Below are 72,089 nucleotides of genomic sequence, written 5' to 3'. Positions count from 1 at the left end.
GCTTTCAACATCTTTACGCCTACACTCCGAAGCCTCTCTGTGAGTAATCATCTTTTCTTATTGCAATTTCTCACCACCCGTGTCAAGCACAGGTGGCCAGTGGCACCTTAATTGGGGAGGACGGGCTCATAGTAATGGCTGGAACAGAATAAATGGAATGGTATCCAACACATAAAACACATGGTTGCCATGTGTTTGATGCCATTCCATTCACCCCATTCTAGCCATTATTAAGAGCCGTCCTCCCCTCAGCAGCCTCCTGTGGACTGTCAACACCCTTGGCTTTTCGAGTACCCCCAAGCAGAGGGAGAACCCTCTAAGGCTTTTTTCTCTCTTAACTTTTATGTGTCTTAGATCACCACCCTATTAATATGTAGATCAGGATGACATCAGTTTATAGTGGGTTATAGTGTGGGAACAGCAGAGTTTATGGCTGTCAACTGGGCGAAGGAATAACACCCAAGGGCGTTTACGAGGTGAACAACAAGGAGGCGTCTGTCGGCCTCTCTGGGGACATAGTCATATGAGGTCATGCACCACGCTCCCGAGCTCTTTGATTGGGACGCGACCTAGAGCAGGGATAAACTTTCATTAACGTGGACAGCTGCAGATGCAGGCCCCTCCCATAGAAAGAATGGGGGAAGCCTATCTGCTGTGGTCCTCGCTGAACCCAATCCCGACGAATCAACTTCTAAAACCATAGAAACGGTTCACAGCCGTATCAATATCATGTACAACAACAGGTGGTCCCCCTCCACACACACCCCGATCAAGAGCCGTCTTTGCAGCCAGGGCCGTCTTTGCAGGCAGAAATGCACACCCAAACAAAGAAAACACTTAAAGTAAAAAAACAGTGGCATGCATTGATATGCAATGGCTTTCTCGTGGCTTTCTTTTGCAAAATAACTATGAATTAACAGACATTTAAAAATAATTGTCAACATACACTGAGTATACCAAACATTAGGAACACCTTCCTGATATTGAGTTGCACCCCCCTTTTGTCCTCAGAATAGCCTCAATTCGTTGGGGCATGGACGTTACAAGGTGTTTAAAGTGTTCCACAGGGATTCTGGCCCATGTTGACTCCAATGCTTCACACAGTTGTGTCAAGTTGGCTGGATGGCCTTTGGGTGGTGGACCATTCTTGATACACGCGGGAAACTGTTGAAAACCCCAGCAGCGTTGCAGTTCTTGACACAAGCCGATGCGCCTGGCACCTACTACCATTCCCGTTAAAGGCACTTAAATCTTTTGTCTTGCCCATTCATCCTCTGAATGGCACACATACACAATCCATGTCTCAATTGTCTCAAAGCTTAAAAATCCTTATTTAACCGGTCTCCTCCCATTATTCTATACTGATTGAAGTGGATTTAACAAGCGACATGGCTTTCACCTGGTCAGTCTATGTGTTTTGAGTACTCAGTGTAAAACACCATATTAAGGTGTGGAACATTCACTGTATTCGAAGCAACAAAAGCAGGTCTATTTTGCTCAAGCAGCTGGCATATTACAGTCTTTTCACAAATCACCTGTGGGAACATGGTGGCTCTGAACACCAGACAACAGAAAGAGTTCGCTACTACTATCCGAGAGATAGCTTGTGAGGAAATTACCTCTGCCTTGACATGCAATTAAAACCGGTAAATTAATCTATGGCTCACATCAACACCATTCATCCCGGAAACCCTAGACCCACTCCAATTCGCATACGGCCCTACCAGATCCACAGATGACGCAATCTCAATCGCACTCCACACTGCCCTTTCCCACCTGGACAATAGGAATACCTATGTAAGAATGCTGTTCATTGATTACAGCTCAGCGTTCAACACCATAGTGCCCACAAAGCTCATCACTAAGCTATGGACCCTGGGACTGAAAACCTCCCTCTGCAACTGGATCCTGGACATCCTGACGGGCCGCCCCGAGGTCGTAAGGATAGGCAACACCACATCTGCCACGCTGATGCTCAACACGAGGGCTCTTCAGGGGTGCGTGCTTAGTCCCCTCCTGTACTCCCTGTTCACCCACGACTGTGTGGCCAAGCACGACTCCAACACCATCATTAAGTTTGCTGACGACACAACGTGGTATGCCTGATCACCGACAACGATGAGACAGCCTATAGGGAGGTCAGAGACCTGGCAGTGTGGTGCCAGGACACCAACCTCTTCCTCAACGTGAGCAAGACAAAGGAGATGATCACAGACTACAGGAAAAGGAGGGCCAAACACACGCCCATTAACATTGACAGGGCTGTAGTGAAGTGGGTCGAGAGTTTCAAGTTCCTTGCTGTCAACATCACTAACGAACTATCATGGACCAAACACACCAAGAAAGTTGTGAAGAGGGCACGACAATGCCTTTTCCCCCTCAGGAGACTCAAAAGATTTGCCATTGGTCCCCAGATCCTCAAACATTTCTGCAACTGCACCATCGAGAGCATCCTGACCGGTTGCTTCACCACCTGGTATGGCAACTGCTCGTCATCCGACCGTAAGGCGCTACAGAGTGTAGTGCGTACAGCCCAGTACATCACTGGGGCCAAGCTTCCTGCCATCCAGGACCTACAGTTGAAGTCGGGAGTTTACATACACCTTAGCCAAATACATTTAAACTCAGTGTTTCACAATTCCTGACATTTAATCCTAGTAAAAATTCCCTGTTTTAGGTCAGTCAGGATCACCACTTTATTTTAAGAATGTGAAATGTCAGAATAATAGTAGAGAGAATGATTTATTTCAGATTTTATTTCTTAAATCACATTCCCAGTGGGTCAGAAGTTTACATATACTCAATTAGCATTTGGTAGCATTGCCTTTAAATTGTTTAACTTGGGTCAAACTTTTCGGGTAGCCTTCCACAAGCTTCCCACAATAAATTGGGTGAATTTTGGCCAATTTCTCCTGACAGAGCTGGCATAACGGAGTCAGGTTTGTAGGCCTCCTTCCTCGCACACGCTTTTTCAGTTCTGCCCACACATTTTCTATGGGATCGAGGTCAGGGCTTTGTGATGGCCACTCCAATACCTTGACTTTGTTGTCCTTAAGCCATTTTGCCACAACTTTGGAAGTATGCTTGGGGTCATTGTCCATTTGGAAGACCCATTTGTGACCAAGCTTTAACTTCCTGACTGATGTCTTGAGATGTTGCTTTAATATATCCACGTAATTTTCCTGCCTCATGATGCCATCTATTTTGTGAAGTGCACCAGTCCCTTCTGCAGCAAAGCACCCACAACCTGTTGCTGCCACCCCCATGCTTCACTGTTGGGATGGTGTTCTTTGGCTTGCAAGCCTCCCCATTTTTCGTCAAAACATAACGATGGTCATTATGGCCAAACAGTTCTATTCTTGTTTCATCAGACCAGAGGACATTTGTCCAAAAAGTACGATCTTTGTCCAGTTGTAGTTGCAAACTGTAGTCTGGCTTTTTTATGGCAGTTTTGGAGCAGTGGCTTCTTCCTTGCTGAGCGGCCTTTCAGGTTATGTCGATATAGGACTCATTTTACTGTGGCTACAGATACTTTTGTTCCTGTTTCCTCCAGCATCTTCACAAGGTCCTTTGCTGTTGTTCTGGGATTGATTTGCACTTTTCGCACCAAAGTGCGTTCATCTCTAGGAGACAGAACGTGTCTTCTTCCTGAGCGGTATGACGGCTGCCTGGTCCCATGGTGTTTATACTTGCGTACTATTGTTTGTACAGATGAACGTGGTACCTTCAGGCATTTGGTAATTGCTCCCAAGGATGAAACAGACTTGTGGAGTTCTACAATCTTTTGTCTGAGGTCTTGGCTGATTTCTTTTGATTTTCCCATGATGTCAAGCAAAGAGGCACTGCGTTTGAAGGTAGGCCTTGAAATGCATCCACAGGTACACCTCCAATTGACTCAAATGATGTCAATTAGCCTATCAGAAGCTTCTAAAGCCATGACATCATTTTCTGGAATTTTCCAAGCTGTTTAAAGGCACAGTCAATTTAGTGTATGTAAACTTCTGACCCACTGGAATTGTGATACAGTGAATTATAAGTGAAATAATCTGTCTGTAAACAATTGTTGGAAAAATGACTTGTGTCATGCACAAAGTAGATGTACTAACTGACTTGCCAAAACTATAGTTTGTTAACAAGAAATTTGTGGAGTTGTAACAGCAGTCGTAGTCGTTCTCCTCCTCAGACGAGGAGGAGCATGGATCGGACCAAGATGCGGATTGATAAGTATTCATATTTTAATGGGAAAACAACAAACACTACAAAATACAACAACCAACAAACGTGACTAACCTGAAACAGTCCTGTGTGGCCCAAACACTGACACAGGAACAAACACCCACAAAACACAAGTGAAACCCTGGCTGCCTTAGTATGATTCTCAATCAGGGACAACGATTCACAGCTGTCTCTGATTGAGAATCATACCAGGCCGAACACAAAATCCCAACATAGAAAATCAAACCTAGACCAACCCACCCAACTCACGCCCTGACCAACTAAAACAAATACATGACAAAGGAAAACAGGTCAGGAACGTGACAGAACCCCCCCCTTAAGGTGCGAACTCCGGGCGCACCAGCACAAAGTCTAGGGGAGGGTCTGGGTGGGCGTCTGTCCACGGTGGCGGCTCTGGCGCTGGTCGTGGTCCCCACCCCACCATAGTCAACCCCCGCTTCCGTGGCCTCCTCCCAATATTCACCCTCCATGTCAATCCCACTATTCCAAAGGGCAGTAACAGACTGAGGGGTAGCACCTGACTGAGGGGTAGCACCTGACCGAGGGGTAGCACCTGACTAAGGGGCAGCACCGGACTAAGGGGCAGCACCAGGATAAGGGATAGCACCAGGATAAGGGGCAGCTCCGGACTGAGGGACGGATCCTGGCTGGCTGGCGGATCCTGGCTGGCTGGCTCTGGCGGATCCTGGCTGGCTGGCGGATCCTGGCTGGCTGGCGGATCCTGGCTGGATGACGGCTCTGGCGGATCCTGTCTGGACGGCTCTGGCGGATCCTGGCTGGACGGCTCATGGCTGGCTGACGGATCTGGCTGCTCATGGCTGGCTGAAGGATCTGGCTGCTCATGGCTGGCTGACGGATCTGGCTGCTCATGGCTGGCTGACGGATCTGGCTGCTCATGGCTGGCTGACGGATCTGGCTGCTCATGGCTGGCTGACAGATCTGGCTGCTCATGGCTGGCTGACGGATCTGGCTGCTCATGGCTGGCTGACGGATCTGGCTGCTCATGGCTGGCTGACGGATCTGGCTGCTCATGGCTGGCGGAAGGCTCTGGCTGATCCTGTCTGGCGGAAGGCTCTGGCTGATCCTGTCTGGCGGAAGGCTCTGGCTGATCCTGTCTGGCGGAAGGCTCTGGCTGATCCTGTCTGGCGGAAGGCTCTGGCTGATCCGGTCTGGCGGAAGGCTCTGGCTGATCCGGTCTGGCGGAAGGCTTTGGCTGCTCCTGTCTGGCGGAAGGCTCTAGCGGCTCCTGTCTGGCGGAAGGCTCTAGCGGCTCCTGTCTGGCGGAAGGCTCTATAGGCTCATGGCAGACGGGCGGCTTTGCAGGCTCATGGCAGACGGGCGGCTTTGAAGGCTCAATACAGACGGGCAGTTCATGCGGCGCTTGGCAGACGGACAGTTCAGACAGCGTTGGGCAGACGGGAAGTTCAGGCGCCGTTGGGCAGACGGGGAGTTCAGGCGCCGTTGGGCAGAGGGGCAGTTCAGGCGCCGTTGGGCAGACGGCCGACTCTGACCTGCTGAGGCGCACAGTAGGCCTGGTGCGTGGTGCCGGAACTGGTGGTACTGGGCTGGAGACACGCACCACAGGGAGAGTGCGTGGAGGAGGAACAGGGCTCTGGAGACGCACTGGAAGCCTGGTGCGTGGTGTAGGCACTGGTGGTACTGGGCTGGGGCCACGCACCATAAGGCGAGTGCGGGGTGCTGGAACTGGAGGTACTGGACTGGGGCGGGAAGGTGGCGCCAGATATACCGGACCGTGAAGGAGGACACGCGCTCTTGAGCACCGAGCCTCCCCAACCCTACCAGGTTGAATGGTCCCCGTAGCCCTGCCAGTGCGGCGAGGTGGAATAGCCCGCACTGGGCTATGCAGGCGAACCGGGGACACCACCTGTAAGGCTGGTGCCATGTACGCCGGCCCGAGGAGACGTACTGGAGGCCAGATATGTTGGGCCGGCTTCATGGCACCCGGCTCGATGCCCAACCTAGCCCTCCCAGTGCGGCAAGGTGGAATAGCCCGCACTGGGCTAAGCACGCGTACTGGGGACACCGTGCGCTCCACCGCATTACACGGTGTCTGACCAGTACGACGCCCTCTCACTCCACGGTAAGCCCGGGGAGTTGGCTCGGGTATCCAACCCGGCTTCGCCACACTCCCCTTTAGCCTCCCCCCAATAAATTTTTGGGTGAGCCTCTCGGGCTTCCAGCCGCTCTGCCTTGCTTTCGCCTCATAAAACCTCCTCTCCGCTTTCGCTGCCTCCAGCTCCGCTTTGGGGCGGCGACACTCCACTGGCTCTGCCCAGGGTCCTTTACCGTCTAGGATTTCCTCCCAAGTCCATTCCTCTTTTCCCCATTGCTGTTGTTCTTGCCTTCCTTCTCCAATCCGCTTGGTCCTGTTATGGTGGGTGTTTCTGTAACAGCTGTCGTAGTCGTTCTCCTCCTCAGACGAGGAGGAGCATGGATCGGACCAAGATGCGGATTGGTAAGTATTCATATTTTAATGGGAAAACAACAAACACTACAAAATACAACAACCAACAAACGTGACTAACCTGAAACAGTCCTGTGTGGCCCAAACACTGACACAGGAACAAACACCCACAAAACACAAGTGAAACCCTGGCTGCCTTAGTATGATTCTCAATCAGGGACAACGATTCACAGCTGTCTCTGATTGAGAATCATACCAGGTCGAACACAAAATCCCAACATAGAAAATCAAACCTAGACCAACCCACCCAACTCACGCCCTGACCAACTAAAACAAATACATGACAAAGGAAAACAGGTCAGGAACGTGACAGGAGTGGTTGAAAAACGAGTTTTAATGACTCCAACCTAAGTGTATGTAAACTTCCGACTTCAACTGTATATACTAGGCGGTGTCAGAGAAAGACCCCAAAAAATGTCAAAGACTCCAGTCACCCAAGTCATAGACTTCTCCCTGCCACAGCATGGCAAGTGGTACCAGAGCGCCAATGTAACGGATGTGAAATGGCTAGCTAGTTAGCGGGTACGCGCTAATAGCGTTTCAATCGGTTACGTCACTTGCTCTGAGACTTGCAGAGCAAGGGGAAACCCTACTTCAAGGGCCGCGGCTTTTGTGGAGCGATGGGTAACGATGCTTCGTGGGCGACCGTTGTTGATGTGTGCAGAAGGTCCCTGGTTCTCGCCCGTGTCGGGGCGAGGGGACGGTTTAAAGTTATACTGTTACATTGATGCTGTTGACCCGGATCACTGATTGCTGCGGAAAAGGAGGAGGTCGAAAGGGGGGTGAGTGTAACGGATGTGAAATGGCTAGCTAGTTAGCGGGTACGCGCTAATAGCGTTTCAATCGGTTACGTCACTTGCTCTGAGACTTGAAGTAGGGTTTCCCCTTGCTCTGCAAGGGCCGCGGCTTTTGTGGAGCGATGGGTAACGATGCTTCGTGGGCGACCGTTGTTGATGTGTGCAGAAGGTCCCTGGTTCGCGCCCGTGTCGGGGCGAGGGGACGGTTTAAAGTTATACTGTTACACCAAGTCTAGGTCCAAAAGGCTCCTTAACAGCTTCAACCCCCAAGCCATAAAACTGCCGAACAATTAATTAAACGGCCACCCGGACTATTTGCATTGACCCCACCCCTCCCCTTTGTTTTTACACTGCTGCTACTCGCTGTTTGTTATCTATGCATAGTGACTTTACCCCTACCTACATGTACAAATGACCTCGACTAACCTGTACCACCGCACATTAACTCGGTACCGGTATCCCCTGTATATAGCCTCATTATTGTGTTACTTTAAAAAATATATTTTTTATTTAGTAAATAGTTTCTTAACTCTATTTTCTTAAAACTGCATTGTTGGTTAAGGACTTGTAAGTAAGCATTTCACGGTAAGGTCTACAACTGTTGTATTCGTCACGTGACACATTTCTATTTGATTTGATGAAGTGGAAAGTTTGGAGACAGTGGCAAATGTGAAAGAGGGCCAACTCCATGACCTGGAAACAGCGCAAACTAAATTAGTCGGGGAAATCAATCTCCTATAAAAGAAAACAGAATCACTCGAAAATCATGCACGTAAATTCAATGTGCGATTCACAGGACTGGAAACTGGTGTGGATGTTGGCAACCCAAATGTATTTTCTATTAACTTTCTGGGCAGGAGAAGCTGTGTCCCATGCAGCTGATAAACATTGAGCACCGCATGTGTCCTTTGGAACCGATCTCGGTGTATGATTGTAGGAACCCACAGTTTTTTTGTCAAATGGCAAATTGTTCGCCTCGCAGTGGAATCGGGGGCTCTGACCTATGTGGAGAAGAGGATCAGCATCTACCCAGATCTGAGTACCCAACTTGAAAAAGAGGGTGATCTACGAGGTGGGATCCTAGCTAAACCTGATATCCAGCTTCATCCACCCAGCAAAACTCATCTTGACCTTCCAGAATACAACACACACGGTTTCCACTGCCTATGAGGCACAAGTCCTCTTCAAGAAGCACATCAAGCCCAACAAACAAGGATAGGAGCCCGACAGATTTAGGCTAACCGTCTGGTTTCAGACTACCTAGTAAATGTAAATCTGGGACATTCAAATTAGTATGATATGAAATGTTTGGTATGGTTACATAAAATAGAAGGTTACTTAATCCAGTTAAATGTAGCGAAATTTAATCTATGTAATCCCCAAAAGTAATTATTTATCTTGAGAGGGTCATAAACAATAACTAGTAATGCTGCATACTCCAATAAAGGTTACAATCTCACCTTTCTTGTGAAAATAGGTATAAATTGCTGAGGTGTAGTGACTTTTGAGGACACAAGCACAAGAATACAGTACAAATATGAAAATATGTATTTCCTATTCAACAAAACTGTATGATTAAGGCTTGAAATTACTTATATGCTTTCTAAATATAGTATAATCAAATTATTAAATTACTAACTTTAAGATTTCACCTTCCTTATAACTGTTAAATACATATTTGTATGTTTATTGACAGACAAAATGTCCATATTTTTTAAAGGTCTCTCGATCAAAACGTCTGCCCCATCGCTATGAAAATCTCACAGATCTTGGCATCCTGAACTCGGTATATTACCAAGCTAGATCTACTCAGGGTTTTCTAAAACTAACCAGCTTCAGTTCACTTCACATTCCAGCTCAGGCTTCATCTGTACATTGACGGTCGATATTGCTCGTCCACCTACTGCTAACTCTATCAGGCTTGTAACTGCGGGTGCGTGTTGCACATGACAAGTCGAACGCCAAACTCTCCATTGAGACAATGCTGAAACATCAATCCGTGGGAAAAAAGGTGGTTGTGCATTGAAAAGCACCTATGATAAAATAATGGTATTAAGTCATACAAAAGTGTTACTGTAATGTTATGTATTAATGTTGTCTTAGGTGTCTTTTTATGTAGTGTTGTCTCTTGTCGTGATGTGCGTTTTGTCCTATATTTTTATTAAATGTATTTCTAATCCCAGCCCCCGTCCCCGCAGGAGGCCTTTTGCCTTTTGGTAGGCTGTCATTGTAAATAAGAATTTGTTCTTAACTGACTTGCCAAGTGAAATAAAATAAAAATACTGTGCATGAAGTTTAAAATGCATTCTGCCATTACTATACTGAACAAAAATATAAACCCAACATGTGACATCGGCTGATGTAAAAAGGGCTTTATAAATACATGATTACATGTATTGAATACATGATTTGATTGATTGGTCCCATGTTTCATGAGCTGAAATAGAAGATCCCAGCAATGTTACACACGAACAAAAAGCACACATTTGTTTACATCCCGGTTAGTGAGCATTTCTCCTTTGCCAAGATAATCCATCCACCCGACAGGAGTGGCATATCAAGAAGCTGATTAAACAGCATGATCATTACAAAGGTGCTGGGGACAATAAAAGGCCACTCTAAAATGTGCAGCTTTGTCACAACACAGATGTCTCAAGTTTTGAGGGACTATGCAATTGGCATGCTGACTGCAGGAATGTCCACCAGAGCAGTTGCCAGAAAATGTCATGTTAATTTCTTTACCATATGCCGCCTCCAACGCCATTTTAGAGAATTTGGCAGTACATCCTACCGGCCTCACAACCACAGACCACGTGTAACCACACCAGCCCAGGAACTTCATATCTGGATTCTTCACCTGTGGGATTGTCCGAGACCAGCCACCCGGACAGCTGATGAAACTGTGGGTTTGCACAACTGAATAATTTTTGCACAAACTGTCAGAATCCATCTCAGGGAAGCGCATCTGCGTGCTTGTCCTCACCAGGGTCTTGACCTGACTGCAGTTCAGCGTCGTAACCGACTTCAGTGGGCAAATGCTCACCTTCGATGACCACTGGCACGCTGGAGAAGTGTGCACTTCACGATTGTATCCTGGTTTCAACTGTACCAGGCAGATGGCAGACAGCATGTATGGCGTTGTGTGGGCAAGCGATTTGCTGATGTCAATGTTGTGAACAGAGTGCCCACATGGTGGTGGGATTACTGTATGGTCAGGCATAAACTACGGACAGCGGACACAATTGCATTTTATCGATGGCAATTTGAATGCATACAGATACTGTGACGAGATCCATTGTCGTGCCATTCATCCGCCGCCATCACCTCGTACACCATTCCTGGAAGCTGAAAATGTCCCAGCTCTTCCTCTATGCGAAGGAGATGTTGCGCTGCATGAGGCAAATGGTGGTCACACCAGATACTGACTGGTTTTCTGATCCAGGACACCTACCTTTTTTTAAAGGTATATCTGTGATCAATAAATGCATATCTGCATTCCCAGTCATGTGAATTCCATAGATTAGGGCCTAATAAATGTATTTGAATTGACTGATTACCTTATATGAACTGTAACTCAGTAAAATCTTTGACATTTTTGCATGTTGTGTTTATATTTTTGTGTCCAAACAATTGAATTGGCCACAGGTGGACTCCAATCAAGTTCGAGGATGATCAAACGAAATTAGATGCACCTCAATTTGGAGTGTCATAGGAAAGGGGTGTGAATATTTATGGAAATTAGACATTTCTGTATTTCATTTTCAATACATTTGCAAACATTTCTAAAAATATGTTTTCAATTTCTCATTGTGGGTTATTGTGTGTAGATGGGTGATTTTTATTTTATTTCATCCATTTTGAATTCAGGCTGTAACAACAAAACGTGGGATAAGTCAAGTGGTATGAATTCTTTCTGAAGGCATTGTAACTATAAAGCTCCACTTCACACTTAATTCTAAATGCCTACTGCTTGCTAAAAAAAATATGTTAAACTATACAAATCATTTTTCTTTGCATACAAGACAAGGATTGACCTGATTTTCAAAAATAGTTTTCTAGTTGGCTGACAAGTTTCACCATTCCATTATTTCAGATCTACAGGACTGTGTCGATTCGTTGGCACATGAAAATGATTAGAATATGGCAAATATTTGTCAATTATTGAATTCTATCCATGCTGGCTTTAGCAGGCTACCTGAGACATGAAACAGATAGGTAGGAGGGCATATAGGCGGTCGCCAATTTATTCATGCACAATTGACCTAAATGTGTAATGGAAACACTTTGACCACTACAGTTTTATTCAACACTAGGTTTTTGTGAAAAAGTGACGGCATTACGTCCAGCTGTTTTTATCGACACTACATAGTTAAATGGAAACGCACCCTGACAGGCAATTGTTGCATCTATTTTCTATGCAAACGTTCTAAATATTGACAAAAAAATGCCTGGACAAGTTAATGGAAACATAGCTATTGTTTCTGGCTGCGTGGAGAGTAGCCTAATCCACGTAGATTGTGCCACAAAATGATTGACAAAACGTTTCAAAACCTGGCCATATAGTTTCAAGTCATCAGTCTCAAGTCAAAGTTGTTTATAGAGGCTATCAAATCTCAAGTTATTTTATTTTTCATCAAGTCCAGTCGCAAGTCATACAATTTGTGACTCAAGTTAGACTCCAGTCCAAGTCATGTGACTCCAGTCCACACCTCTGGAAATTGGTTGGATATGGTTTATTCTGACAAGAAGATGATTTTGTCAGTAATGTACAGCATGTATGAGTCATGCTGTTTGTTATCACCAAACTGATATCACAGCCAGTTCAGACATGTACAGTATGTCAGCAGTACTGTGTACACCATATGCCATTTTGTACTGTACTGGTGATGGCACTGCTGTTCCTGAGGTGTGTAGGCGTCAGTGGCGGTCGGTGCCCTTTAAGATAAGGGACCAAAAGAAAATGTCATGAGCATGGCCTTATTTCTATTACAGCATATTGGATGACTGTCATTCATATTCCATTCACTCAGTTCAATATAACAGTGATAGGTTTAGGCTACTACATGATACTCAAATTTCCCCTATATCCATCATGAGGTTGCTACAACCTAGCCTATAAATGAAAGTTTACAACGTAGGTTGAGAGAAATATTTGAGGCAACAGACAGTGTCACATTCAATATCGCTTTGCACATTCTTGCCTGCATCTAGCTGATCTAATCATTAGTCCAACAGTTGCAAACAAGAGTTTCTATTGGACAAATTCAGGTATGTTTATCACCGTTTCGTTCCGTTTGCTTCCTTTTATCTAAGAAGGATAACTTTTTAAATGTTTCAAAATATATATTTTTATGAAATTCACTGAGGAGGAGGGTCCTCCCCTTCCTCCTCTGAGAAGCCTCCACTGGTAGGCATGTTATAATTAGCGGTGGATAGAAGCCGGAAGACCCTAACTTAGGGGTGTCAAACTAATTTCCCCCACGGTCCGAAATAGATCTTCACCGTGGTGAACATCTGGAGTCTGTGTACTGGTTGGACTCCCTGTGTTGTGCATCGTTCTGGTGGTTGGCAACGGAAAATAACCATACCACCAAAAAAAGGTTTCCTGCCAACAAAAGCATATGTATAATCGATCTAAAAGATTACGTCTGTCCTACTTTATGTAGGCCCTAACAGTTTGTGGGCACCGTTTGTCACCATTATAGTGCAATTAATGTATTGTTTAGTGTTGTGTTGTGTAGTGGCTTTGCTGGCATGCATCTAAAAAATTTTGTTGTTGGTTTGCCCCACCACGGTTTACATACTAAAATTGCCGCTGCTTTCATGTTGGCAAAACAGTCTATGGCGCTGTCATACTGTGAGCTTTTAGTTTCTGTTGTCATAGGCTACCTAGCTTAAATGCTTGCAAGCATAACTTCCTCGCATGGACAACAATGAACCAGGGGCCTGTTGCACAAAAGTAGAATTAAGACATCCGGGATAAATGACTCAGCTGAGCTCAATGAAGCCAAAACATGTGCGTACAGGCTTAATTGGTTGCACAAAGACCAAGCCAGGATGAGCAGACACGGATTCATTAAGCCAGGTGAAACCAATCCTGGATAGGTGCGCGCTCACGGCTCACTCAAATAGACCCCGCCACAGATCACAGATTAACTGATTTACCATGGCAACTAGAGCCGCGTACTTTTCCCCGTCGGAAGCACAAATCCTCATGGAGGCATACGAGGAGGTAAAAGATATAATTAAGAAGAAAGGCAACACCGCCACAGTGATAAAGCAAAGAGAAAAAGCGTGGCAAAGTATTGCAGACCGCCTGAATGCGTAAGTAGTGCACAATTACACACTCACCGCTCCGCTGAAACATCACAATTACAATTCAAATATTTAATTCACATCTCCAAAAATGCAGTTGTACTGTAATTATGAAACGGTTAAATTTTTAATTGAAATGCACTGCAGATATGAGTGAAATTGTGTAAAGTAACTCCATCACACTGTATAAAGCTATGATAAATTTTTTGATATTTTTACTGAAAACAAGACAAAAATACCAAGTAATTTTTTGCAGTGTGACTCCATTAAATGTGTGTGTGTGTGTGTGTGTGTGTGTGTGTGTGTGTAGATTAAACATGAACGGGCCAAAACGGACATGGCAGCAGGTCAAAATCAAATACAAGAACATTCTGCAGAATGGTATGGTCCCTGACTAATATTTAACAAAGCACAAGCATATATTGTACCCAGAAGGTGCCTGCTCACACATTGTCTGTACTGTTTTAGCAGTGAAAAAGAATACCCACAGACAAGGCACGGGTGGTGGGTCACCAAAGGCTGACCTTACCCCAGCAGAGGACATGGCCTTGGAGCTAAATAAAGGCAGGCCCGTCTTAGAGGGGATCCCTGGGGGGAAAGAGACGAGCATAGGTTCCTCCCAAGATGCCACCCGCTTCATTCAAGGTATGTCCTTCCATCTCTACATGGGATACAACCACATTCATATTGAATCAATTTGGACTGTCTGACTTTGGTTTACCTATTGCCTTGCAGTGTCTGGCAGCACTGTGTTCCTGTTAGAGCCACCAGCACAAGCACCAGACGATGCTGATCCAGTGAGTACTCCATCAAAGGCATACTGTAGGCCTGGCATGTCTTGTCTACTAGCTTCAATATGAATCCGATTAAATGTGATAGGGTGAAGGCCCCAGTGCAGCAGCAACAGCACATGATGGAGACGATGATGAGGAGGAGACCATCTCTCTGGATTCCAGAAGGCATGAGGTATCATGTTAAGACTGTGAAAGTACTATTTACTCTACAATGGTGAGGAGTCCTCATCAAAATCAAAAAATCTAATTTCTTTTACAGGACCCAGATGCTATACAGTGGGAAAACCAGCCTGGCAACATAGTGCGTATTAATAAAAGGACACCACATCCTGCCAAATTCCAGCTGCGCTAATTGTATTGTGTTCACAGAGCTCACAAGCTATCAGAAAGTTGTATGGCAACCACCTCCGGCGCCAAATAGAACTGGCAGACATAGACATTCAGTACAAGAAGAAAAAGATGGAAAATCTTGCACTGGAGTCCGAAATAAAAAAGAGGACAATTAGGAAACTGGACCTTGAAATAAAAAAATTTGAGAGGGAGGTGAGATATGCCTTCAATGTACACTGTATGCTAACTGTAACACAAATGTATTAATCATTATTTTTCTTTCCTCCCCCAGCTCCAAGAAGATGACACAGCTCAAAATAAAAATTAGGTATATTCTCGTAAAGTCAAGTGAGCCATGACATATGAGCTCTTATTGTGAGCACACAGGACGGTGGCATCTTTCTAAGGTTTTTTTTATTTTCCCAGCAATCAGTACAACCAAGTCATCGTTATAAGGCATCGCCCTCTTTTGCCCACCCCCCCAGCACCAGGTGTGGCCACTAGCCTATATGAAGGCCCAAAATTGTGTGTTCCTTTCTGCTCTGACAATGGCATGCCCATTCGTGCGAGATGTGGTGGATGAAGAAGCACTTGTGCTGAGGAGAGCCTTCAGGCGAGAAAGGGTCTTCAGGGACCGGTTGGACCCACTGGCCTTCCCTGATGACCATCTATATGAAAGATACAGGTTTTCTGCAGATGGCATCAGGTATCTATGCAGACTACTGGGTCCCAGGATTAAGCACCGCACTGCACGGAGCCATGCACTGAGTGTGGAGCAAATGGTTTGTGTGGCCTTGCGCTTTTTTGCTAGTGGAGCCTTCCTGTACTCAGTGGGGGATGCAGAACAGCTGAACAAGGCCACAATTTGCCGCACAATAAGGAGTGTGTGTCTGGCTATCAAAGCATTAGCAGATGTCTTCATCTCCTTCCCTGGCCACAGAAGACTCTGTGACATCAAAGAGGAGTTCTATAGGATTGCAGGTAAGAGGATCTACAAATTACAGGACAACTGTTAACACATAGTAGGATACTCATTACTTTGTGTGACAGGTTTCCCCAATGTCATTGGTGCAGTGGACTGCACACACATAAGGATAAAAGCCCCCTCAGGTGCCCATGAGGCCGATTTTGTGAATAGGAAATCCTTTCACAGCATTAATGTTCAGGTGAACATAACTTTTTGATATTGTCCATTGACGAACACTCTGCATTGCCAGTGATGTGCATTGATTGGTGTAATATTCCTCATCTTATGATTTCAGATGGTCTGCAATGCTGACTGTGTGATCAGCAATGTTGTGGCAAAATGGCCTGGCTCAGTCCATGACTCCAGAATCTTTCGGGCCTCTGAAATCTATCAGTGCCTATCACAAGGTAAGCCACACAACCCCTATTTATAACCATCATGGCTGTGTCAAGAATATCACTGTGTTTATGAGGTAGTAATGATGAGATTTTGTGTTGACAGGTGAATTCTCTGGTGTGTTGCTGGGAGACAGGGGGTATGGCTGCCATCCTTTTCTCCTGACACCTTTCACAGACCCCCAGGAAGCACAGCAGGCCTACAACCATGCCCATGCCAGGACCAGGGCCAGAGTTGAAATGACCTTTGGCCTCCTGAAGGCACGCTTTCACTGCCTTCACAAATTAAGGGTCAGCCCTGTTAGGGCATGTGATATTACTGTGGCTTGTGCTGTCCTCCACAATGTGGCCTGCCTGAGGAAGGAGAGGGCCCCCAGAGTGCCACCAGCCATGGACTGGGACAATCCGGCAATCTTCCCTGATGACGACAGTGGTCGGCTGCTGAGGGACCAATATGTGTTGAATTATTTTAGTTAGTATGTGTGCTTTCAATTTTGGTTAAATATGTCCTGCGGTGGCAGAGGAATTTGGGTTTTTTTGGGTTCGTTTTTTGACGAATTTGGCCTCTTATGATGTTTGTGCGGTATACTGTGTGTAATACAAGGCTGCAGGGAGGCTACTGCATCCATTCATTTGTCTGTTCAGTTGATGTGTATGGATTTGTCCTGCATTTATTTTAGTGTGCAGACATGCAGGGTGTGTTATATACAGACCTTTGAATGTGTATGTATCATTTTGTATAATATGCTTGGATTCTGTGCTTTCCATCTTGTAGAGTCACTGTGACTTCAGTTTCGAAAGGAGCTGATGGTTTACCTGCTTTGTTTTGTCCTTATTCAATAAAGGAACATAATGTTACACATTGTGTTTTTATATTCATATGGAATGTGTATTTGTTTATATGACAGAGTACTAGGGCCACACTGAAGAAAAAGGATAAAGTCATAAATTTATGAGGCTGGTTCTTTCTGCAGAAAAGCTACATATTGTTTTTACAGTTTTGATACTTATGACAATGTGATACTTAATATTCTGGCACATCAGCATGTCTTTGTTTATGAAACCATACTGAAGTACAATTTCACGAAATGCCCCACATCTGTCATTTTAACAACTGTCCTCCTTTAAAACAACTGGTTACAATATTATGACTTGTGTTTTTTTCCCCTCTGTGGCCCTAATATTCTATCATTTTATATATAGCCTTATAGTCTATGGGAAACTGTAAATTATCTAATGATAGCAACATCATCTAAAAATCATTTTTTATCCAAAATCATTGAAATTAATGATCACAAACGTTTAAATAATAACAGTGGGTCTAGTTATATGTGATAACAATGTATAGTGAGCAGTGAAATAACTATTGGTTTCCATTTGTGGTGACTGCTGACTGACATTAGGGATGAGATTAAATAGATCCTGGAATTTAGCCTGGTCTGGAGCAGGCTAGCTCCACAGAATAAATCTCCATGGTAATTTATACCATAACATATCCTCCTGCCCCCTATCCATCTTTAGTGCAACCGGATTACGGATCAATTGAGCCAGGATCACCAAAATATCCTGGCTTAATCCCTTATCCTAGTTTTGTGCAACAGGCCCCAGCTAAGTAAGCTAGCTAGTTAACGTGAGCCTTCCAGGCTACATATTGAATTTCAATCGTCTCAGGCCAGTGGCACAATATATGAATTTATGGTTAGATCAGAATTGCCATCATAATCATTGACCTGTACAAAACCACAAGTCCAAATCCCCATCCCCATCCATGGTTTAGGAAAGGGACAATTTATCAAGCTAGCTACTGCAGGACAACAACACAAGCGGACCAGAAACAGACACGTTTTTCTGACAATGACGTTTTGCGTTAGATGGGATTTGATTATTAGTGTGAAGCCTAATCTAAACAAGCCTCACTATGGGGCATTTTGCTACGCCAGGACAACCCACAGTTGCGCTCAGCTCAACGTTGATTGGCTAATTATTATTATTTATTTATTTTTTTATCAAGGGACGCCAAATCAGGTCCGGCGTTATGGGCGGGCCTTTCAATAAAATATTGATAATTTATTTGAACGAGTCGCACGCTGACAGAAAGACGCATCAATCTCAGTTAAGCCTCTGAGCGAGCGAAACAGCGCCCTCTGTCTCAGTATGTGTAGACCATGTATCTGAGGCTGTCTGGACCAAAAGAGTATGGCATATCATACTATTTCTGGTCAGACAGCGTCAGATACATGGGCTACATATAGAGGGCGCTGCTTCACTTGCTCGGATGCTTTCTCTGGTGACAGTTTCAGCAGATAGGAAGAGGTGAAGCGAGAGGGCTCCTTCGCCAAAATCTGTCCAGGATAAACCCAATGCGTTTCTATGGGCATAATATGCAGACCTAAACTCGTTGCCTGCCTTCCCACCTTTGGTATAAAGACCATTGTTAGGGCGGAGACATGAGAAGCTCGTAATATATACAGATCTTTGGTTTCAGCCTCTTGCGAATTAGAAAGGAAACTTGGTGGGTGCACGGTGCACAGTGCACTGTTAGGATGCGAGATTCCCCTCAAGAAAATTGATGTTTCGCCAAAATTATAGTCTATAATTACTCCTGTCTAAATAAAATCATTCAAAATACAGGGAGCATGACTTAACCACAGAGGATCAATAGCTTATTTTTTATTTATTTTTATAGCTGTGGATTGTTTCAAATCACAAGTGTGTAGGCCTATGCCTATTTGGGAATCCCGCAATTTAGGTAGTGCGCATGACAATAGGTCTAGCTGATTAAGTTGCGGCTGTCAGTGATAAACATCTAAAATATGTGTGAAAATGTCTTGAGTATAATTTAAAATGTTGCAACAAAATGAGGGGAGGGGTGTGTGGCAAAATATGGTGTGTCTCTCTAGAATACATTCACCCAGCTCTCCAGAATACGCTCCGCTGTCTCCCGCCTATTCTTGCGCATTCATTCTTGTATGTATTCTTGCATGAACCATTACTAGTTTAGGAGCATGCGAGCGTCTGAGCACACACAGATAGGCCTACCTGAACTGCTGCTTGCAAAAATAGGAAAGTGCCCATTTCTGATTGTCATAACTCACCACGTCCGCCACTAATAAACTGAGCTTCACAGTCATTTTTTCTTCACCTCACACAGTGAGTCAAGGAAGTTTGTTTTTTTAACATCCTTTGCGAATGATAGTTCCTCAGTATTTGAAAAGTATTTCCCGGCCTCGATAATCACCAAGCCTAGGTGTGAAAGAGGAAACTATAATCTGATGATTCGTCATAAAAAAAACAGCTGTGTGTCCCGAGTTCACTGGCAATGGAACAGTCATCCGATATGCTGTAATAGAAATAAGGCCATGCTCATGAAAAAAAAAACATCTGTCCTTTCTCATCTTAAACGGCACCAACAGCCACTGGCGTGCACACATAGGAGATCCCGTGAAAAAACGTGCCCGCCAATGGAAATCAAAGGCCCATCCAACTGATTAATTCTGGCGCCGGCCATGGGCCAAATGCTTGCTGGCGTCAATCAATCAAATGCTACAGTGGCAACATGTCATAGTCTTTTGGTCCAGACAGCATTAGATACATGGGCTACACATACTGAGACAGAGGGGCGCTGTTTCCCTTTGCTCGGTTGAATTCTCTGGTGAGATTCAGGCATTTGCGAATGGAAGGAAAATTATGAAAACAGGGAGACGAAAGATAAATTATTATATATATTTTTTTATATTGGTCAAATATTTAGGGAAGCCTGGTTTCCCTTGTCATAAATGAATATACACCAGTGGTGAAGAGACTATAAATGTAGGTCACAGGAGGTTGGTGGCACGTTAATTGAGGAGGACAGGCTCGTGGTAATGGCTGAAGAAGAATAAGTGGAATGGGATCATATACATCAAACACATGGAAACCATGTTTTTGATGCCATTCCATTTGCTCCATTCCAGCCATTATTATGAGCCGTCCTCCCCTCAACAGCCTCCACTGATTTAAGTCCATTTTTTTTTTTTTTACTCAAACCATCTGCAGGCTGGATTGAATGGACTTGCGGGCCCGCGGGCCTTGAGTTTGACACATGTGCCGTAACCTAACCTTACACTTAACCCTTACCTAACCCTTAACTGTTAGATCTGCCAGCTGAACATCTACTTCCTATTTTGTGCTTTTGCTGATGTTTAGTTGTGGAAAAAGTACCCAATTGTCATACTTGAGTAAAACTAAAGATACCTTAATAGAAAATGACTCAAGTAAAAGTGATAGTCATCCAGTAAAATACAACTTGAGTAAAAGTCTAAAAGTATTTGGTTTGAAATATACTTAAGTATCAAAAGTAAGTGTATACTTAAGTATCAAAAGTTAAAGTATTAATCATTTAAAATTCTTTATATTAAGCAAACCAGACACTACCATTTTTATTTATTTAGGGATATCCAGGGGCAGATCAGAGGCAGTAGGGGTGACAAGGGATGTTCACTTGATAAGTGGATGAATTTGACCGTTTTCCTGTTCTGCTAAGCATTCAAAATGTAATAGAGTACATTTCTTTAAGAATGTAGCAAAGTAAAAGTAAAAGTTGTCAAAAATATAAATAGTAAAGTACAGACACCCCAAAAATCGACTTAAGTAGTACTTTAAAATAGTTTTACTTAAGTGCTTTACACCACTGCTGCTGTTACACTAATACTGAAAAAGAAGGACTGTAAATTTGGTTGTAGGTTTCTTATTTTTTTGGTTGATAAAATGTTTTGTCATACCAATGAATACACCATGCTTAAAAATTATCCACTTGTACATTAAAACTTTGAATAAATAAAAGGTTTCAGTACAATTTAAATGACATGTTTTTCTCATTTGAGTCCACTACTGTACATTTCACTACTATACATTTCCAAGAGATGGCACCGGAGAGTAAGCTGTGGCAGTTTCTCTCTTGCCTCAGTAACTATCCCTTTTATATATCCTAGTAGATATAGGAGATCCACTAGTTGAATGTACCTCATGCTTTGTAGGGGTTTATACAGTATATGTTTTATATGATGTGCAGATAATATATATTAGCAAGTTTTATCAATAACTACCAAATTGCGACTAACAAAACATGAATGAATGTTGAGTATGAGCAAGGAAAATCAAATACTGAGATACAATAGAACATTTCAGCATAATTGTTATGTAATTTACCTGTTTATGAAATTCCTACCTTGCAATTATATTATCATCAAAAGGAGTATAGCAGATACTTCACATATCCAAAGCTCTAGAAAAATACTTTATACTGTAAAAGAAAACTCAACAACATAATAAATGTGAGACAGGGAGAAGGGGTCATCTTTGCCAGATCATTCTGTCAGTGCATTTAGAGGAGATGGTCATTGTGGAGTTGGGTGCGTTTCGACCAAGGAGGATAATCCCATGAGAAAACAGTCCTAAGGTGCTCTCTCTCCTCTGGGGATCCTGGATAAATAATGTGTAATAGGAGGTGGCTGGGATTGGTTTAGTGAAGCATCTGGCCTTTAGCCTGGTTTACACGACCCACATGACTACACTAGGAAAGGCTGTGACAGGAGGCCTACGAGAGACCTGGTGTCAGCCAGACTACCTGGCCTATCCCAAGGGTCAAATATGTGTGTGTATCATTTTGATTACTTCAGGACCAATGTGTGTTTGTTGTAGTTTTAGTTTACTTGTTGAATTTATTTATTAGCTCGATTTGTCTTTGCTTTGGCTATTAGGTGTCCACAAACAAGTGGAGACATAACCATTGTAGATTTTGGTTATGAATACAGCAGTAACAATTCAGCCACAGCTCTGCAAGGGGAAATAAATGTTTGTTTTTGTTGTTGCATGCACTCTGATTCATCAATGTCATTGAAATGTCTTATACGTTTCTGGATTTCTACAGTATAACATCTCACCACAAACCTGTCAGAACTAGCCTTACAACTCATGTAGGTAATGGTGGGAAAAGGAAGCCAGGAATATTGTTAGTCGAGAGATTAACCTTTGATGCATCATTGCACTCTGGCACATGTGTGTGAGGGGGGAAAAGCAAAGAGGCAGAAGGGAAATTACGTGCAAGATGGAGCAGGCTGATGGCCTGGGGGAAGAGGACAGAAAAGCCGGCAGGTTCGTCTGCGGGGCTTACCATCGGAATGTTAATCCTGCTAATGTATTACAGTTGGAGTGGAGGACCACAGTCTGGAACCATCCTGCAGGGCAGGAGCATCTAAAACCAGGAGGAAGACGAGAAGGAGTTGGAAGTAGGGGGTGGAGGAGAAGGAGGTGGAAGGGGGAGGAGGAGGAAGGAAGAAGGAAGAGGAGGAGGGAGGCAGGCAACAAGGCTTTTATTGCTGGAGAATTACACACAGGACCAGGCTAAAGTATGCAGAGGCTACACCAAAACAATACAGCATGCCGTTTCTGTTGTTGTGTGTGTGACAGAGAAAGCACACGTTCTCTGGGTTTTACTGGGGGTATAGTTGGGACTAAATCCTCAAAATCATATTGAGTGGTAGAGTAGGATAAAGTAGATGCCCTAAAATCCACCCCTAAAACAGCAAGTTTCAGGCCTCAAGTAGATCCAAAATTGGGCTTGCTGTGTCTGTGGCTTGCTCAGGTATGAGAGTCTGTGTGGTCCACCGATTCCCTGATCCCCCAGGGTACAGCATGTCAGCCATATCTTGTATTGTTCCTATTGTGAGTATTCAGATAGAGCCAAGACAGTGTCTCTACAAGGATCTTATTGAAAAGGAGGGGTTTAATCACATAATGGGGGATTAAACACAAACGAGGCATGTTATACATCTTGTACATTGCCTTCGGAAAGTATTCAGAGCCCTTGACTTTTTCCACATTTTGTTACGTTACAGCCTTATTCTAAAATAGATTTTTTTAAATCTACACACAATACCCCATAATGACAAAGCATAAAAAGGTTTTTAGAACATTTAGCAAACGTTTAAAAATAGAACAGAAATACCTTATTTACATAAGTATTCAGACCTTTGCTATGAGACTCAAAATTGAGCTCAGGTGCATCCTGTTTCCATTGATCAACCATTAGATTTTCTACAACTTGATTGGAGTCCACCTGTGGTAAATTCAATTGATTGGACATGATTTGGAAAGGCACACACCTGTCAATGTAAGGTCCCACAGTTGACAGTGCATGTCAGATCAAAAACCAAGCCAAGAGGTCGAAGGAATTGTCCGTAGAGCTCAGAGACAGGATTGTGTCGAGGCACAGATCTGGGGAAGGGTACCAAGGAGCATTGAATGTCCCCAAGAACACAGTGGCCTCCATCATTCTTAAATGGAAGAAGTTTGGAACCACCAAGACTCTTCCTTAAGCTGGCCGCCCAGCCAAACTGAGCAATCGGGGGAGAAGGGACTTGTTTAGGGAGATGACCAAGAACCCGATGGTCACTCTGACAGAGCTCTAGAGTTCCTCTGTGGAGACGGTAGAACATTCCAGAAGGATAACCATCTCTGCAGCACTCCACCAATCAGGCCTTTATGGTAGTGTGGCCAGACGGATGCCACCACTCAGTAAAAGGCACATGACCTAAAGACTCTCAGACCATGAGAAACAAGACTCTCTGGTGTGATGAAACCAAGATTCAACTCGTTGGCCTGAATGCCAAGCATCACGTCTGGAGGAAACCTGGCACCATCCATACGGTGAAGTTTGGTGGTGGCAGCATCATGCTGTGGTGGTGTTTTTCATTGGCAAGGACTGGGAGACTAGTCAGGATCGAGGGAAAGATGAACGTAGCAAAGTACAGAGAGATCCTTGACGAAAACCTGCTCCAGAGCGCTCAGGACCTCAGAATGGGGCGAAAGTTCACCCTCCAACAGGACAACGACCCGAAGCACACAGCCAAGACAACGCAGGAATAGCTTTGGGACAAACTCTGAATGTCCTTAAGTGGCCCAGCCGGAGGCTGGACTTGAACCCGATCAAACATATCAGGAGACACCTGAAAATAGCTGTGCAGCACCGCTCCCCATCCAACCTGATAGAGCTTGAGAGGATCTGCAGAGAAGAATGGGAGAAACTCCTCAAATACAGGTGTGCCAAGCTTGTAGCGTCATACCCAAGAAGACTCAAGGCTGTAATCACTGCCAAAGGTGCTTCAACAAAGCACTGAGTAATACTTATGTTTTTAAAAATCTGTAATAAATTAGCAAACATCTCTGAAAACTTGTTTTTGCTTTGTCATTATGGGGTATTATGTGTTGATTGATAAGGGGAAAAAAATATTTAATACATTTATGAATAAGGCTGTAACCTAACAAAATGTGGAAGAAGTCAAAGGGTTTGAAATATAAACGCATCATGCAACAATTTCAAAGATTTTACTGCATTACAGTTCATATAAGTAAATCAGTCAATTTAAATAAATAAATTATGCGCTAATCTATGGATTTCACATGACCGGGTAGGGGTGCAGCCATGGGTGGGCATTGGAGGGCGTCCACTTGGCAGCCAGGACCAGCCAATCATAATGAGTTTTTCCCCGCAAAAATGCTTTATTACAGACAGAAATACTCCTCAGCAGGCAGTGAAGGGCAGGCAGTGTGCTCCCAGTGATGCGTAGGGCAGATTGCACCACCCTCTGGAGAGCCTTGTGATTGCGGGCGGTGCAGTTGCCGTACCAGGTGGTGATACAGCCCGACAGGGTACTCTCAATTGTGGCATCTGTAAAAGTTTGTTAGGGTCTTTGGGGGCAAGCCACATTTCTTCAGCCTCCTGAGGTTAAAGAGGCGCTGTTGCGCCTTCTTCACCACACTGTCTGTGTTGGTGGACAATTTCAGATTGTCAGTGATGTGTACGGCGAGGAACTTGAAGCTCTTCACTTTCTCCACTGCGGTCCCATAGATGTGGATAGGGGCATACTCCCTCTGCTGTCTCCTGAAGTCCACAATCAGCTCCTTTGTTTTGTTGACATTAAGGGTAGGTTATTTTCCTGGCACCACTCCGTGATGGCCTCACCTCCTCCCTGTAGGCTGTCTCGCCATTGTTGGTAATCAGGCGTACTATTGTTGTGTGATCTACAAATGATTGAGTTGGAGGTGTGCATGGCCACGCAGTCATGGGTGAACAGGGAGTAGAAGAGGGGTCTGAGCACGCACCCTTGTGGGGCCCATGTGTTGAGGATCAGCGTAGTGGATGTGTTGTTTCCTACCTTCAAAACCTGGGGGGGTGGCCTGTCAGGGAGTCCAGGACCCAGTTGCACAGACCCAGGGCCCCGAGCTTAATGATGAGCGTTGGTGTTGAAGGCTGAACTATAGTCAATGAACAGCATTCTTACATAGGTATTCCTCTTGTCTAGATGGGATAGGGAAGTGTGCAACGCGATGGCGATTGCATCGTCTGTGGATTATTGGGGCGGTATGCCAATTGAAGTGGGTCTAGGGTGTCAGGTAAGGTGGAGGTGATATGATCCTTAACTAGACTCTCAAAGCACTTCATGATGACATAAGTAAGTGCTACAGGGCGAGAGTCATTTTGTTCAGTTACCTTTTCTTTTGTACAGGAACTATGGTGGACATCTTGAAGCAAGTGGGGACAGCAGACTGGGATAGGGAGAAATTGTCCATAAACACTCCAGCCAGCTGGTCTGCGCATGCTCTGAGGACGCGGCTAGGGATGCCTTCTGGGCCGGCAGCCTTGCGAGGGTTAACACGCTTAAATGTCTTAATCACATCGGCCACAGAGAACGAGAGCCCACAGTCCTTGGGAGCGGGCCGCGTAGGTGGCACTGTGTTATCCTTAAATCGGGGGAAGAAGGTGTTTAGCTTGTCCGGGTGCAAGACGTCAGAGTCCGCAACGTGGCTGGTTTTCCCTTTGTAATCCATGATTGTCTGTAGACCCTGCCACATATGTCTCGTGTCTGAGCCGTTGAATTGCGACTCCACTTTGTCTCTGTACTGACGTTTTGCATGTCTAATTGCCTTACGGAGGGAATAACTACACTGTTTGTATTCGACTATATGCCCAGTCACCTTGCCGTGGTTAAATGCTTTCAGTTTTGTGCAAATGCTCTCATCTATCCACGGTTTTTGGATTGGGTAGGTTTTAATAGTCACAGTGGGAACAACATCCCCTATACACTTCCTGGTGAACTCAGTCACCGTGTTCGTGTATACGTCAATGTTATTCTCAGTGTTATGTCCGTCGTTGAATGAATGAGACCAAAGCGCAGCGTGGAAAGTGTTCATGATATTTAATACTGAAAACACAGACAAAACAACAAAATATAAATGAATGTAGAGTTCAGCAGGGCTAGACAGCAACTGTGCAAAAACACAAACAAGATCCCACAACTGAAGGTGGGAAAAAGGGCTGCCTAAGTATGATCCCCAATCAGAGACTACGATAGACAGCTGCCTCTGATTGGGAACCATACCCGGCCAGCAAAGAAATAGACAAACTAGAATTCCCACCCAAATCACACCCTTACCTAACCAAATAGAGAAATAAAAAGGCTCTCTAAGGTCAGGGCGTGACACTCAGAGGCAACCTGGAACATATCCCAGTCCGCGTGATCAAAACAATCTTGAAGCATAGATTCCGATTGGTCAAACCAGCATTGAATAGACCTTAGCATGGGTACTTCCTGTTTGAGTTTCTGCCTATAGGAAGGGAGGAGCAGAATGGAGTCGTGATCTGATTTGCCGAAGGGAGGGCGGGGGAGGGCCTTGTAACCATCCCGGAAGGGAGAGTAACAATGGTCGAGAGTTTTTGAGGTACGAGTACTACAGGCAATGTGTTGATAGTACTTCGGTAACGTTTTCCTCAAATTTGTTTTGTAAAATCCCCAGCTACAATAAATGCGGCCTCGGGATATGTGGTTTCCAGTTTGCACAAAGTCCAGTTTAGTTCCTTGAGGGCCGTCGTGGTATCGGCTTGAGGGGGAATAAACACGGCTGTGACTATAACCAAAGAGAATTCTCTTGGGAGGTAACATGGTCGGCATTTGATTGTGAGGTATTCTAGGTCAGGTGAACAAAAGGACTTGAGTTCCTGTACATTATCACAATCACACCATGAGTAGTTAATCATGAATGACACACCACCACCTTTCTTCTTCCCGGGAGAGTTCTTTATCCCTGTCTGTGCGATGTACTGAGAACCCAGCTGGCTGTATGGAAGGGGACAGTATTTCAGGAGAGAGGCATGATTCCGTGAAACAGAGTATGTTACAGTCCCTGATGTCTCTCTGGAAGGAGATCCTCACCCTGAGCTTGTCTACTTTATTGTCCAGCGACTGAACATTAGCGAGTAAAATACTCGGTAGCGGTGGATGGTGTGCACGCTTTCTGAGTTGGACTAGAAGTCCACTCCGAATACCTCTTCTCTGCCGGCTACGTCTTGAAGTGGTCTCTGGGATAAGTTCAATTTCGCTGGGGGGTAAAAACAAAGGATCCAATTCGGGAAAGTCGTATTTCTGGTCGTAATGCTGGTGAGTTAACGCCGCTCTGATATCCAAAAGTAATTTCCAGCTGTATGTAATAACAAAAAAAAAACATTCTGGACTAATAATGTAAGAAATAAAACACAAAAAAACTAAATACTGCAAAATTACTTAGGAGCTAGAAGCAGAGCTGTCATGTCTGTCAGCATCATCTCTATTCAGAACATAGAGTTAATTTCTTTGAAACACAACAAAATGTGGAAAAGGTCAAGGGGTGTGAATACTTTCTGAAGGGACTGTATGTAAGGTGCTGATACACTTCATCAACAGCTACAATGAAAACAATATTTATCAATCCTCAAGCTTCTTAGTGGGCATGTATTCACAAGACATAAAAAACAAAACAATAAATCCCTCATGTTCCTCTTTCACCTCCTCCCCTTTGATGCTTCCCGCATGAATCTGGCCTGTACTATGATGTTTTAATATGATACTCCTTTATGAACCATTTGCCCATTTACACCACTGAATAATTATGTTGATGAGGAAAACATTTAGGTTGGTTAATTGTGGATTTAATGTTTAAATTAGTTTGGAATTAAGATGTTTAAACCAGTGCTTAATCTATCTTTTAGAATATGGCTAGGGATGTTTTTCTAAACTAATTCATGCCCTTAATTGTTATAGTTTTGTCCATTAATTAATCATCACAATATATTGATTATACACTATTAGAGAGACTGTTGATGCAGCTTCCAACTTCATGAATGATGACATGTACAGTGCCTTCGGAAAGTTTTCAGACCCCTTGACTTTTTCCACATTTTGTTAGGTTACAACCTTGTTCAAAAATGTATTAAATTGTTTTTTCCCCTCATCAATCTACACACAATACCTCATAACGACAAAGCAAAAACAGGTTTTTAGAGATGTTTGCTAATTTATTACAGATTAAAAAAACACAAGTATTACTCAGTACTTTGTTGAAGCACCTTTGGCAGCGATTACAGCCTTGAGTCTTCTTGGGTATGACGCTACAAGCTTGGCACACCTGTATTTGGGGAGTTTCTCCCATTCTTCTCTGCAGATCCTCTCAAGCTCTGTCAGGTTGGATGGGGAGCGATCATGCACAGCTATTTTCAAGTCTCCAGATATGTTTGCAGGCCACACTACTTGCCTAGAGATTTTTCAGCTATACTTTTCATGGCTGTTTATTTACCATCACAGACAGATGCTGGCACTAAGACCGCACTCAGTCAGCTGTATAAGGAAATAAGCAAACAGGAAACCACTCACCCAGATGCGGCACTCCTAGTGGCCGGAGACTTTAATGCAGGGAAACTTAAATCAGTTCTACCAAATTTCCATCAACATGTTAAATGTGTAACCAGAGGGAAAAAAATTCTAGATCACCTATACTCCACACACAGAGACGCGTACAAAGCTCTCCCTCGCCCTCCATTTGGTAAATCCGACCACAACTCTATCCTCCTGATTCCTGCTTACAAGCAAAAATTAAAGCAGGAAGCACCAGTGACTCGATCTATAAAAAAGTGGTCAGATGAAGCAGATGCTAAACTACAGGACTGTTTTGCTATCACAGACTGGAACATGTTCCGGGATTCTTCCGATGGCATTGAGGAGTACACCACATCAGTCACTGGCTTTATCAATAAGTGCATCAAGGACGTCGTCCCCACAGTGACTGTACGTACATACCCCAACCAGAAGCCATGGATTACAGGCAACATTCGCACTGAGCTAAAGGGTAGAGCTGCTGCTTTCAAGGTGCGGGACTCTAACCCGGAAGCTTACAAGAAATCCTGCTATGCCCTGCGACGAACCATCAAACAGGCAAAGCGTCAATACAGGGCTAAGATTGAATCATACAACACCGACTCCGACGCTCGTCTTATGTTGCAGGGCTTGCAAACTATTACAGACTACAAAGGGAAGCCCAGCCGCGAGCTGCCCAGTGACATGAGCCTACCAGATAAGCTAAATCACTTCTATGCTGGCTTCGAGGCAAGCAACACTGAGGCATGCATGAGAGCATCAGCTGTTCCAGGCCTGGTATGGTAACTGCTTGGCCTCCGACCGCTAGACACTACAGAGGGTAGTGCGTACGGCCCAGTACATCACTGTCGCTAAGCTGCCTGCGATCCAGGACCTCTACACCAGGCGATGTCAGAATAAGGTCCAAAAAATTGTCAAAGACCCCAGCCACCCCAGTCATAGACTGTTCTCTCTACTACCGCATGGCAAGCAGTACCGGAGTGCCAAGTCTAGGACAAAAAGGCTTCTCAACAGTTTTTACCCCCAAGCCATAAGACTCCTGAACAGGTAATCAAATGGCTACCCGGACTATTTGCATTGTGTGCCCCCCCCACCCCAACCCCTCATTTTACGCTGCTGCTACTCTCTGTTTATCATATTTGCATAGTCACTTTAACTATACATTCATGTACATACTACCTCAATTGGGCCGATCAACCAGTGCTCCCGCACAGTGGCTAACCGGGCTATCTGCATTGTGTCCCAATCACCACCCGCCAACCCCTATTTTACGCTACTGCTACTCTCTGTTCATCATATATGCATAGCCACTTTAACCATCTCTACATGTACATACTACCTCAATCAGCCTGATTAACCACTGTCTGTATGTAGCCTTACTACTTTTTATAGCCTCGCTACTGTATATAGCCTGTCTTTTTACTGTTGTTTTATTTCTTTACCAACCTATTGTTCACCTAATACCTTTTTTGCACTATTGGTTAGAGCCTGTAAGTAAACATTTCACTGTAAGGTAAGGTACCTGTTGTATTCAGCGCACGTGACAAATAAACGTTGATTTGATTTGAAATGTTTGATCGGGTTCAAGTCCAGCCTCTGGCTGGGCCACTTAAGGACATTCAGAGTTTTGTCCTAAAGCTATTCCTGTGTTGACTTGGCTGTGTGCTTCGGGTCGTTGTCCTGTTGGAGGGTAAACCTTTGCCCCATTCTGAGGTCCTGAGCGCTCTGGAGCAGGTTTTCATCAAGGATCTCTCTGTACTTTGCTCTGTTCATCTTTCCCTCGATCCTGACTAGTCTCCCAGTTCTTGCCACTGAAAAACACCCCCACAGCATGATGCTGCCACCACCAAACTTCACCGTAGGGATTTTGCCAGGTTTCCTCCAGACGTGATGCTTGGCATTCAGGCCAAAGAGTTGAATCTTGGTTTCATCAGACCAGAGAATCTTGTTACTCATGGTCTGAGAGTCTTTAGGTCATGTGCCTTTTACTGAGTGGCAGCATCCGTCTGGCCACTCTACCATAAAGGCCTGATTGGTGGAGTGCTGCAGAGATGGTTATCCTTCTGGAATGTTCTCCCGTCTCCACAGAGGAACTCTAGAGCTCTGTCAGAGTGACCATCGGGTTCTTGGTCACCTCCCTAAACAAGTCCCTTCTCCCCCGATTGCTCAGTTTGGCTGGGTGGCCAGCTTAAGGAAGAGTCTTGGTGGTTCCAAACTTCTTCCATTTAAGAGTGATGGAGGCCACTGTGTTCTTGGGGACCTTCAATGCTGCAGAAATGTTTTGGTACCCTTCCCCAGATCAGTGCCTCGACACAATCCTGTCTGAGCTATACGGACAATTCCTTCGACCTCATGGCCTTTCCAAAATCATGTCCAATCAATTGAAATTACCACAGGTGGACTCCAATCAAATCTCATAGATGATCAATGGAAACAGGATGCACCTGAGCTCAATTTCGAGTCTCAGAGCAAAGGGTTTGAATAATTATGTAAGAAGGTATTTCTGTTTTTTACTTGTAATACATTTGCAAACATTTCTAAAAACCTGTCATTATTGTGTATTGTGTGTAGATTGCTGAGGATTTTTCAATTTAATCCATTTTAGAATAGGGCTGTAACGTAACAAATGTGGAATGTGGAAAAAGTTAAGAGGTCTGAATACTTTCCGAAGGCACTGTATGAATTAACAGACTTATCTTCAAATAATTGTCAACATATACAGTCGAAGTCGGAAGTTTACATAAACTTAGGTTGGAGTTATTAAAACTCGTTTTTCAACCACTCCACAAATTTCTTGTTACAAACTATAGTTTTGGCAAGTCGGTGAGGACATCTACTTTGTGCATGACACAAGTAATTTTTCCAACAATTGTTTACAGACAGATTATTTCACTTATAATTCACTGTATCACAATTCCAGTGGGTCAGAAGTTTACATACACTAAGTTGACTGTGCCATTAAACAGCTTGGAAAATTCCAGAAAATTATGTCATGGCTTTAGATGCTTCTGATAGGCTAATTGACACACTTTGAGTCAATTGGAGGTGTACCTGTGGATGCATTTCAAGGCCTACCTTCAAACTCAGTGCCTCTTTCCTTGACATCAATGGGAAAATCAAAAGAAATCAGTCAAGACCTCAGAAACAAAATGGAGACCTCCACAAGTCTGGATCATCCTTGGGAGCAATTTCCAAACGCCTGAAGGTACCACGTTCATCTGTACTAACAGTAGTACGCAGGTATAAACACCATGGGTCCACGCAGCCGTCATACCGCTCAGGAAGGAGACACATTCTGTCTCCTAGAGATGAATGTACTTTGGTGCAAAAAGTGCAAATCAATCCCAGAACAACAGCAAAGGACCTTGTGAAGATGCTGGAGGAAACAGGTACAAAAGTATCTATCCACAGTAAAACGAGTCCTATATCGACATAACCTGAAAGACCGCTCAGCAAGGAAGAAGCCACTGCTCCAAAACCGCCATAAAAAAGCCAGACTACGGTTTGCAACTGCACATGGGGACAAAGATCGTACTTTTTGGAGAAATGTCCTCTGGTCTGATGAAACAAAAATAGAACTGTTTGGCCATAATGACCATTGTTATGTTTGGAGGGAAAAGGCGGAGTCTTGCAAGCCAAAGAACACCATCCCAACCATGAAGCACAGGGGTGGCAGCATCATGTGGTGGTGGTGTTTTGCTGCAGGAGGGACTGGTGCACTTAACAAAATAAATGACATCATGAGGCAGGACAATTATGTGGATATATTGAAGCAACATCTCAAGACATCAGTCAGGAAGTTAAAGCTTGGTTGCAAATGGGTCTTCCAAATGGACAATGACCCAAAGCATACTTCCAAAGTTGTAGCAAAATGGCTTAAGGACAACAAAGTCAAGGTATTGGAGTGGCCATGACAAAGCCCTGACCTCAATCCTATAGAAAATTTGTGGGCAGAACTGAAAAAGCATGTGCGAGCAAGGAGGCCTACAAACCTGACTCAGTTACACCAGCTCTGTCAGGAGGAATGGGCCAAAATTCACCCAACTTATTATGGGAAGCTTGTGGAAGACTCCCGAAACGTTTGACCCAAGTTAAACAATTTAAAGGCAATGCTACCAAATACTAATTGAGTCTATGTAACTTCTGACCCACTGGGAATGTGACAAAATAAATAAAAGCTGAAATAAATCATTCTCTCTACTATTATTCTGACATTTCACATTCTTAAAATAAAGTGGTGATCCTGACTGACCTAAAACAGGGAATTTTTACTAGGATTAAATGTCAGGAATTGTGAAATTGAGTTGAAATGAATTTGGCTAAGGTGTATATAAACTTCCGACTTCAACTGTAACTTCACATTAAGGTGTGGAACGTTCACTGGATTACAAGGAACAATAGCAAGTCTCTATCGCTCCAGTAGCTGACCTATTTTGAATCTCTTGCACTGCCCACTTCTAAAGTGGGTTCCTACTCAACTAAAGTGGAAAGCAACTCCATGACCAGGAAACAGCACGAACTAAGCTAGAAGGGGAAATCAATCTCCTAAAAAGAAAACAGAATCACTAAGATAACAATTACATCATTAATAATACACTCTTTTTTTTCTTTTTTTTTTTACAATGCAATGCTAGCTATTCTCACTTGGAATTTGAAAGGCCTGCACTCTCTTATTAAATGTTCCAGCTGTCTTGATATCCTAGCAAGAAACCATGTTGATGTAGCAATGCTCCTAGAAACACACCTGCTCCAAAAGGACTTGCAAAGAATAGATAACCATTTGTACAAACTGGCTGTTTTTTCATCAGCCCCAAACAACACTAAAGGTGTAATCATAATGACACATAAGAATCTCAAAATCACAATCTTGGGTGAAGGCGAAAACCAAGAAGGCAGAATCACTTACCTTAAATGTTTCCGTAACGGAAAGAAAATTGCCTTTATTAATGTGTACGCTCCAAATTCATATATGTTATTCTCTGAACAGCATATTAATAGAATTAACTAAATTCCATCTGGTTATTGGGACAGACATGAATGCCATTTTGGACATGCGGGAGAAATCGTATAAGACCAACTACAATCCACATGCAACCAAGGCCCTCCAGCATATACGCTCTGATTACAACCTCTTTGATGCCTGGTGAGCACATAATCCTAAAGCAAAAGATGACACTTTCTACTCAAACAGGCATAAATCATTCTCACAAATCGATGTCATACTATTATCTACACCTCTGTTGTCTTTAGTCAAGAAAATAGAAATTCGACATATGAGCTTGTCTGACCACCGAACATACTACTTCCAACTTAAAATGCCAGAATCTCCTACAATAACCATAAGATGGCGTTTCAACGTATCATTACTACAAAATCTTACATTCTGTGATCAATTTGAAATTGAACTAAATTAATTAATAATAATACATAAAAATTCAGTCGATGACCCCACGGATTCTATGGGATGCCACGAAAGGTTTTATTAAAAAGAATGCAACTGCATTGCATCTGGGTTTTACTTTTTTTTTCACCTTTATTTAACCAGGTAGGCAAGTTGAGAACAAGTTCTCATTTACAATTGCGACCTGGTTGAACAAATCACAATTAAATAAGTTATTAAATAAATAAGTGTTAGAACATTCTCAAGAAACACTCTTCAGTCCAGGTAGCCATTACTCTTTCCACAGTCAAAACATAACTTGATTTATTCATAAGACATAGATTTGAATTTGCCATCCATCGATTTAGACACAAATTGAATCAAATGTTATTTGTCACATGTGCCGAATACAACAGGTGTAGACTTTACAGTGAAATGCTTACATACAAGCCCTTAACCAACGATGCAGTTTTAAGAAAATACCAACAAAAAAATAAATAATAAAAGAAAAACAAAGAATTAAAGAGCAGCAGTAAACAATAGCGGGTCTATATACAGGGAGTACCGGAACAGAGTCAATGTGTCAATGTGCGGGGGCACCGGTGTCGAGGTAATTGAGATAATTATGTACATGCAGGTAGGGTTGTTAAAGTGGCTATGCATAGATAATAGCAGAGAGAAGTAACAGCAGTAGAAGCTGTTTAGAAGCCTCTTGGACCTAGAATTGGCGCACCGGTACCGCTTGCCGTGCGGTAGCAGAGAGAACAGTCTACGACTAGGGTGGCTGGACTCTTTGATGATTTTTAAGGCCTTCCTCTGACACCACCTGGTATAGAGGTTCTGGATGGCAGGAAGCTTGGCCCCGGTGATGTACTGGGCCATATGCACTACTGTAACGGTCCTGACCTGTTTTATGTTGTTTTTGTATGTGTTTAGGTCAGGGCATGTGTTTTGGGTGGGCAGTCTATGTTATCTGTTTCTATGTTGGTTGTGGTTGCCTGGTATGGCTCTTAATTAGAGGCAGGTGTTTTGCGTTCTCCTCTAATTAAGAGTCATATTTAGGTAGGGTGTTCTCACTGTTTGTTTGTGGGTGATTGTCTCCTGTGTCGTGAATGTATGTACCATACGGGACTGTTTGGCTGTTCGTTTATTTTGATGTCGTCTGTTTCCTGTCCGTGAGTTTACGTTTAGTTATGTAAGTTTATGTTCAGGTTTCGTCAACGTCGTTTTCTTGTTTTGTAAATTTGTAAGTGTTTTGTTTCGTGTTGCCATCGTGTTCAAATAAAGATGGCTTATTTCCCGAATGCTGCATATTGGTCTGATGATCCTTCTCTCCTCTCCTCGTCCGAGGATGAGGAGAGCGACAGCCCTTACAGAATCACCCACCACGCTAAGACCAAGCGGCAAGGGAATGCTCAACAGAGCAACAAGGACTCCTGGACTTGGGAGGAGATCCTGGATGGTAGAGGACCTTGGGCTCAGCCAGGGGAATATCGCCGTCCCAAGGAGGAGTTGGAAGCAGCGAAGGCTGAGAGGCGCTGGTATGAGGAGGCAGCGCGTCGACGCGGTTGGGAGCCCGTGAGTCAGACCCAAAAATTTCTTGGGGGGGGCACACGAGGAGTGTGGCAAAGCCGGGTAGGATACCCGAGCCAACTCCCCGTGCTTACCGTGGAGGTAGAAGGCGTCGTACTGGTAAGACACCGTGTTATGCGGTAAAGCGCACGGTGTCCCCAGTACGCGTGCTTAGCCCAGTGCGGGCTATTCCACCTTGCCGCACTGGGAGGGCTAAGTTGGGCATCGAGCCGAGTGCCATGAAGCCGGCCCAACGTATCTGGTCTCCAGTACGTCTCCTCGGGCCGGCGTACATGGCACCAGCCTTGCAGGTGGTGTCCCCGGTTCGCCTGCATAGCCCAGTGCGGGCTATTCCACCTCGCCGCACTGGCAGGGCTACGGGGACCATTCAACCTGGTAAGGTTGGGGAGGCTCGGTGCTCAAGAGCACGTGTCCTCCTTCACGGTCCGGTATACCCGGTGCCACCTCCATGTACCAGTCCTCCGGTGGCAGCCCCCCGTACCAGGCTGTCTCTCCGGGTTCTCTCTCCAGCTGTTTCCTCCTCTCCAGCGCAGCCAGTGCCTAGACCACGCACCAGGCTGTCTCTCCTTCTCCTCCCTACAGAGCCGTCCTGCCATGACCAGCCAGAGCCGTCCTGCCATGACCAGCCAGAGCCGTCCTGCCATGATCAGCCAGAGCCGTCCTGCCATGACCCGCCAGAGCCGTCCTGCCATGACCTGCCAGAGCCGTCCTGCCATGACCTGCCAGAGCCGTCCTGCCATGACCTGCCAGAGCCGTCCTGCCATGACCTGCCAGAGCCGTCCTGCCATGACCTGCCAGAGCCGTCCTGCCATGACCTGCCAGAGCCGTCCTGCTATGACCTGCCAGAGCCGTCCAGCCAGGACCTGCCAGAGCCGTCCAGCCAGGACCTGCCAGAGCCGTCCAGCCAGGATCTGCCAGAGCCGTCCAGCCAGGATCTGCCAGAGCCGTCCAGCCAGGACCTGCCAGAGCCGTCCAGCCAGGACCTGCCAGAGCCGTCCAGCCAGGACCTGCCAGAGCCGTCCAGCCAGGACCTGCCAGAGCCGTCCAGCCAGGACCTGCCAGAGTCCCTCAGCCAGGACCTGCCAGAGTCCCTCAGCCAGGACCTGCCAGAGTCCCTCAGCCAGGACCTGCCAGAGTCCCTCAGCCAGGACCTGCCAGAGTCCCTCAGCCAGGACCTGCCAGAGTCCCTCAGCCAGGATCTGCCAGAGTCCCTCAGCCAGGATCTGCCAGAGTCCCTCAGCCAGGATCTGCCAGAGTCCCTCAGCCAGGATCTGCCAGAGTCCCTCAGCCAGGATCTGCCAGAGTCCCTTGTCCCGGTGCTGCCCCTTATCCCGGTGCTGCCCCTTGTCCCGGTGCTGCCCCTTGTCCCGGTGCTGCCCCTTGTCCCGGTGCTGCCCCTTGTCCCGGTGCTGCCCCTTGTCCCGGTGCTGCCCCTTGTCCCGGTGCTGCCCCTTGTCCCGGTGCTGCCCCTTGTCCCGGTGCTGGCCGTTCATTTAGGGGATGTTAGTTTTAGGGTGGTCATTGGGAGGGGAAGACAGAAGCGGGGAGTGACTATGGTGGTGTGGGGACAGCGTCCAGAGCCGGAGCCACCACCGTGGTCAACTGCCCACCCAGACCCTCCCCTGGACTTTGTGCTGGTGCGCCCGGCGTTCGCACCTTGAGGGGGGGGTTCTGTAACGGTCCTGACCTGTTTTATGTTGTTTTTGTATGTGTTTAGGTCAGGGCATGTGTTTTGGGTGGGCAGTCTATGTTATCTGTTTCTATGTTGGTTGTGGTTGCCTGGTATGGCTCTTAATTAGAGGCAGGTGTTTTGCGTTCTCCTCTAATTAAGAGTCATATTTAGGTAGGGTGTTCTCACTGTTTGTTTGTGGGTGATTGTCTCCTGTCGTGAATGTATGTACCATACGGGACTGTTTGGCTGTTCGTTTATTTTGATGTCGTCTGTTTCCTGTCCGTGAGTTTACGTTTAGTTATGTAAGTTTATGTTCAGGTTTCGTCAACGTCGTTTTCTTGTTTTGTAAATTTGTAAGTGTTTTGTTTCGTGTTGCCATCGTGTTCAAATAAAGATGGCTTATTTCCCGAATGCTGCATATTGGTCTGATGATCCTTCTCTCCTCTCCTCGTCCGAGGATGAGGAGAGCGACAGCCCTTACAACTACGCTCTGTAGTGCCTTGCGGTCGGAGGCCGAGCAGTTACCATACCAGGCAGTGTTGCAACCCGTCAGGATGCTCTCAATGGTGCAGCTGTAAAATCTTTTGAGGATCTGAGGACCCATGACAAATTTTTTCAGTCTCCTGAGGGGGAATTGGTTTTGTCGTGCCCTCTTCACGACTGTCTTGGTGTGCTTGGACCATGTTAGTTTGTTGTTGATGTGGATGCCAAGGAACTTGAAGCTCTCAACCTGCTCCACTACAGCCCCGTCGATGAGAATGGGGGCATGCTCTGTCTTTTTCCTGTAGTCCACAATAATTTCCTTTGTCTTGATCACGTTGAGGGAGAGGGTGTTGTCCTTGCACCACATGGTCAGGTCTCTGACCTCCTCCCTATAGACTGTCTCATCATTGTTGGAATTGTGCCTGGCCGTGCAGTCAAGAGTGAACAGGGAGTACAGGAGGGGGCTGAGCACGCACCCCTGAGGGGCCCCCGTGTTGAGGATCAGCGTGGCGGATGTGTTTTTACCTACCCGTACCACCTGGGAGCGGCCCATCAGGAAGTCTAGGATCCAGTTGCAGAGGGAGCTGTTTAGTCCCAGGGTCCTTAGTTTAGTGATGAGTTTTGAGGGCACTATGGTGTTGAACGCTGAGCTGTAGTCAATGAATAGCATTCTCACATATAGGTGTTCCTTTTGTCCAGGTGGGAAAGGGCAGTGTGGAGTGCAATAGAGATTGCATTGTCTGTGAATCTGTTGGTGCGGTATGCAAATTGGAGTGGGTCTAGGGTTTCTGGGATAATGGTGTTGATGTGAGCCATGACCAGCCTTTCAAAGCATTTCATGGCTACAGATGTGAGTGCTACGGGTCGGTAGTCATTTAGGCAGGTTACCTTAGTGTTCTTGGGCACAGGGACTATGGTGGTCTGCTTGAAACATGTTGGTATTACAGACTCAGACAGGGATAGGTTGAAAATGTCATTGAAGACACTTGCCAGATGGTCAGCGCATGCTCGGAGTACACGTCCTGGTAATCCGTATGGCCCAGCGGCCTTGTGAATGTTGACCTGTTTAAAGGTCTTACTCACATCGGCTGCGGAGAGCGTGATCACACAGCCACCGGGCCATGTACTGGGGCCAAGCTTCCTGCCATCCAGAATCTCTATACTCGGCGGTGTCAGAGGAAGGCCCTAAAAATTGTCAAAGACCTCAGTGACCCAAATCATAGACTGTTCTCTCTGCTACTGCATGGCAAGCAGTACCGGAGTGTTAAGTCTAGGTCCAAAAGGCTTCTACACCAAAGCCATAAGTCTTCTGAACAGCTAATCAAATGGCTACCCAAACTATTTGCATTGTCCCCCACCCCCTCTTTTACGCTGCTGCTACTCTCTGGTTATTATCTATGCATAGTCACTTTACCTCTATCTACATGTACATATTACCTCAATTACCTCACTAACCTGTGCCCCCGCACATTGACTCTGTCCCGGTACCCCCTGTATATAGCTTCGCTACTGTTATTTTACTGCTGCTCTTTAACTATTTGTTATTTTTACTTTTATTTTTTACTTATCTATTTTTTCTTAAAACTGCATTGTTGGTTAAGGGCTTGTAAGTAAGCATTTCACTGTAAGGTGTTTGGCGCATTTGACAAATAACATTTGATTTGATGGTCTTTTTAACATTTTGGAATCAATTAGGTCCACTACTGCTCAAAAGGTTTAATACAGCTGTTCACAACTGTTCATTTGGGAGATATGTGATTACAGCCCGAATTTTACTTTAATAAAAAAAAAGGTAAGTATCTTTACTTTGATAAACACTAATATGAAACTGTTTTCCAAAATGTTGTCGTTCTGTCTCGAGACCATGGACCGTCTTTGCTATTTTTATTATCCATGAAACCCCTGGCCCAGGCAATTCATAAATTGAAAGAAATAACACACATTTCCCACAAATCTACTGATCACTTCATCTCATTATATGCAGACGATAATTTACTATATCTAGACAATTTATCTCAATTACTCCCAAATGCGTTGAAGATCACAGATAAATAAATGATCTGGGCTCTATAATATATAAACGACTTTTGGAAAGCTCATATTCTGAGCTAGCCATTAAAAAATATGGTCCACAGATCTACTTGAATCTGAACAACCCTTTAACTCGAACAGAATATGGATAAATATGACCTTGGCACCCGGTTATCCGAACAATCAACTTATACCGTTTAAGTTTGTTCACAGACTGTATTTATCCAAGGAAACATTTTACAATGAAATTGGCACCAACTCCCAACTTTTCACTGTGTCTCCTAAATCATATGATGTGGGAGTGCCCTGCAGTTAAATGCTTCTGAGTCAAAGTTACAAAATTCATTTCGAAGTGCGTACATTTAAGTATTCAATGCTTTGCATCTATTATGTTACTCAAGGATGATAGCCCCTTGAATCTCTCAATCAATCAGAGAAGATTACTGCTGGCAGGCAGTACTGCTAAGAACATGGCTCCCGGGTGGGGTGGGAGGGAAGATTGGGACTGAAGGGGGGAATGGGTTTGGGTTATCTTTGTATGCATTTCTTTGATTGTTTTTGTACCTGTAACCCACCCTCTGGAAAAAAAAGACTAAATTAAAGCTGGTCACAGAAAATGTTTACTTAGCAAAATAGATAGGATCTTGAAACCATGGAAAGGGAAACACCTGTCCATCCATGGGAAAATTACCCTGATTAATTGTCTAGTGATATAGCGGTTTACATATCTATTCATGTTATTTGGAATGGCAAACCAGATAAAGTTGAATGGGTATATTCATATAATGAATATGAGTTTGGATGGTTAAAACTATTAAATATCAAGGCATCTTTCTTAAAGCTTATATTTTACCAAAACTGTATCTAAATCCAAACTGGTTTTCCAGTAAGCTACTAAGAGAGGCACATCCAATGTTTAAAACGGGGGCTCTTAGATGTTATACCGAATAAAACCATCCATTTGCGGTGGATTGACAATGGAACCCTGTTTAAAGTATCCCCTTTTTTAAATGAAGCCATATAATTCTAATTTTATCCTCCAGAAGAGGCACAACACATATTACAGCAAATAATATGGCTAAACTCCAATGTACTGATAGTGGATAAACCAATTTTCTTGAAGATAATGTATAAGGAAGGTATCATGTTTATGAATGACATTGTAAACAACGACGGTAACACAAGCAATTAATCATAGTGTATGGAGATGTATGCTCAATACAAAATTATAACCAATTCATTGCAGCTCTGCCACAAAAATGGAAGAGGCAATTACTTGAAAGAGAAAGGAATGAATTATTTTGTCTTCAACCAATTCAAAATCATAAATGGCTTAAAATGACCAATATACTGAGTATACAATGACCAATAAAATTTGATTTGATTTGATTTACAAAACGTTAACAACACCTGCTCATTCCATGATTTACACTATATATACAAAAGTATGTGGACACCCCTTCAAATTAGTGGATTTGGTTATTTCAGCCACAACCTTTGCTGACTGGTGTATAAAATCTAGCACACAGCCATGCAATCTCCATAGACAATCATTGGCAGTAGATTGGCCTTACTGAAGAGCTCAGTGACTTTCAACGTGGCACCGTCATAGGATGCCACCTTTCCAACAAGTCAGTTCGTCAAATTTCTGCCCTGCCCGATCAACTGTAAGTGCTGTTATTGTGAAATGGAAACGTCTAGGAGCAACAACGGCTCAGCCGTGAAGTGGTAGGCCACACAAGCTCACAGAACGGGACCGCCGAGTGCTGAAGTGCGTAGCGCGTAAAAAATCGTCTCTCCTCGGTTGCAACACTCCCTATCGAGTTCCAAACTGCCTCTGAAAACAACATCAGCACAAGAACTGTTCATCGGGAGCGTCATGAAATGGGTTTCCATGGCCGAGTAGCCGCACTCAAGCCTAAGATCACCATGCGCAATGCCAAGCGTTAGCTGGAGTGGTATAAAGCTCGCCACTATTGGACTCTGGAGAAGTGGAAACGCATTCTCTGTAGTGATGAATCACGCTTCACCATCTGGCAGTCTGACGGACGAACATGGGTTTGGAGGATGCCAGGAGAACGCTACCTGCCCAAATGCATAGTGCCAACTGTAAAGTTTGGTGGAGGAGGAATAATGGTCTGGGGCTGTTTTTTAAGGTTTGGGCTAGGCCTCTTAGTTCCAGTGAAGGGAAATATTAACGCTACAGCATACAATGAGATTCTAGACGATTCTGTGCTTCCAACTTTGTGGCAACAGTTTGGGGAAGGCCCTTTCCTGTTTCCTGTGACATTGCCATTGTGCACAAAGCAAGATCCATACTTGTATTTTTTATTTAACCTTTATTTAACTAGGCAAGTCAGTTAAGAACAAATTATTATTTACAATGACGGCTTACCCCCTGACCTCAACCCCATCGAATACCTTTGGGATAAATTGGAACGCCGACTGCGGGCCAGGCCTAATCGCCCAACATCAGTGCCCGACCTCACTAACGCTCTTGTGGCTGAATGGAATCAAGTCCCCGCTCCAATGTTCCAACATCTAGTGGAACTATACCGCGTAAAATTCAAGAAAGTTAGGAACAGATTTTCAATGTCCTAATACCATGGCACCGGGTTTATGAACTGACATAGAAAATAACAATTGACGCATCAATCCGTTCTTTTCAATTTAAGCTATTATATAAAATTCTCACTACAAAACAAATTATCCAAATATGGGGCATTGAACAGTCAGCCCTGTGCAGACTCTGCCACGAGGAAACAGAATCAATAGAACATCTCTTTTGGTACTACCTTCGGTGACTTGTTTTTGGAGTCAGGTCCCGGAATCGTTGTCATGTCATAATATCAGGGCGCGGTGGACCTGCAAACTGTATTGTTGGGGATTTGAAGGACCACATTCAGTCAATTGGAAATATAATTGTGCTCTTGGGTAAAATGTTTATTTTGGGGGCAATTTCAGCAGAAATGTTGCAGATGGGGAGGTTCAAGTCCCTAGTGAGACACCATGGTAGAATGTAGGGATGTATTGCAAGAGGAAATTGTAGAATGATAATTTACTGGGAAAGATGGGTTGAACTGTGGCTATCAGAAGGTTGGAATTCATGAGTGTGGGAATAAATATATACACAGTATAAATGTTTGAGGTCCTCCAATCAGGGGTAAGGGTGGGGATGTGATTATTGTATGTTTTGCTTTTAGTTACTTATGTTTTCTATTTTGGTTTTATGCTGTGAGCGGTGTGTGCTGGTTCTGGTCGTTATTGGTGCGATCGCTTCCGTCGGGTTGGTCCTTCCCGGCCTTGGAAAATGCCTTTGGGCCGGTGGACGGGGGCTTCGACATGCCGGCATCTCGGGGTGGGGTGGGGTGGCGGCGAGTGCACCCACGGACAAGAGAAGCCACTTATGGGAACGACCATTCATATTGTCTTTGTATTGTATTGAGTTGTCGTTGTTTTAATAAAAATAAATAAACATCGCTGGGAGCTTTCTTCCCATCTTGATCAATTTTTATTGTTAATAACTTTGAAAAGCTATCTCAACATATTTTAATTTCTTTAATCCTCTTTGGAAACAAACTGTGAAAAAAAGCTGAGATTCCTTCCCCATTCTGTTTGTATTATTAACACTAATTACCATACTAATTACCGTACTTTCTGGTGAAATCCAAATTACAATTTTAATTAAGTCAGGGTTTCCCAAAGTCGGTCCTGGGGGCCCACCCTTGGTGCACGTTTTGTTTTTTGCCCTAGCACTAAACAGCTGATGCAAATAACCAACTCATCATCAAGCTTTGATGATTTGAATTCAGCTGTGTAGTGCTAGGGCAAAAACCAAAAACGTGCACCCAGGGAGGCCCCACGACCGATCCTGAATTAAGTCACTCTTGCCCATTACTTTAATCATAGAAAAAGGTGGAATAATGATATGTAATTAAATCATAGTTCCCAACGAGGTATGCAATTAACAAATGAGTTAACACAGTGTACCTGGAATGGATACTGATATTACATTCTACACCATTCATAGTATATGGCTTTTTAATAACACATTTTCATTATTGTTCTCTAATTACAGATATTTGGTGTGAGAGATGTTCAATAACAACACACCTCTCTATTTCATGATAACATCTCTCTAGCAATACCGTTGCATACAGTGGGGCAAAAAAGTATTTAGTCAGCCACCAATTGTGCAAGTTCTCCCACTTAAAAAGATGAGAGAGGACTGTAATTTTCATCATAGGTACACTTCAACTATGACAGACAAAATGAGAAAAAGAAATCCAGAAAATCACATTGTAGGATTTTTAATGAATTTATTTGCAAATTATGGTGGAAAATAAGTATTTGGTCAATAACAAAAGTTTATCTCAATACTTTGTTATATACCCTTTGTTGGCAATGACAGAGGTCAAACGTTTTCTGTAAGTCTTCACAAGGTTTTCACACACTGTTGCTGGTATTTTGGCCCATTCCTCCATGCAGATCTCTTCTAGAGCAGTGATGTTTTGGGGCTGTTGCTGGGCAACATGGACTTTCAACTCCCTCCAAAGATTTTCTATGGGGTTGAGATCTGGACACTGGCTAGGCCACTCCAGGACCTTGAAATGCATCTTACGAAGCCACTCCTTCGTTGCCCGGGCAGTGTGTTTGGGATCATTGTCATGCTGAAAGACCCAGCCACGTTTCATCTTCAATGCCCTTGCTGATGGAAGGAGGTTTTCACTCAAAATCTCACGATACATGGCCCCATTCATTCTGTCCTTTACACGGATCAGTCGTCCTGGTCCCTTTGCAGAAAAACAGCCCCAAAGCATGATGTTTCCACCCCCATGCTTCACAGTAGGTATGGTGTTCTTTGGATGCAACTCAGCATTCTTTGTCCTCCAAACACAACGAGTTGAGTTTTTACCAAAAAGTTATATTTTGGTTTCATCTGACCATATGACATTCTCCCAATCTTCTTCTGGATCATCCAAATGCTCTCTAGCAAACTTCAGACGGGCCTGGACATGTACTGGCTTAAGCAGGGGGACACGTCTGGCACTGCAGGATTTGAGTCCCTGGCGGCGTAGTGTGTTACTGATGGTAGGCTTTGTTACTTTGGTCCCAGCTCTCTGCAGGTCATTCACTAGGTCCCCCCTTGTGGTTCTGGGATTTTTGCTCACCGTTCTTGTGATCATTTTGACCCCACGGGGTGAGATCTTGCGTGGAGCCCCAGATCGAGGGAGATTATCAGTGGTTTTGTATGTCTTCCATTTCCTAATAATTGCTCCCACAGTTGATTTCTTCAAACCAAGCTGCTTACCTATTGCAGATTCAGTCTTCCCAGCCTGGTGCAGGTCTACAATTTTGTTTCTGGTGTCCTTTGACAGCTCTTTGGTCTTGGCCATAGTGGAGTTTGGAGTGTGACTGTTTGAGGTCGTGGACAGGTGTCTTTTATACTGATAACAAGTTCAAACAGGTGCCATTAATACAGGTAACGAGTGGAGGACAGAGGAGCCTCTTAAAGAAGAAGTTACAGGTCTGTGAGAGCCAGAAATCTTGCTGGTTTGTAGGTGACCAAATACTTATTTTCCACCATAATTTGCAAATAAATTCATAAAAATTCCTACAATGTGATTTTCTGGATTTTTTTCCCTAGTTTTGTCTGTCATGGTTGAAGTGTACCTATGATGAAAATTACAGGCCTCTTTCATCTTTTTAAGTGGGAGAACTTGCACAATTGGTGGCTGACTAAATACTTTTTTGCCCCACTGTATGTACCTTATCGATTTTGGACACAGGCGGTCATAGGGACTTAGATCAAACAAAATGTTCAACACTGTCACGCCCTGGCCTTAGTTATCTTTGTTTTCTTTATTATTTTAGTTAGGTCAGGGTGTGACATGGGGGATGTATGTGTTTTGTATTGTCTAGGGGTTTTGTATGTTTATGGGGCAGTGTCTAGTCTAGGTGTATGTATGTTTATGATTGCCTAGATTGGTTCTCAATTAGAGACAGCTGTCTATCGTTGTTTATGATTGGGAACCATATTTAGGAAGCCATATTCATTAGGTAGTTCGTGGGTGATTGTCTATGTGTAGTGTTTGTGTCAGCACTATTTGTTTGTAGCGTCACGTTCTTTTGTTAGTTTGTCAAGTGTTCTTCGTTTCGTTTCATTAAAAGAAGAATGCATTGTTATCACGCTGCAACTTGGTCCTCCTCTCTTCCACCATACAACGATCGTGACAAACACATTGACGTCCGTAGGCTACCCAGAGAGCTTATCATCATCATAAAATGTGATGATTGATTCTTCATCAGTAATAAATGCAAATATTCTTTCATAATCTTTATTATTCTTTCCACTACCACAGAGAGACTGTGGGCACTCCTGGATATTTATAGTGGGTAAAAGGAGATGTGGATTGCTTAATGCTAAGCTGTTGTTGACTGTAATTCAAGTGATATTGGTCCCAAGGAAGTTGAAGTGACAGATAAATTATAACCTACTGATGTTGCTGGACTTCTTGACGCTGAAATGCATGCTTGAACTAAATGTGTTCATGATATGTGGGCCCTTGAAATATTTTACTGAACCATATAGGATACTGTCAGAGTACAAAAACAGTTATTCTATTCATTCCCTCTGTATTCTCAAAGGTAATCGTTATTACTTCAAGTTGTATGGATTTTTCCAGACAATGGCTTTGAACCATTGTGAATGTGTTCTCCTTGTGCTGGGCAGTATGAACAAATGGGAATGGGTTGTTTGCCCTCCAATGGAATATTGATTCTATGTGTTGTGTGGAGGGGGAGACCAAATACTGTGACTGCTCCACCTCGCTCCACAGACAACTGTAGTCCCATGGACAGGCTCTTTGGACTGCTGGGAGAAGAGACAGATTTATACACACAGAGTTGTGTTGTTGAAAAAGTAGCCGTTAATAAAGAACTACACATATAGTTGCCATGTTAAAATAATTGTTTTCTTGTCTGCCTTGTAGTTCTAAGATTTGATAACTCCATTGCTTTATGCCTGCACGTTTTAGAGACTGATGTCTAACATTGTAGATATTAACTAGAAAATAGTAAGCCTACGCAGAAAGGAACAACTAAAATGTGAAAATGTAATTGTTGTAAAAGGCTGCATTGCCACAAGCTGGGCGTTCCAGGCTCAGCCGACAGTCCCCTTGGTGAGTCCGCAGGGACTCCTCCTGAAGGCTTACATAATGTTGGCACCGGCCTGAGAGATCTAAGGCACGGCCCCAAGAATTCCTCCTGTTACGTTTAGGTCAAACGTATCATTGACCAGGCAGCAGGAACATCTATATCTCTCCATCTCTCTCCAGTCCCCACGTCCTCTGTTGCATAACGTTGCCAGGGATGTGAGACAGTGTTTCCATGGCGTTGACGCTTGTTCAAGGGGAACATTGTGTGTAGGACTTGTTTATAACTCAGTCTAATGTCATAGAACACAGTGGAGGCTGCTGAGGGGAGGACGGATCGTAATAATGGCTGGAACGGAGCAAATGGAATGGCATCAAACACATGGAAACCATGTGTTTGTATTTGGTACCATTCCACTCCACTCCAGCCATTACCACGAGCCCGTTCTCCCCAATTAAGGTGCATCCAACCTCCTCTGATAGAACATAGATGAAGTCATGCAGTACCTGTAAGGGAAACTGGTGACTTTCTTTCAATAGTACTCACTTTTAGCCCATGTGTTGTTCATAAAAACACATTTTTATTATGTTAATGAGACAAAGCAGGCTACACCAGGAAAAAAGGCTTGTTTTATAACAACTGCACTCTTACATACATTTTTACAGTCATGGACTCCCTTTTTATAACACCACACAAATCTATATATTCAATGGCTTTTTTAGACTTTTCTTTAAAAAGGTTCTGATTTTGGATATTATTTATTCTGTTTGAGACTACGTTGTGCTAGCTCCTCTCTCCTTTCTGATCTGACCTTTGACACCTGACCTTCTGAGGGGATTGGAATTCATAACAAAATTACAATTCCTAAAGGAGGTACTCATAGTACATCAACCTAGGGTCTGCTCTTGAAGAACATGCTTTTCTCATCTCCAAAGTACTACGTTTCATGGATAGTTTTGTCACATACAAAACAAAAAAAGTCCATTATATACATCCTCATATTGGAACCACAGGTCATTTCCCCGTGATGGTGGCAAGCGTCACAATGATTTCATGTTTGGCCAAGATGTTGACCACCATTGCAGTTGAAGCATCCAGGTTTTCTTCATTTTAAATTCACTCTAGTCATGCAGTCCCAAAAAAATGATATTGGATTAAACTTAGAAATCCTTTTTGACAGTTGGTCGGTTCAGCGACAAAGTCTCAGCGTATTTGAGAGAGTTCTTTGAAGCGTGGTGGTCCATCAGGGGATTTTCTTCTAACTGTTAAAGCTTATTCCTGTTGTGTAGCATCAGTTAGACAAACAGCGTCTTGTTAACTAGTCCATGGTGATGACGATGTGTGCAGTTAACTCTGATTCACTGATGGAGCATAGCAGGGACCGGGAGGAGGAGAGGAAGAGGGGGGCAGTGGGTCTGAGAGGTCGGGGGGGTACAGGGCAGGCTGGGTGGGAGTGGGTACATGTCTTCATACCGGCCGGTCCACTGCATACTGGCAAGGGCTTAGGTTGGACACTGTGTTTTGCACGGCTGGGTAGGCAAAGTTGGCGTGCTGCTTGGCCTTCAGTCGGAGGCTGGCCAGGCTGGAGTTGCAGGTGTCTCTGTACATGTAAGGACTTGCGGTGGAGGCGTAAGGGCAGGTGGCGGCGGTGACCGCCACCGAGTTCAGCGTGGAGCTATTGAGGTTGCCCAGGTTGCCCAGGTTGTTGAGGCCCGAGCCGGGCACCCCGGCCACCGCCGAGGGCACCATGGAGGAGGCCATGTTCATGGAGGGGATAGAGCTGGGGGAGGAGAACATGGGCTGGGAGGACAAGGGGCTTACATTCATGGAGTTGAAGAAGGGGAAGCTCTTGGCTGACAGTGGGCTGCTGGCCAGACTCTTGGTGGCCCAGTTGTTGTATGAGTAGCCAGAGTACATGTCATCATAGGGCTGCATTAGTCCATTGAACTGGGCACCAAAGCCGTTTTTACACAGCTCAGCCTGTTGGTTCCTCTCCCTCTTCCTCCATTTGGCACGGCGGTTCTTAAACCATACCTGAGGGAGAAGGGCAGAAAAGGGAAAAAAGGAAAATAGATATGGGCTTTTCTTTTCAACCTAATCTGAGGTGGTAAAAATTGTTCTGAAACACAATAACATTTTGGTTTGCAATGGCTGACACTATGATTCCTTTCAAATAGTTTAGGCAAGATTCAGTATACTGTAGCTGCAGACTTTTTAAAAGAAAGAATAAGTTGAAGTGTATAATCAAACAGTCATATTAGCCATGGTTTATTAAAACAAATTATTCACTTATTTGAATTATGAGCTCCCAGTGAAAGAAATGTCAAGCTGGAGCGGTCTTCACATTTTGTCATTTTAAGGTCCTATTTTTGGAGGGTATAAAACGGATTAAAGTTTTAATGGCAAATCTAAAATGAAGGTACTTAATTCAGTTCCCAATTGGGGAAATATGAATTTGTCCCTGAGCGTTCATTTTGTGGTGGAACTTTCTCTTTATTCTCATAAAGACTTCAAAACTAATTGAGAAGCAAAATACCTTTATTATAAGAATCCAATACAAAAATGATATAAACGGACTGTGTAAAGTTAAAAATCTAATTGTATTAATCAAAATAATATTATTCACATTTTAGTTATTCTAATAAAAAGTATTAAAAAGCCACCAACACTTCTCATCTCCCTCCCTCCCTTCCTCATCTAATACTGCTGTACCAGGCATACAGTATCTAATCCAAACCCTTAGTCTGTGTCTGCCAGCCGGCAGAACAAGCATCTGTTGTGATAGTAATAGAATGCTCTGGACTATTGAATGTATGGGTACAGTGTATATAGCAGTGAATTTTCCATGGTACCCATTGACAGTAGGGGAAACCCCACTGTTGAGGAAGATTTCTCTCTCCTTTTAACATGACTCTGGGGCAATGTTGTTTAGGTGTTCATGGAAACATCTGAAAGTCAAATGGTAGTTGGATGGGGGGGGTTGGGGGGTTGTGGCAAACCTTACCTCACTTCCCTAAAACTGTCAAATGATTGACACAATCAGACTCGCTGTAACCTAAGTACTCACGTTCATTGCTTACGACTCTGCTAAAATCTATTTATCAGAATTCGGACAAGCTCTGACATATTTCATATTATGCATTTCATTTTATAATACTGTGTTGGTTTAATTTAGTCTGAGCTGTATTGATATTATTAGAATCCAGTCTCATTGGACTCAGGACTCTGTACTGTAAATATACATGTGCAATAGCAATTTGAGTTTTATTAAGCACATTGTATGCAGCTATGTACTGTACATACACATTTGTAGGCAAGGAAGTAGCCAGCATGGATATAGAGGGAGAGCAAGTGGTTTGTTATTCAAACATTTATGACAAACGCATTCTGTGTTAAATGCTATAAATCAAGATGACAGGAGAAGTATTCTGTATATGCAGGGGGAATCTGCGTCCATGTGGGATTAGCAGGGAACAAGTGGGGTCCTGCTAGGCATTAGGACGTGTGTGGTCTGTTGTTCTTTCAAAATAACAACCAAGACTGTGTGCTATGTGACCTTTAATCTAGCCAACATTAATTTGATCCATTACTAGGCAGGAAGGCAACGATTGTATTGTCATCCATCAAAATGTGAGCCCACCTGCTCCAGACTGGTGGTGACCAAACCTCTGGGCTTGAGGGGACATTTCAGGGTCAGGAGCAGATCGACACACTTCTGACCTTTGACATGTGAAGCCTAGTTTTAGGTTGTTGAAGTCAAATTGCAACATTTTTAAATCTCTGCTTAGTTAGGTAAATTTGTCATCTTTTAGATATGTACCTTCAGGTGCCTTTTTACCTTCAGAATTATGTTGAAATTATATGTTTGAGTCCCACAAATGTATTGTTGAATAACACCTAAACCCTAAGGAAAGTGGGTTTGGATTATTTCACTGGCTCAGTAGTGATTCTGTGGGGACTCACTCTAACTCGTGCCTCTGTGAGGTTGGTCCACACGGCGATCTCCTCCCGTGTGCTCATGTCGGGGTAGCGGTTCCTCTGAAAGGTGGCCTCCAGCTCCTGAAGCTGCTGGCTGGTGAAGTGGGTCCTCTGCCTGCGCTGCTTCTTCTTCAGAGAGCCGTCCTCTGCATTCGACTCATCTGTCTGGTTCTGGTGGGACTTCTCTGTGTCTGGGAGGCAACAACATGGATCAGTAGTTATAATCAGAACAAAATGTGGGCCCAATACATAGCAAATCCTCATTTTGTATCGCATCATAACTATCTATATTTGTTTACAATACTTCCAGACTTGCTCAAACATGTTTTTGAAAAATTGCATATTTCCATTCCCATCCAATATCAAGTATTTTGCACAAGAGCAGCAATCATCTCTACAGAGTGAAGTGTCTTCCCATTAAAAAGTTATCACACTTTCCACTGTCCTCTTTTATTTTAAGTGAATTAATATAATGGACATTTTATCCCATGCTATTTGAAAAATAATGTATTAACATATTTTCAAATAATATGGGAATTGTTTACAGTTACACCTACTGTATTAGATTTGTGCAGTTCTGTTTGGAATATTTCAAGATTCATTGACTGTATGTATCCTCTTCTCAGAGTTGTCAAAAAACAGATCAATAATTTAAATTGGCCCTGAAACCCATCTGGCACTAACACCAGAACCAAACAGACATGTTTTGTCTGCCCGAGATCCTTTCTCTCTTCATCTGAGTTCCGCAATTTGAGGACCCCACAGAAAGAGTGAAATTAGTTGGCTACCTAATCCCAGGGATCAGGCTTTTGTTACCAGGCAGGTTTTGGACTGTTTGGCAAGGGTTTATCTCTCTGAGAGCAGTAAGAAATAATCAGCAGGGTTTAAAAGACTCTGCAGCACCACTGGCAAAACCAATAGGACCAGACTTTTGCTGCTATCTACCAGTAAACTGACACTGGTTTAGCCATCACTTAGGCCAAAAACCATTTTCCATCCCATGTCACAATCCAGGAGAGAGGGCAGACCTCGAAAACCTACAATAAAGAATCTCACTGATGGGAGTAAATAAAGTAAATTTATTGAGCTTTTTTCTGATTACGTTGTAGTTGATCTCCAAATAGAATAAATCTTTCAACATTTTAACTTTACTCACTGACATACCGCAAATACAATGAATGTGAATAGCTGTTTTGTTTTAATGTGTAATACATTGCTGAGGGTATACTTTTAAGCAATAATGCCCGAGGGGGTGTGGTATATGGCCAATATACCACGGCTAAGGACTGTTCTTACACACAACGCAACGAAGAGTGCCTGCATACAGCCCTTAGCCGTGGTATACTGGCCATGTACCACAATCCTCCAAGGTGCCTTATTGCTATTATAAACTGGTTACCAAAATAATTAGAACAGTAAAAATACATGTTTTGTCATACCTGTGGTATACGGTCTGATATACCACGGCTGTCAGCCAAATCAGCATTCAGGGCTCGAACCACCCAGTTTATAAAAATCAATTGGCTACACTACACACACCTATAGCACATGGGCTGATATTGATGGCGGTGTACATATGTATAGTAGAAGGCATATATATATATAATGTATGTGTGTGTGTGTTTGTCAAATATACCCTTGCAGATTTTGTGACAGCAACGTATTGGGTCAGACTGCTAGTCAATCAGCCAGCCAATAAACAAACCAACAAACTAACAGTCAGTTCTTCTTAATGCCCACCACCACTTGCACAACTGATGAGACTTTTGAGAATGTCTGAAGCCTTGTGGATTTATCAACGCCAAGCACACTGCCAGACACAGTTGTTTGGCAATTCAATCTGAATTTAAAAGCTTAATCCCTTGGGCAGGCGAAAAAGCACCAATGTAGCAGCATACATACTGTGTTATGCAAATGCATGCACACATGCTTTGAAATGCATGCATACATACCCACAAATGCTTATGTATGACATATATTATAGGCTATTGCCTCTCTAGGCTTTGCATTATGCACTAAGGCCCCAGCAATCTGAGGCATATTCTAATCACTAGGAGTGTCCTTGAGAATTGAGAGGCTTTGTTTTGACTAACTATACTTTTGTGAAAGAAATTATAATATTCCCAGCTACATAATCAAAAATTATGCCTATTGGTAAAGTATGCCTATTGTAACCAAGCCTCTAGATCTATACTGTACAGGTACAGTATGTGTTTGTCATTTATAGAAGTTTTACTCATTTTGAAACTTCAGATGCCACTTGAGTGAGTGTGCTAATGCCCATGTGCCATTTGTCATTTAATAAGGCCTAATTTAATAAAAATCGCCAATATGTATTACATTTCTGCATTTAGTGGATACACAGGTTTGGGTTCTCATTATATGTATCCAGAAGGATATACATGATTATTTGTTCAGTGTAAGCCTATATCTTTTTTATAAACTGGATTCCCATGACGGTGGACACCTGGGTCTCAACTCTGAAATATTACAGTGCCTTCAGAAAGTATTCACACCCCTTGACCTTTTTCTACATTTTGTTGTGTTACAAAATGGGGTTAAAATTGATTTAATTGTCATTTTTTGTCAACAATCTACACAAAATACTCTGTAATGTAAAAGTGGAAGAACAATTCTAACATTTGGAAAACATGAATGAAAAATGTAACCCTAATATATCTTGATTAGATAAGTATTCAACCTCCTGAGTCAATACATGTTAGCATCACCTTTGGCAGAGATTAGAGCTTTGAGTCTTTCTGGGTAAATTTCTAAGAGCTTTCCACACCTGGATTGTGCAACATTTGCCCATTATTACTTTTCAAAATTATTCAAGCTCTGTCAAATTAGTTGTTGATCATTGCTAGCCATTTTCAAGTCTTGACATAGATTTTCAAGCTGATTTAAGTCCAAACTGTGACTAGGCCACTCAGAAACATTCAATGTTGTCTTGGTAAGCAATTCCAGTGTATATTTGGCCTTGTGTTTTAGGTTTTTGTCCTGCTGAAAGGTGAATTTGTCTCCTAGTGTCTGTTGGAAAGCAGACTGAACCAGGTTTTCCTCTAGGACCTTGCCTGTTCTTAGCTCTATTCCATTTATTTTTATCAACAACAAAAAACTCCCTAGTCCTTGCTGATGAAAAGCATACCCATAACATGATGCAGCCACCACTATTCTTGAAAATATGGAGAGAGGTACTCAGTGATGTGTTGTGTTGGATTTTCCCCAAACATAACACTTTGTATTCAGGACAAAAAGTTAATTGCTTTGCCAAATTTGCAGTATTACTTTATTGCCTTGTTGCAAACAGGATGGATGTTTAGAAATGTTTTATTCTGTACAGGCTTCCTTATTTTTACTCTGTCAGTTAGGTTTTTAATGTTCATTTCTTATTTAACCTTTATTTAACTAGGCAAGTCAGTTAAGAACAAATTATTATTTACGGCCTACACCGGCCAAACCCTAACCGGGACAACGCTGAGCCAATTGTGCGCCGCCCAATGGGACTCCCAATCACAGCCAGTAGTGATACAGCCTGGAATCGATCCAGGGTCTGTAGTGACGCCTCTAGCACTGAGATGCCGTGCCTTAGACCGCTGCACCACTCGGGAGCCTATAGGTTAGCATTGTGGAGTAACTCCAATGTTGTTGAGCCATCCTCAGTTTTCTCTTATCACAGCCATTCAACTCCAACTGTTTTAAAGTCACCATTGGCCTCATGGTGAAATCCCTGAGGGGTTTCCTTCCTCTCCAGCAACTGATTTAGGAAGGACGCCTGTAACTTTGTAATGACTGGGTGTATTTATACACCATCAAAAGTGTAATACATATCTTCACCATGCTCAAAGGGATATTCAACGTCTGATGTTTTTTCATTTCTACCCATTTACCAATAGGTGCCCTTCTTTTCGTGGCATTGGAAAACCTCCCTGGCCTTTGTGGTTGAATATGTGTTTGAAATTCACTGTTCAACTGAGGGATCTTACAGATAATTGTATGTCTCGAGTACAGAGATGAGGTAGTCATTAAAAAATCATGTTAAACACTATTATTGCACATAGAGTCCATGCAACGTATGTGACTTAAGCACATTTTTACTCCTTGCCATAACAAAGGGGTTGAATACTTATTGACTCAAGACGTTTAAGCTTTTCATTTTTTATTAATTTGTAAACATTTCTAAAAACATAATTCCACTTTGACATTAAGGGGTATTGTGTTTAGATCAGTGACTCAAAATCTAAATTTAATCAGTTTTAAAATCAGGATGTAACACAACAACAAAAAACTGTCAAGGGGTGTGAATACTTTTTGAAGGTACTATAATATTTTAGAGGTGAGGCCCAGGTGTCCACCATCATGGGGATCCAGTTTATTTAAAAGATATAGGCCTACACTGAACAAATAACCATGTATGTCCTTCTGGATACATATTATGAGAACCCTAACCTGAAATGGACATTGAAAAAAAAACTCATTGTTTAACTTTAACTATGTCAATATCACAAGAAAGAACAATGAATGAATTATGGTTTATTTTTCAATATCTAATTTCAACTAGATCAAACTTTTCTAGAATGAATATTCCATAGTCAGTGAACAATACAAGTACGGTACAGTACATTGGACATATTGCCTCTTGATATTTGGCCCCCACACACCTCGTTATCTTGATGGTTTTAGTGCGTAATCCGTGGTTCATATACAGTATATGCGGGTTCTCCTAAATCCCTGCACTCACTCAGGGCCGTCCATTTCGGAGTAAGTTTACATTAGTCACACTAATGGAGTCTGTTGCAGACCCTGGATCCACAGAGATTTCATCTATTAGACCGCACGGGTATCACAAATATTAGCTTTGTCTCTCTGTCAAATGCCTAATTTGTTATAAATTGGCATGCAGGCGGTTAAAATGCAGAGGCAGATATTTAGCTTTCAAGCCTAAGCAATCGTAGTTGCTCGGGATATTATTGTATGTCTAGGCCTATGACATTCGGCTATATTCCGTTCATCACGCACAGGTATGTTTTAGCTTATTTTTTAGGTTTCAATTGAGAGTTATTAATAGATCTACAGCATATCGGCGTGCAAAGACACGCGCACGACAAAATGCCAAAAAGCTCCGCCAAAGCGTAAGGGGTCCATGCCAAATGTTTACAATAGCTTCCATTAAAGTCTATAGTCGCTGCAGTTAATAACTCTTGCTTTATAAAAGCCAAACGAGAAGAATAAACGTGCCATTTGAGTTCATTAAGGAAAATAACAATTATATAATGTGAATCATAGGAATATGGGCTGTAGGTCTACAAAATAATAGCAAGCCAATTAAAATTATGGTTGAAGTGATATCCACACAATCACGCACATTAAAGGCGACAATGAATAGCCTAATAGCTATTGCAAGCTAGAAATTCGTCCTGATGTTATTATTATTATTATTATTATTATAGCCTATTAGGACATTATGATTCCAATTATTATTATCAAATTATTCGATTGGTTTAGACCCACATGCATTAACATATATGCCTATTCTTCATCCAAAATGTCAGTCTGAGGACTATTAATCGGTCAAACACTCCTGTAGACAAAGCATTTGCAAGGTAAACGTGGAAACTGACCGCTGTTGTCTTGGCCTTTGCATCCCTGATCATGTTGAGGCGTCCCAGAGTCCGAAAGCGATAGCGCTGGGCTACGGGCTTCACTGTCTGTCAGAAGGTTAAAATCCATAACCCCCGCCGCCAGGCTCTGCAAAAGGAAGGCAATACATTTTAATATTAGTCAATATGGCAAAATAATACAAGTATCCTCATAAGTTTAGACCTCCAACCGAATTGGCATGACAAATAAATAACAAGAATAGAAAATAACATCAGAAAGAACAACTAATGACAACAATAATTATGTTAATAATAATTTAATAATAAGCCTAGATATGTAATATAAGAAATTGCAGTTCTGACATTTCCATGTCAACACAAATTAACGAGGGAATCTGCTGTCTATGAATATCACAATTCTCTTAACTTTTTAAAATGTGACAAACTGCTAGTGCTAATCATAGGCTATAGGCCTACTGAGCAGGCTTTATAATATTCTCATATTTTGATAACATTCAGGTTACTGATTGACTTTATTTTTATTTTTATTTTGTTTTATTTATTTAACCTTTATTTATCGAATTAAGGACATGAAACGGTCCATCTGTGAAATAACTATTTGATTAAATGTAGGCCTGTATTCCGTGGTAATTACTACGAATGTGTTCTGTTAGTTCTATTTTTGTTCCTTTGCAGTTATGTAGTTAAAATATATGGTGACCGTTCAGATCTAAATAGCAACCTCGTGAGGGAGACTGATACGTAATAGAGCCTAAAATAACAGGTCGTTTATTTATACAAGCGCAGTTAACACCTTGAAGATATGGGGACACAATCACTCCCTCAAAGCTTCTTGAGATTTATGATGTCGTGGCTGGGTTTAACGACGGGGTAGGTTCCAATCCACTTAGCCGCCTCTCAACTCGTTAATGGGCACTCGCAAAATCGGAGCTGCACCTAACGTGCATGGTTCATACCAAATAAAATAAAATGTTCAAAACAAATTGCATTTGTCAAATGGGCCGAATACAACATTTGAATACTTTACCGTGAAATGCTTACTTAGGAAGCATTTCCCAACAATGCAGAATTAAAAAGTAAGAAAAATTAACAACAGAAAAAAAGAAATAGAAAGACAATACAATTAATATAATGAGGCAATCTATGTACAACCAGTACAGACAGGTGCCTAGTCAATGTCCAGAGGTATGAGGTAGTTGATGTAATTGAGGTAGCTGAGGTAATTGAGGTAATATGTACATGTAGGTAGGGGTAATAGTGTCTAGGCAATAAGGTAGATAATAAACAGAGTAGCAGCAGCATATGTGAAGAGTGTGTGAGTGTGTGTGTGTGACATCAATACATCAATATATATGTGTATTTTGTGTGTGTGGGCATATGCAGTGTGTGTGTGTATGTGTTGGAGTGTCAGTGTGTGTGTGTGTGTGTGTGTGTGTGTGTGTGTGTGTGTGTGTGTGTGTGTGTGTGTGTGTGTGTGTGTGTGTGTGTGTGTGTGTGTGTGTGTGTGTGTGTGTGTGTGTGTGTGTGTGTGTGTGTGTGTGTGTGTGTGTGTTGGAGAAAATAAAAAGGGGGTAAATGCAAATAGTCCAGGTAGCCGGTAGATTAACTGTTGAGCTGTTTTACGGCTTGGGATTAGAAGATGTTCAGGAGCCTTTTGGTCCCATACTTGGTGCTCCAGTACTGCTTGCCGTGTGGTAGCAGAGAGAACAGTCTATAACTTGGGTGGGTGGAGTCTTTTACAATTTTTAGGGCCTTCCTCTGACACCGCCTGGTATAGAGGTCCTGTATGGCAGGGAGATCGGCCCGAGTGATGAACTGGACCGTATGCACTACCCTCTGTAAAGCCTTGCGGTCGGATTCCAGGCAGTTGCCATTCCAAGAAGTGATGCAGCCAGTCGAGAAACTCTCAATGGTGCAGTTGTAGAACTTTCTGAGAACTTTCTGAGGATCTGAGGGCCCAAACATCGGTTTGAGTCTGTCAAGAACTGCAACGCTGCTGTGTTTTTCATACTCAACAGTTTCCCATGTGTATCAAGAATGGTCCACCACCCAAAGGACATACAGCCAACTTGATCAATTATGGCAAGCATTGGAGTCAACATGGGCAAGCATCCCTGTGGAACACTTGACACCTTGTAGAGTCCATGCCCCGACAATTTGAGGCTATTCTGAGGGCAAACGGGGGTGCAACTCAATATTATGAAGGTATTCCTAATGTGTTGTACACTCAGTGTATATATATATATATTTTATATATATATATATATATATAGAGAGAGAGTGTATACACAGTTGAAGTTGGAAGTTTACATACCCTTAGGTTGGAGTCATTAAAACTCCTTTTTCAACCACTCCACAAATTTCTTGTTAACAAACTATAGTTTTGGCAAGTCGGTTAGGACATCTACTTTGTGCATGACACAAGTCATTTTTCCAACAATTGTTTACAGACAGATTATTTCACTTATAATTCACTGTATCACAATTCCAGTGGGTCAGAAGTTTACATACACTAAGTTGACTGTGCCTTTAAATAGCTTGGAAAATTCCAGAAAATTATGTCATGGCTTTAGAAGCTTCTGATAGGCTAATTGACATCATTTGAGTCAATTGGAGGTGTACCTGTGGATGCATTTCAAGGCCTACCTTCAAACGCAGTGCCTCTTTGCTTGACATCATGGGAAAATCAAAAGAAATCAGCCAAGACCTCAGACAAAAGATTGTAGACCTCCACAAGTCTGGTTCATCCTTGGGAGCAATTACCAAATGCCTGAAGGTACCACGTTCATCTGTACAAACAATAGTACGCAACTATAAACACCATGGGTCCACGCAGCCGTCATACCGCTCAGAAAGGATACGCGTTCTGTCTCCTAGAGATGAACGTACTTTGGTGCGAAAAGTGCAAATCAATCCCAGAAAAACAGCAAAGGACCTTGTGAAGATGCTGGAGGAAACGGGTACAAAAGTATTTATATCCACAGTAAAACGCGTTCTATATCGACATAACCTGATAGGCCGCTCAGCAAGGAAGAAGCCACTGCTCCAAAACCGCCATAAAAAAGCCAGACTACGGTTTGCAACTGCACATGGGGACAAAGATAATACTTTGTGGAGAAATGTCCTCTGGTCTGATGAAACAAAAATAGAACTGTTTGGCCATAATGACCGTCATTATGCTTGGAGGAATAAGGGGGAGTCTTGCAAACCGAAGAACACCATCCTAACTGTGAAGCACGGGGGTGGCAGCATCATGTTGTGTGGGTGCTTTGCTGCAGGAGGGACTGGTGCACTTCACAAAATAGATGGCATCATGAGGCAGGACAATTATGTGGATATATTGAAGCAACATCTCAAGACATCAGTCAGGAAGTTAAAGCTTGGTCGCAAATGGGTCTTCCAAATGGACAATGACCCCAAGCATACTTCCAAAGTTGTGGCAAAATGGCTTAAGGACAACAAAGTAAAGGTATTGGAGAGGCCATTTCAAAGCCTTGACCTCAATCCCATAGAAGATTTGTGGGCAGAACTGAAAAAGTGTGCGGAAGCAAGGCCTACAAACCTGACTCAGTTACACCAACTCTGTCAGGAGGAATGGGCCAAAATTCACCCAAATTATTGTGGGAAGCTTGTGGAAGGCTACCAGAAACGTTTGACCCAAGTTAAACAATTTAAAGGCAATGCTACCAAATACTAATTGAGTGTATGTAAACTTCTGACCCACTGGGAATGTGATGAAAGAAATAAAAGCTGAAATAAATCATTCTCTCAACTATTATTCTGATATTTCACATTCTTAAAATAAAGTGGGGATCCTAATTTTTACCTGATTAAAATGTTAGGAATTGTGAAACACTGAGTTTTTCAGTAGTCAGACTCATAACTCAGTACTTTGTAGAATCGCTTTTGGCAGTGATTACAGCCTTGAGTCTTCTTGGGTATTACGCTACAAGCTTGGCACACCTGTATTTGGGGAGTTTCTCCCATTCCTCCAGACGTGACGCTTGGCATTCAGGCCAAATAGTTAAATCTTGGTTTCATCAGACCAGAGAATCTTGTTTCTCATGGTCTGAGGGTCCTTTAGGTGCCTTTTGGCAAACTCCAAGCGGGCTCTCATGAGCCTTTTACTGGAGAGTGGCTTCTGTCTAGCCACTCTACCATAAAGACCTGATTGGTGTAGTGATGCAGAGATGGTTGTCCTTCTGGAAGGTTCTCCCATCTCCACAAAGGAACTCTGGAGCTCTGTCAGAGTGACTGTCGGGTTCTTGGTCACCTCCCTGACCAAGGCCCTTCTCCCCCGATTGCTCAATTTAGCATAATGTAAGAATTACGGAGACCACGGTGTTCTTGGAGACCTTCAATGCTGCAGACATTTTTTGGTACTCTTCCCCAGATCTGTGCCTTGACACAATCCTGTCTCAGAGCTCTACGGACAATTCCTTTGACCTCATGGCTTGGGTTTTGCTCTGACATGCACTGTCAACTGTGGGACCTTATATAGACAGGAGTGTACCTTTCCAAATCATGTCCAATCACTTGAATTTACCACAGGTGGACTCCAATCAATTTGTAGAAACATGTCAATAATGATCAATAAAAACAGGTTGCACCTGAGCTCAATTGAGTCTCATAGCAAATGGTCTAAATCATTATGTAAATTTCTAAAAACCTGTTTTCGCTTGGTCATTATGGGGTATTGTGTGTAGATTGATGAGTAAAACTATCTATTTAATCAATTTTAGAATAAGGATGTAAAGTAACAAAATGTGGGAAAAACTAAGGGGTCTGAATACTTTCTGAATGCACTGTATATATACACTACATGGTCAAAAGTATGGGGACACCTGCTCATTCCAAAATCATGGGAATTAATATGGAGTTGGTCCCCCCTCTGCAGCTATAACAGCCTCCATTCTTCTGGGAAGGCTATCCATGTTAGAACATTGCTTCTGTGACTTGCTTCCATTCAGAGCATTGGTGAGGTCGGGCACTAATGTTGGGCGATTAGGCCTGGCTCGCAGTCTGTGTTCCAATTCATTCCAAAGTTGTTCAATGAGGTTGAGGTCATGGCTCTGTGCAGTCCAGCCAAGTTCTTCCAGACCGATCTCAACAAACCATTTCTGTATGGACCTCGCTTTGTGCACAGGGGCATTGTCATGCTGAAACAGGAAAAGGCCTTTCTCAAACTGTTGCCACAAAGTTGGAAGCACAGAATCGTCTAGAATGTCATTGAATGCTGTAGCGTTAAGATTTCCCTTCACTGGAACTAAGGGGCCTAGCCCGAACAATGAAAAACAGCCCCAGACCATTATTCCTCCTCCACCAAACTTTACAGTACTTTACAGCACTGAGCTCTTCAGTAAGGCCATTCTACTGCCAATGTTTGTCTATGGAGATTGCATGGCTGTATGCTCAATTTTATGTGGTTGATATAGCCAAATTTGAAGGGGTGTCCACATACTTTTGAAGGGTTGTCCACATTGTAGAATACTATGAAATAATTAATATGGAATCATGTAGTAACCAAAAAAGTGTTAAACAAATCAAAATATATTTTATGTTTGAGATTCTTCAAAGTTGCCACCCTTTGTGTTGATGACAGCTTTGCACACTCTTTGCATTCTTTCAACCAAATTCATGACCTGGTCACCTGCAATGCATTTCAATTAATAGGTGTGCCTTGTTAAAAGTGAATTTGTGGTATTTCTTTCCTTATTGCGTTTGAGCCAATCAGTTGTATTGTGACAAGGTAGGGGTGATATACAGAAGATAGCCCTATTTGGTAAAAGACCAAGTCCATATTATGACAAGAACAGCCCAAATAAGCAAAGAGAAACGACAGTCCATCATTACTTTAAGACATGAAGGTCAGTCAATCCGGTCATGAGGACCGCCACAGGAAAGGAAGACCCAGAGTTACCTTTGCTGCAGAGGATACGTTCATTAGAGTTAACTGCATATCAGATTGCAGCCCAAATAAATGCTTCACAGAGTTCAAGTAACAGACATCTCAACATCAACTGTTCAGAGGAGACTGCATGAATCAGGCCTTCATTGCTGCAGAGAAACCACTACTAAAGGACACCAATAAGAAGAGGAGACTTGCTTGGGCCAAGAAACACGAGCAATGGACATTAGACTGGTGGAAATCTGTCCTTTGGTCTGATGAGTCCAAATGTGTGATTTTTGGTTCCAACCGCCGTGTCTTTGCAGAGTAGGTGAACAGATGATCTCGGCATGTGTGGTTCCCACCGTGAAGCATGGAGGAGGAGGTGTGATGGTGCTTTGCGGGTGACGCTGTCTGGGATGTATTTTTAAATTCAAGGCACACTTAACCAGTATGGCTACCACAGCATTCTGCAGCGATACACCATCCCATCTGGTTTGCGCTTAGTGGGACTATAATTTGTTTTTCAACAGGACAATGACTCAAGTGCTATTTGACCAAGAAGGAGAGTGTTGGAGTGCTACATCAGATGACCTGGCCTCCACAATCACCAGACCTCAACCAAATTGAGATGGTTTGGGATGAGTTGGACCGCAGAGTGAAGAAAAAGCAGCCAACAAGTGGACAGCATATGTGGGAACTCCTTCAAGACTGTTGGAAAAGCATTACAGCTGAAGCTGGTTGAGAGAATGCCAAGAGTGTGCAAAGCTTTCATCACTATGAAGAATCTAAAAAAAGAAAAAAAAAGTGATTACTACATGATTCCATATGTGTTATTTCATAGTTTTGATGTCTTCACTGTTATTCTACAATGTAGAAAATAGTAAAAATAAAGAAAAACCCTTGAATGAGTAGGTGTGTCCAAACTTTTGACTGCTACTGTATATATATTTACATTATAACAGCAGTATAATTGGTCTTTGCCTTGTACCAGAATTATTGAGGTAACACTGCCATAAGTGCCATAAGGGACTGTGTGAGTGTATATGTTTAAATCAACATTTTCATGCCAATCTCTGTCACTCTATAAGCCCCTCTGTGGCTGTGCACCCTTTAACTCCTCTGGTGTGTCTCTGTGAACTATGATGTGAACGAGTCACATGGTGGCCCATAGTGGCATAACATTGAATCTCACTCACTTGAGCTGAATACTTACTGGGGAGACTTGCTATTATATGTGGTACACATTTCCCAGTCATTTTCATTCAAGTACTGTACTGGTTAGGGGCTCTTATCAACCAACTTGCTGACCATTAACATTTGCAGACTAACTTGATGGAGAGCTCATTGTCAGTTTGAAAGGTAAACTCAATAAGTCCTCAAACTGAGTCACCACATCAAGCAAACACTGGCTGTACTTCCGTTTCCCCTTCTTTTCATTTCTTCAGAACATTCGTGACAGCCCTCTGCTCATCGATGTGAATGCCTCTGCCCTTGACATCTCAGAAGAAGGCCTACATGATGAAACCTCATCTCCATACAGATAAGCCTAACAAAAATATTTGTATTCCACTTCAAAAGTTTAAAGAACTGCACGGATAAAACAAAGTGTTTATGACATGTCGTGTTGGTCGAGACTTTAAGATTGGAATTCACCGTGACAGAAAAAGAAAGTGAGTCCAACAAAAACGATACACTTACAATCCCTTCTGTTCAAGCATGTTTAAAGTTGCCATGCATCATGTTTTTTGAAGTTATAAATGACTATCTCATTTTTTTCAAAAGTACTGGTTGGATATCAAATATAAAACTTGATGTTGTTTGGTACAAGTAGACAATGATAAATACATACTTATGCCAATGTAGTTCTCTCCTCAATTTGTCAGAATCTTTATTCCCATGTGTATTATACTCAAACTATTACACCATCACCCTTAGACTCCCACATGACATCCATGACTTATAAATGTAACACCCCAGGAAAGCTTTTGAAGAGTAATGACCAAGTAAGCCCATATCCAATCACAATGAGGGAAACTGGGAGACACAGGAGGCAGTGTTGTGATCATGTCCGTATTGCTCTAATACAGGTTAGAATGATACATGTGAAAAGTGCCGTGCAAAAGCTGATAAATAGATATTTATCCTTCACAAAGTATAAAGCATTTAGGAATATATTATTCTATGGTGTTAGTATCTTTCCCAGTGGCGGTGTTCTGCCCCTGAAGGAGAGAAGGGAGATGGAGGATAAGGTCAATTCTCACAGAGAGATTGCTTTCCAAAATGTACTGCTTCTGTGTTGAGGCTAGCTATATTACTAATGAGGTTCTGATATGGTTTTGTGGGCTAAAGTTGACTTGCAGGTCTAATGGTATTTCAGTTGATTGTACTTTACAACCAGTCTAAAATGATATAAAAGATTATGCTGAAATCAATACAATTACTTGTCAAAGGTAAGTAATCAAATATAATTATTGCTTTTGATTCTCTATTGTGTAAGCTTGTTGAAATCAAAAGTCAATATGTGCCTTATAGGACATATCTGTTTGGTCTACAACAAAGTCCTAAACTGAAAAATAACCCAGTCTCATTGCAAAGCAACCCACAGCAAAACTCAGAGAATAGTTGCCTGACAGAGAGCAACAGGTGCTGTCCTTTGCTTTGTGTGTAGGGCTATGCCACCAGAGAATAACAGTATTTTGGTCAGAAATATGAATTTGACACAGTCAGACACATATCCACTTTGACAGTGATGTATGGGACCGTGTCAGAGCAGTGCTGAGAGAGGTTGGGAAGTTTGGCCGGGAGTGCGGTAACGCTCACCCGTCATTTTGCCTAGAACAAGGTGTCAGTGTCCCCTTCAGAGCCGCGACATTATTATATTTCATATTCCAAATCAAGTCCCTTCCCTACAATAATGTTGTGTTATTTAGTGCATGTGCATTCATATTATAAAGGTTATCCTTAGTCATAACCTAATGACTATAGGTGCAATGTCCTATATGTTTATAGGGTATGTTGTGATGATGACTTAGTTAATTACCAATTCATTTCGTTCATTGTTATCTGCTTTTATTTGACAACATCTGTCACAATATCAATCAATTACTTCACCTAACATCTCTGAAAATATAACATTTTCCCTATGGTGGCTCCTTTAATTTATCATAGAAATGTGCATAAATGTGTAGGCCTACAGTTGAGAATGTATCCTTTCCTACAAGTTAAATCAGAGATGCCTGATTATGTTGTCAAAAGGCATGCACTCTATTTCAATCCATAAATGACTCATAATTAAGACATATTGTATATAACCAATTGTTCACCCATTGAAATAAGTGAAGTCAAGCTAGTCACTAAATGTGTACAATGGTAATAATACATGTATTATAATAGGAATAATTACAACAAATCATGATACTATTCATAGTCAGATTATAAATCATAATTTTTTTCTTGTTCAATAGTCTACAAAAAGGCCTACTAATGTTGATATAGCTGTTGGCTATATCAGATACTTGATCGTAACCTGACATGCTGAAATGCTACAGGCAAATTGCTTGTCTGACAAACATAACCCGTAGCGATTGACTGTGTAACCTTGGTAGTTCAACAACTGTATTAGAATTACTGTGATGTTTTCTAAGGACTTGCTCTCGTGCTCGTGCGCCATGCATTGTTAAATTGGGAGCAGTGCACCACCACTCACCATCCACATTCAACCTCTGTGTCCCTCTGTTTTCTGTCTCCACAATGCGCTTTAAGAGCATAAAACATTGCTGTAAGCACAGATGGGAGTGCACGTTCACTCATATGAACAGAATGAAATTTAACTCGTGTTCAACTCTTTGCGCAAATCAACGTAAGTAGGAGTTGATGCGAGCTGGGGTCTCTAGTTTGCACAAGCAGAGCGCTTTGCATAAGCAGTTGCCTATACGAAATCGGTCTCATTAAAATATACATCTGATAATAATAAAAATGGAAGCAGAAATCCTCTCATTTTTCAGGAGATTGCTGGTTCCATCTGTTGTTACGGCAGAGGCAGACTGCTTACATTTCCACGGACTTGTGCATTAGCCTTGGAATTATTCATAAACGCGTTGAGAATTAATTCCTTGGATTAAGACTTGATTAAGATGTGTGTCACTTTGCTGTCTGAGAACATATTAAGGGCCTTCTCGAGGAGGCGGCAGATGGAATTTCGGCCCAATGTTTGTAGATGTTAATTTCTCCCCTCCTAACATTAATTTGCATATTACTGGGAGTGGCAAAGCATGAACTCGGATTTCTCAATGTCCCAAGTTATTTTCGGAGCAATTTATTCGATGTTATGAAGTCCATTTTATTATTATTATCATTATTAGGCTATTATATTTTGTATTTAGCAGAACATTTTAAACGTGCGCATATATGTTTTATTACAGATTATTTGCCACTGAAATGACTGAGCTGGTAGGCCATGTGAATAACTTTATAGCTTTGTCTGGACGTTCAGATTCACAATAAATTGTTCAATTAATAAACATAAAGCAATCTGAAATAGGAGCAATTAAAAATATCAATTGTCCTATATCTACATTTTGAGTGAAATGTATAATGCTAAATAATGCTAAATCTAGAGGTACCTTACAAGTACACAAATACACAAATGATCACATCTAATATTATCTTGATCTTTAACTTCACATGTGATGTGGAACACGTGTCAGACTGAAAACTACAAAATAACATGCAATAAAAAATGACATGGCCTAAATAATCGATTCTTAATAAGTACACAAATGGTTTGCCATTTGACCTCTTAAAATCGAAAAAATAGATTGACACTTGTTATTCAACGTTGTAGGCTACTACTGAAAGTATTATTTTCTTATTCCCACAGAATAAATATTAAAAAGCCAATTTATATACCACTTTTAAAATACCCCTGTATAAGCCTACCATACAGAATAGGCCAAGCTGTGTAAGACACGTTGATATCAAATCAATTAAATAAATGATGATTGTCATTCAAATTTCTGCATGACATATATCTAAAGAAGTTTTCAATTATTGTAAACATATTAGGTTATAGTGTTAGAATGAAGTAATATAGTTGAATTCGTAATAGCCTATATCCTTTTAAGGCCTATGTTTTCCATGACTAAAAAGGCCACAAACATGGACCCAACAAAGGATTGTTAGCCTATATGAAACAATAGCAGTGATTTATACTTAAATATATACTCGAAAACAAACCATGTTCAGGGATGATTGAGCGCACGCATGTTTGTATGGAGAGAGTTCCGAGGCTTAGACGCGAGAGGGTAGCTCTGTTTTTCTTTCTGAGGTCTCTTGTCGCTCGGGAGCACCTGCCACCTATCAATTTCGGGTAGTTCCCCAAAAATGTTTGACCTCTGAAATAGTCTCACAGAAAGCGCCTCCCATGCAAGACAAAATCATACGAGTTGCATTTCGAAAGAGTTTATCATTTGGACAAACAATGGGAAAAATGTGTTAGCATGTATATCAATTATGATATATTAAATGCTAGTAAACAAATATATTTATTTAGCTTTAGAAAGATGGAAACAGACTTATTTTTCACCTGAATTAAAGCAAATTTACATTTCACAAGAGGAGCATAGGCAAGGTTTAAAAACGTTTAGCCTTTACCCACTAAGACATTAATCAAGGCCAATATTAGAGATCATTTTAGATACATTGTGGTCTACACTTTCAATGTTATTGTCAAGGTATACAGGCTAGGCCTAATAGATGTATGTTTAATTCAGATAAGGGTTTGCATTATGGCTATGGTTATAGTAACAGAGTGCACTCTTATATGGAACCTAACTTTGAGTTTGTAAAGCCAGATGTGACACATCATCATCATCATTAATAATGAACTAAACTTTTAACATGAGTCTATTTCTTTTACCTTGGTCAATGAAAGTTTAACCACGCAATGAAAGTTTTACCTAAATCATGTTAACGGACTTACCGAGTATCCTAAACCTTTGGTCAATACATTTAGAGTAATTTGCTGGTAACGCTTGAGTTTGTAAGGTGGCAGTTTCAGACTAGCAACACTAGTACAACAATGTATAGGCTTCGTTATTGATTGATAGTTCAAACAAGGGCAATCTACTAATTTGCTTGCCTACTGCACATGCTGTCATAACAGACACAACCACGACATTTGGAGTTGTACTGGGAGACTATCCTACTTGCACTTACATGAAATCCCGGTCTGGTTAAATTAATCCCCCGAAAAGGCAAGCTTGATGTGGGTTAATGGTTGTCCGAATGAGATGTTGCTGACATGAAGAAAGTTCCTCTGTTTGTAAAGTAAAAAATCGTCAGTTTCCCTCTTTCAATGCTGTCAGACATGAAGGCAGTCGAAGAGTGAAGGCTTGATCCCCATACAGCGGTGGGACTGACTTTATGCTAAATATCTTGTGCGACAGGTCCACTGCAGAAAGGACTGCCCACTTCACCGCTTTTACTTGCCCGGTACCAACTCCACGGTGCGCGCTCGGGCGCAAGCAACCCCCCCCCCCCCCCCCCCCCACACACACACACACACCTTTTCTCTCTCTCCCTTTCTCTCTCTCCCTTTCTCTCTCTCTCTCTCTCTCTCTATCTTGCAGCCATGCACTCTCACATGACTGCGACGTCTCCACGCCACTTTTCTCTGTATTCTCGGCTTGCGTAGCTTTTCGCTTCGCTTTGTCCAGGTGATATCGAGCTGAGTCAAAGTAGCCAATTATTTTATTGTATTTCAATTTCATCATTATGACAAACGCATGGCGACAAATACTTTAGAATGACGAAGTCTCTTTCTTGGATGTATCATTATTGATATGTGAATAAGGCTATAACGTGACAGCTACGTGTAGGTTAAACAGGTATTGAGGGTTGTCAACCTTCCACGCACGGAGGAACGCTCAGTGCCATAGGGAGGAGGGGAGAGAACATGGACTAAAATAATATTTGGTACTCCTGTGCATTAATAGAACCTACTAATCTTATTTAATTTAAAAAAAAATCCAGATAAACAGCTTTCCCCTATCTGTGATTAAGTAATTCATTGATGATGCAAATTATGAAGTTTGCCAAAGCATTTTAATTCAAAACTTAGGATATCCAATATGGAAGTTCCAGAATAAGATGATCAGCCAAACAACACCCATGCACTTCCTGTTGACATTGTGTGTATTGAACCCACTGCTGACAAATTCTTCCTGCACAGAAAATTCTCCAGTGTCAAATCAACACCTAGTGTGTTAAATTTAACACTGTCCCAGTGTCTATATGGTCCACATTTTTCAGTGTTAAATTAACACTGCGATTAGTGTAAAGCCTTATTTGCATATTTCCTTGCCCTTGCCTTTCGAGTGAATGGTACAGTTACTACCCATGATTGTATTTGTTAGTGACAGAGACATCGTTGTTGCATTCATTAATTTCTAGCCCTGTGGCTTTCACCAAGTGAGATCCTAAGTGAATATGTTATCATTAAAATTCAATGGTTTTAAGACAATACCATAGATATTTCACAAGGCCTTATTTTGAGGGCCTAGTTTTACCCTAATACAGTGGCCTGAAACTCATGGTTTACATTCCACATCAGACCTGCAAGTCACATTATGCTGGCTTGCAAAGGGATGTGAAATTCCTATTGGAATCCAGCCAGAGTGGGGATATCCAACATTTATAGTTTCTATTCACCCACAATCTACATTCAGAATGACTGCAGGGTTGGGATGACTATAGATTACCTCAAGCATGTAAACTGGAACAACCATTTCAGTAACCGGTGCAATAAGTCCAAGAAACAGATTGGATTAGTTTAGAAAAATCTATGTTATTTATATTTGAGTAGCATAAGATTAATTACTCAATAAAATATATGCAAAAACAAAGATATTGAAACAAACAATTCTAAAAATCAACCTGCAATAGAACATTATGGGAAATATGATAATGATGGGCCTGGCTTTGGTTCAACTCTGGTTATTAACACCAACACTGTGGTTATTTTACGCCACTGAGTGTTTATTTAACTCTTACAAAGTTAATTTAACTCCTGAATGAAAACTAGAAATGTTAAACTGAAAAATCAACACTAGTTAACACTGGCCAATTTGCTGTATATGTCCTTTGTCATTTACCCAATGGCAATCCAAACTGTATAGAAGGACTACCTTGTACATATTCATAATTTTATGTCAAGTAGCCAATATTGGCATAGGATTTAGTCACTGGCGAAAGCTAATTGATTTGAAGGTCCATCACCATTTTACGAGTATTGTCTTCAGAATTCCAAATGTGTCTTTAGCTTGTAGTCACAAATGCCTTTGATAATAGCCTAAGCTATATACTGTATCTTATTACAGCACCAATAGGCTACTGTGCCTTAAACCGGATTTTGTCAGATTTCTTACAATCACCTGGCAAACAAGGCCTATGCCTATGTCGAACTCCATCAAATGAGGCCACCGCTGCCTTAAAATGAATACATAATCAAAATACATGAGTTAGAGTCAATCGCCTGAGAAATATGACAAAGGAATTCTACAAGCAACTCTGCAATGGATAACATCCTAGGTTTCATTGTCAACTGATTCCAAATGTTGGCATTAGTTTTAGCAGTCTGTAATAGGGTAACTATGAATAATGATTTGTGTTACTTACATAACATATGCCATTTAGAAGATGCTTTTATCCAAAGCAACTTACAGTAATGTCTGCATACATTTGGGAATGGGTGGTCCCGGGAATCGAACCCAATATCGTGGCATTACAAGCTCCATGCTCTACCAACTGAGCTACAAAGGACCACTTCCCAGATATCTTGAGTAAATATTTGCAGTTTGGATGAAGTAAATGTAATCAAAAGAAATCCAGATGTTTCACATAGTGTGGAGAAGAAGTGTGGAAACAGAATGACGGGGACATTCAGTCAAAACATATCACACTATGGGTCAGATGAGGACACATCATAATACGCAGGCAGCGCAACATTCCATTATAAATGATCATTCAATAGCCTACTTCTTTTACATCGTTGTCCATGATTATGGAAGCATGATTCTGCTGTTTGATGAATACATCAACACATTGTTTCAATGTGCAAACTGTTGAACAATTTTTGTTTTGTTGATGAAATACGATCATCTAAAAAGGTTCCAGGTGTTTATTTGTGCTAATCTGACAGATGTTCACTACAATTTGTACAAAATATAACCTATTGGTTGAGCATA

The 72,089-nt window shown here is 42.6% G+C and overlaps 2 protein-coding genes across 5 annotated transcripts; one reads left to right on the top strand and one right to left on the bottom strand.

Annotated features, from left to right (window-relative positions):
* Positions 1-13,465: 13,465 nt before the first annotated feature.
* LOC139562530 (putative nuclease HARBI1) lies at positions 13,466-17,177 on the top strand. Of its 4 annotated transcripts, XM_071380288.1 has the most exons (10): positions 13,466-14,214; positions 14,302-14,478; positions 14,569-14,630; positions 14,713-14,799; positions 14,887-14,928; positions 14,997-15,285; positions 15,384-15,938; positions 16,008-16,123; positions 16,220-16,331; positions 16,426-17,177. In XM_071380288.1, exons 7-10 carry the CDS (start codon positions 15,467-15,469, stop codon positions 16,794-16,796), a joined length of 1,071 nt encoding a protein of 356 aa, XP_071236389.1. In that variant the 5' UTR covers positions 13,466-14,214; positions 14,302-14,478; positions 14,569-14,630; positions 14,713-14,799; positions 14,887-14,928; positions 14,997-15,285; positions 15,384-15,466; the 3' UTR covers positions 16,797-17,177. The 4 variants fall into 4 exon arrangements, with proteins under 4 accessions (XP_071236389.1, XP_071236386.1, XP_071236387.1 ...); XM_071380285.1 differs by having other exon boundaries at positions 14,887-15,285; XM_071380286.1 differs by having other exon boundaries at positions 14,887-15,938.
* A 30,736-nt stretch (positions 17,178-47,913) lies between these two features.
* On the bottom strand, positions 47,914-69,223 carry LOC139562444 (pituitary homeobox 3). The gene is made up of 4 exons (XM_071380161.1): positions 69,061-69,223; positions 56,955-57,081; positions 51,319-51,524; positions 47,914-49,389 (listed from the first exon to the last, which is right to left on the bottom strand). The coding sequence occupies exons 2-4, from the start codon at positions 57,061-57,063 to the stop codon at positions 48,823-48,825; spliced, it is 882 nt and encodes a 293-aa protein (XP_071236262.1). The 5' UTR covers positions 57,064-57,081; positions 69,061-69,223; the 3' UTR covers positions 47,914-48,822.
* Positions 69,224-72,089: the final 2,866 nt, after the last annotated feature.

This window comes from Salvelinus alpinus, chromosome 32, assembly GCF_045679555.1.
Source record: "Salvelinus alpinus chromosome 32, SLU_Salpinus.1, whole genome shotgun sequence".
Taxonomy (NCBI): domain Eukaryota; kingdom Metazoa; phylum Chordata; class Actinopteri; order Salmoniformes; family Salmonidae; genus Salvelinus; species Salvelinus alpinus.
This window is presented reverse-complemented; position numbering and strand designations above follow the sequence as displayed.

Coding starts and splice junctions, on each gene's coding strand:
- LOC139562530 (XM_071380288.1), top strand. CDS start 15,467: ATGAAGGCCCAAAATTGTGTGTTCCTTTCTGCTCTGACAATGGCATGC. Junction 15,939..16,007: donor GGAGTTCTATAGGATTGCAG/GTAAGAGGATCT, acceptor TTTGTGTGACAG/GTTTCCCCAATGTCATTGGT. Junction 16,332..16,425: donor CTATCAGTGCCTATCACAAG/GTAAGCCACACA, acceptor TTGTGTTGACAG/GTGAATTCTCTGGTGTGTTG.
- LOC139562444 (XM_071380161.1), bottom strand. CDS start 57,063: ATGGATTTTAACCTTCTGACAGACAGTGAAGCCCGTAGCCCAGCGCTA. Junction 51,525..56,954: donor CAAAGGCCAAGACAACAGCG/GTCAGTTTCCAC, acceptor GTTGCCTCCCAG/ACACAGAGAAGTCCCACCAG. Junction 49,390..51,318: donor TCACAGAGGCACGAGTTAGA/GTGAGTCCCCAC, acceptor CTTCTCCCTCAG/GTATGGTTTAAGAACCGCCG.